This window comes from Oryx dammah, unplaced genomic scaffold (assembly GCF_014754425.2).
Source record: "Oryx dammah isolate SB20612 unplaced genomic scaffold, SCBI_Odam_1.1 HiC_scaffold_17, whole genome shotgun sequence".
NCBI lineage: Eukaryota > Metazoa > Chordata > Mammalia > Artiodactyla > Bovidae > Oryx > Oryx dammah.
Window position 1 is genome coordinate 78509684 of NW_024070201.1, and position 72089 is coordinate 78581772.

Sequence of the window (72089 nt, forward strand, 5' to 3'; positions counted from 1 at the left end):
AGACCACAGGGTTCAGCAATGGAATGATCATAGCATAGAACACAGAGGCCATTTTGTCCGTGTCCATGGAGTGACTGGAGCTGGGCTGTAAGTACATGAAGATAATCGTGCCATAGAAGATGGATACAGCAGTGAGGTGGGAGGCACAGGTGGATAAAGCCTTCTGGTATCCTGCAGATGAGGGCATCTTTAGGATGGTGATAAATATGAATATATAGGATATCAAGATAACCAGGAGAGCAAAAAAGACATTGAAGCTCACTACATAAACTAGAACCAGTTCACTAACATGTCTATCAGAACAAGAGAGAACCATGATGGCTGGAACATCACAGAAAAAGTGATGGACCACACTGAATGTACAGAAAGAGAGACTGAAGGTGTCTCCAGTGTGGATGGAGGCGTTCAGGAAACCACAGACGTAGGAGCCTGTAGCCAGACCAGCGCACACACTTCGTGTCATGGTGGTGGTGTAGTGTAGGGGTTTGCACACGGCTGCGTAGCGATCATAGGCCATTGAGGCCAAAAGGTAATTTTCCACAGTGGCAAAGGCGACGAAGAAGAACATCTGAGCAGCACAGGCATCGTAGGAGATGACCTTGTCTCCTGGAATGAATCCAGCCAGGACTGTGGGAGTGACAGCTGAGGAGTAACAAACGTCCACCAGAGACAGGTTACTGAGGAAGAAGTACATGGGTGTGTGGAGATGCGCGTCCAATAGAATCAACATGATGATGCCCAAGTTCCCAACCAGAGTGGAGAGGCAGATGAGGGTGAACGTTATAAAGAGCGGGACTTGTAGCTCTGGGTCCCTGGTTAGGCCCAGGAGAAGGAACCACGTCACTCCTGTTGCGTTCTTCATCAGGAAGAGGACTGCAAGGCGCTCTGTGGCTATGAGAAGACGGAAGCGGTGACAGACCAAGAAACTTCCGTTGAAAAGCGTACATGCAATATTTCATTACAGTATTATTTTATTACAGTGATAGCTTGTATTTCAATATACTCCAGATAAAGATGCACTTGTCAACAATACTTAATCCATTCATTCCATAGAGATTTACATGCTGTTGACTCTGACGGGTCTTCACAGATCATCTCAATTTTTAAAGTGTATGAGTTTGTAAGCTGACATGCAGAAAATTAACTTGATAGGGGCTTCCCTGGTGGCTCAGTGGTAAAAAGTCCACCTGCCAATGCAGGAGACACGGGTTCTGTTCCTGATGCAGGCGGATCCCACATGCTGCGGGCAGCTCAGCCCACACACCACAACTACTGAGCCTGTGCTCTACGGCCTGGGAGCCAAACGACTGGGCTCACGCACCGCAGTTATGCGCCTGTGTGCCCTGTGGCCTGGGCTCACAGCAAGAGAAGCCACGGCAGCAAGAAGCTCGTGGGCCCCAGCTAGAGGGTAACCCCTGCTCTCCACAGCCAGAGAGGAGCCCCTGCAGCAATGAAGACCCAGCACAGCCAAAAGTATAAATGTCAAATAAAAACTTTAAAAAAGAAAACTGACTTGACCAATAGCTAGCCCAGAATAAACACATCTGCCAACTCACTCTTCCCCAAGTCTAGTAAAAGCCCATGCTTGCATGTGGTTCCTCTGCAGGAACTTCTGCAGACACCTTCTATGTTGTCGTGCAGTCACCAAGTCGAGTCTGACTCTAAACATATATTAATTATATCCTTTCAAGAACATCGTATCTTGATAGGATATTGTCTTCATTTAAGTTATAATGCATAAGAGGTTGAGTAATCTTGTCTATTTTTAAATGAGTGTTAATTAACAAGGCATGTTTTGGACACAATGCAATCTCTGAAGCCACACGGAGTGGCTCCCTAAATAATGGTTTTTATTGTGTTTAAATCAAACTGAGTTTAACTCCATTCCTGGTTACTCACTGCCTTCATCGGTCTGAACTCAGTGTTTGATGTTTCAGAGAAGTAACTGAGAAGTAGGTGCATGGTGCATGAGATGAGACAACTGAAGCGGCAGGGGCTGAACACCAGCAGGCAGTCCTGAGGGGAAGACAGAGCGCCGCGTATGGAGCTGAGGCTTGGAGATGAGGTGGACATTAGCTCTGCCTTTTACTACCTGGGAGTAACTCTAACCTAACTCACCTGAAGTTTGTCTTTCCATCTGCAAAATTAGGACCATTATGACCCTACTTTATAGTATTGTTGTGAAAATTAAATAAACTAATACATTTAAAAATAAAATTCTGGATGGTTAGCATAGTCTAAGAGTATGTATATTGTCATCCTGCTTATTTAACTTATATGCAGAGTACATCATGAGAAATGCTGGACTGGAAGAACCACAAGCTGGAATCAAGATTGCCGGGAGAAATATCAATAACCTCAGATATGTAGATGACACCACCCTTATGGCAGAAAGTGAAGAGGAGCTAAAAAGCTTCTTGATGAAAGTGAAAGAGGAGAGCGAAAAAGTTGGCTTAAAGCTCAACATTCAGAAAACGAAGATCATGGCATCTGGTCCCATCACTTCATGGGAAATAGATGGGGAAACAGTAGAAACAGTGTCAGACTTTATTTTTTGAGCTCCAAAATCACTGCAGATGGTGACTGCAGCCATGAAATTAAAAGACGCTTACTCCTTGGAAGAAAAGTTATGACCAACCTAGATAGTATATGCAAAAGCAGGGACATTACTTTGCCGTCTAAGGTCCGTCTAGTGAAGGCTATGGTTTTTCCTGTGGTCATGTATGGATGTGAGAGTTGGACTGTGAAGAAAGCTGAGCACTGAAGAATTGATGCTTTTGAAGTGTGGTGTTGGAGAAGACTCTTGAGAGTCCCTTGGACTGCAAGGAGATCCAACCAGTCCATTCTGAAGGAGATCAGCCCTGGGATTTCTTTGGAAAGAATGATGCTAAAGCTGAAGCTCCAGTACTTTGGCCACCTCGTGTGAAGAGTTGGCTCATTGGAAAAGACTCTGATGCTGGAAGGGACTGGGGGCAGGAGGAGAAGGGGACGACCAAGGATGAGATGGCTGAATGGCATCACGGACTCTATGGACGTGAGTCTGAGTGAACTCCGGGAGATGGTGATGGACAGGGAGGCCTGGCGTGCTGCGATTCATGGGATCGCAAAGAGTCAGACACGGCTGAGCGACTGAACTGAACTGAACTGAACTGATGACCCTACTTTATAGCATTGTTGTGAAAATTAAATAAAGTAATACATTTAAAACTAAAATTCTGGATGGTTAGCATAGTCTAAGAGTAATACTTATTAAACTGTTATGAGGATGTGATGCTTATCTATATGTTGGTTTGCAAAAATTGGGTGGTGACCTGGAGGGCTTCAGGAATGCACAAGTTTTAGCCTTACAGCCTTCCCCCTCAATTTGCCTTTTTTCACACACAAGTGCCACTGAGATTGTTCTGTTTTCTCCAGTGTTTCTTGGGCTATCCTTGCTTTCCTATATGATTGACTGTTTCAGTAATCACATGTGACCCATTCTTTTGCTTAATTTCTTCCTCGAAATACATACCTTATTTGAAACAGTCCCTTTTTAAAAACTCATTCTTTCTCTTATTACTGTCGTCTCAAACCAGAACCACAGAGATCTAGCATGGAAAGTCCCTTATTTGCAGGCTGTCTTCATTCTCTAGAGCTGTTACTGACTCCAAGCTTACTCTGCTTACCGCACGACAGGCCGATGAATCTGAGAGACAAGGTGTTGTGGAAAGGAATATGACTTTATTCAGAAAGCCAGCTGACTGAGAAGATGGCAACCAAATGTCTCAAAATAATCATCTTACTGGGGCTTGGATGCCAAGTTCTTTCTAGATCAGAGATGGGGGAGAGGTGAGGAAGCAAAATAAGAAGGCCGTTAGTTTTGTAAAGACCTCCTAGAATGGCAAGCCTTGGACAGGGCATGTGTTAATTTCTTCCTTCTTGCCATCTTCAGGTGGACAGGGATCTCAACAAAGGCACTTCAGTTTGAGACTGGCAGAGGGGCAGAGTTTTCTGAGGCAGGCCTTTATGGATGATTATAGTAACAAAAGCAACAAAAACAAGTCAAAGAAACAGTTTCAGCAGGGCGTCAGAATTGGTTCTTCCCCCCAACACTATTTTGGTGGCAAGCACCATGTTGTAAAATATTTCATTAGAATCTCTTCTGGTGTAGGAACAGTATTTTAAATACTTTTCTTCGAATTGGAAGCCTTTGGAAGGGCATCTAAGTGAGTAAGGAAGTGAAGTCGCTCAGTCGTGTCCGACTCTTTGCAACCCCGTGGACTGTAGCCCAACAAGATCCTCCGTCCATGGGATTCTCCAGGCAAGAATCCTGGAGTGGGTTGCCATTTCCTTCTCCAGGGGATCTTCCCGACCCAGGGATCAAACCCAGGTCTCCTGTATTGCAGGCAGACGCTTTAACCTCTGAGCCACCAGGGAAGGGCATCTATCTTGTGCTAACTACTAATAAAGGTATGACCTAAATCAAATCCCTTATGATTATACATGGAAGTGACAAATAGATTCAAGGGATGGACAGAGTGCCTGAAGAACTACGGACAGAGGTTCGTGACATTGTACAGGAGACAGGGATCAAGACCATCCCCATGGAAAAGAAATGCAAAAAAGCAAAATGGCTGTCTGAGGAGGCATTACAAATAGCTGAGAAAAGAAGAGAAGCAAAAGGCAAAAAAGAAAAGGAAAGATATACCCATTTGACTGTAGAGTTCCAAAGAATAACAAGGAAAGATAAGAAAGCCTTCTTCAGCGATCAGTGCAAAGAAACACAATAGAATGGGAAAGGCTAGAGCTCTCTTTAAGAAAATTAGAGATACCAATGGAACATTTCATGCAAAGATGGGCTCAATAAAGGACAGAAATGGTATGGACCTAACAGAAGCTGAAGATAATAAGTGACAAGAATATACAGAAGAAATTACAAAAAAGATCTTCATGACCCAGATAATCACGATGGTGTGATCACTTACCTAGAGCCAGACATCCTGGAATGTGAAGTCAAGTGCTTAGAAAGCATCACTACGAACAAAGCTAGTGGAGGTGATGGAATTCCAGTGGAGCTATTTCAAATCCTGAAAGATGATGCTGTGAAAGTGCTCTACTCAATAAACCAGCAAATCTGGAAAACTCAACAGTGGCCACAGGACTGGAAAATGTCAGTTTTCATTCCAATCCCAAAGAAAGGCAATGCCAAAAAACGCTCAAACTACCACACAATTGCACTCATCTCACATGCTAGCAAAGTAATGCTCAAAATTCTCCAAACCAGGCTTCAACAGTACGTGAACTGTGAATTTCCAGATGTTCAAGCTGGATTTAGCAAAGGCAGAGGAACCAGAGATCAAATTGCCAACATCCGCTGGATCATGGAAAAAGCAAGAGAGTTCCAGAAAAACATCTACTTCTGCTTTTTTGACTATGCCAAAGCCTTTGACTGTGTGGATCACCACAAACAGTGGAAAATTCTGAAAGAGATGGGAATACCAGACCATCTTACCTAACTCCTGAGAAATCCGTATGCAGGTCAAAAAGCAACAGTTAGAACTGGACATGGAACAACAGACTGGTTTCAAATAAGGAAAGGAGTACATCAAGGCTGTATATTGTCACCCTGCTTATTTAACGTATATACAGAGTACATCATGAGAAACGCTGGGCTGGAAGAAGCACAAGCTGGAATTTAGATTGCTGGGAGAAATATCAATAGCCTCAGGTATTCAGATGACACCACCCTTAGGGCAGAAAGTGAAGAAGAAGAGCCTCTTGATGAAAGTGAAAGAGGAGAGTGAAAAAGTTGGCTTAAAGCTCAACATTCAGAAAACTAAGATCATGGCATCTGGTCCCATCACTTCATGGCAAATAGATGGGAAAACAATGGAAACAGTGAGAGACTTTATTTTCTTGGGCTCCAAAATCACTGCACATGGTGACTGGAGCCATGAAATTAAAAGATGCTTACTCCTTGGAAGGAAAGTTATGATCAACCTAGACAGCATATTAAAAAGCAGAGACATTACTTTGCCAACAAGGTCCATCTAGTCAAAGCTATGGTTTTTCCAGTAGTCATGTGAGAGTTGGACTATATAGAAAGCTGAGCACCAAAGAATTGATGCTTTTGAACTGTGGTGTTGGAGAAGACTCTTGAGAGTCCCCTGGACAGCAAGGAGATCCAACCAGTCCATCCTAAAGGAGATCAGTCTTGAATATTTATTGGAAGGACTGATGCTTAAGCTGAAACTCCAATACTTCGGCCACCTGACACAGAGAACTGACTCATTGGAAAAGATCCTGAAGTTGGGCAAGATTGAAGGTGGGAGGAGAAGGGGACGACAGAGGATAAGATGGTTGGATGGCATCACCGACTCAATGGACATGAGTTTGAGTAAGCTCCGGGAATTTGTGATGGACAGGGAGGCCTGGCGTGCTGCAGTCCATGGGGTCGCAAAGAGTAGGACACACCTGAGCAGCTGAACTGAATTGAACATTTTCCTCCTAAAACTTTTGCAACTTCATTTTACAAGACTGTACCTTGAAGATATTATGTTTACCAGTCCAAACACACACCACCACTTTTAGCAAATACTATGTTCTGTTACCAGCCAGTTCTTTATAGATGAATGAGTGGTGTGTGTGTCTGTGTGTCTGTGTCTGTGTGTGTGTGTATAAGGAAAGTAGCATTATGATTTCTACTTTACCATTAGGAAATTAAAGACTTAAGAAGTTATGGGTTGCTCTAAAATTGCACAGCTAGTATGAGAGTCGAGATTCAAGAGTTAAATCCACTTTTGGTCAAATCAAAAGTCTATGCTTTTAGCCATTCACTGCTAACATGTGTACACATTCTCGTAATAATAAGCATGAAATTATGAAGAAAAGGTCAAAATGCAGTTTGGATTTTGTTAATTCCTATTAGACACTTTTATGTTGCTATTGTTGTTCGGTTGTTAAGATGTGTTCAACTCTTTATGCCCTCCAGGCTCCTCTGTCCATGGAATTTCTCAGGCAAGAACACTGAAGTGGGCTGCCATTTCCTTCTCCAGGGATCATCCTGACCCAGAGAGTGAACCCACATTTCCTGCACTGGCAGGCAACTTCTTTTTTTAAAAAATTAATTTATTTTTTATTGAAGGATAATAGCTTTACAGAATGTTGTTGTTTTTGGTCAAACCTTAACGTGAATCAGCCATAGGTATACATATATCCCCTCCCGTTTGAACCTCCCTCCCATCTCCCTCCCCACCCCACCTCTCTAGGTTGACACAGAGCCCCTGTTAGAGTTTCCTGAGCATACAGCAAATTCCCGATGGCTATCTATTTTACATATGATAATGTAACTTTCCATGTTACTCTTTGCATACGTCTCACCCTCTCCTCCCCTCTCCACATGCCCGTAAGTCTATTCTCTATGTCTCTTTCTCCTATTTCTCCCATTGTTCATTGCAGCACTATTTACAATAGCTAGATCATAAAAGCAACCTAGATGCTCATTGACAGATGAACGGATAAAGAAGTTGTGGATATGTACACAATGGAATATTACTCAGCCATAAAAGGAACACATCTGAGTCAGCTCTAATGAGGTGGATGAGCCTAGGACCTATTATACAGAGTGAAGTGAGTCAGAAAGAGAGAGACAAATAACACATTCTAACACACATATAAGGAATCTAGAAAAATGGTACTGAAGAATTCATTTGGCAGGCAGTTTCTTTAGAGTGAGCCACCAGGGAAACCCAGGTACTGTTACAGTTTAAGTGTAAGCAGGAAGAGTTAATTTTGATTTTACACTGGGTCTGCTTCTGCGACTTTAAGCCTTGTTTTGCTGCTTTTGTTTTTGTAGACAAGCACAATGGCCTGCCTGAGAGAGAGAGCCTGATCCTGGCCGCCCGGGAAGATTGCCCCACTCTTGAGCCCTTTGTGTCCCCAGGGGCAGTACCAGTACCCCTCACATGCTACTGACTGTCTTGGCCCCAAGATTCACTTTGGGAGGCCAGAATCACAGGTAGACGTGGCATCCTTGTTAGCCGATACGACAGGAGGTATTCCATTTCACACCAGCCATGAAATGACTTAAGGAAGTGAAGTGAACACGTCCCACTGCCTGAGGCTTGCCAGTCTAGGAGATATTTGCAGGAATTAAATGGTCTTTTTACTTTGTTTCCTCACCTCCCCTTTTGCCCCCCAAATCTCTGATCCATAAAAGAACCTGGCCACCAAGCCCCCGACAAGATGATTATTTTGAGACACTAGCTTGCGGTCTTCTCCACCAGCCAGCTTCCAAATAAAGTCTCTTCCTAGTCCCAACACCTCATCTCAGATTCACTGACTTTTCTTGCAGCAAGCCAAGCAAGCTTGGACTCAGTAACATAGGATTATTTTTACCTCTGCTTTTTTTGTTCATTTGTTAGTATTGATTTGTTTCTTACCTCAATTGAGCAGCCAATATTTGATGAACAAGATGAAATTACCACTCAATCAGAGAATCTATCTAGGTTATTTTTCTGTTCATATCTTTTGGAAAGCAGGATGGGGTTTCCTGGGTATCAGTAAACTCTACTGATGGAAGTTTGACATTTGCATCCCAGTCTCACCTCGATATCAGCTGTAGAATGATGCAGAAATACTGTCAGAGGAGCTCTCTTTCCAATAATGGTCTCATAATTCCGAAGTCTCTAAGGCAGGAAAATGGAAGAAAGAATATTAACATGGTTTAGTTCCTGACCTTCCTGCGCATTCTGTCTGTCTCCTTAACTCCTCCTCCTTTGAACAATAAACATCGTAGGATTACCTCTGTCATATAATTCACAGAATTGTTTCTGTAAATAACAAATTCCAATAAGAGATTATCCTTTAAGAGCCAGTCAATTTCATTTTTATCTTGGGGTGTTTCCCTGACTCTGGGTACAGGTACATGTCAAATTCTGGGATAAAGCTTCTGTGTAATGACAAGTATGACTAGTCAGATGAATAACTGATGGCTGTATGGGTTCAGCATATGCAGAGCCGTCCCTCTAAAATGAGGTCACATGGATACTGGGCTTTCAAAGGCTAATGCTGGGGGACGTGAGGGTGTTATAGAGACGCAGAGTTCGCCAGGAATTTCCCTTGTGGGCACATCTACAGGTTTTCACCCTACTTTCCCAGGAAAGGTGCAATTAAACTGTCTGTGGGGACCATGCTGATTATTCCTTCTGTACACGCATGTTTTTTTAGTACTTTTTTTCTTGTTATTTTGGTCAACTTATTATGAACATATAATTTACATACAGTAATATCCAAAATTTTAGTGTACAGTTCTAAGACTTTTGTCAAATTTACTGCCAAAGAACCACTATCACCTGAATAAATTCCTATAAACTTCTTTGGATAAACACATTTTCCTATCCACTGCCCCTGACAATCAGAGAATTTTGCCTTTGCAACAATGTCCTTCACTGTAATCCTGGAATACATACTCTGAGTTGGTAATCTTTCACGTAGTATTTGGAATTCACTCTTGTTATTACTTGTGTCATAACAGAATCTTTATTGCAGAATCATATTCTGCACAGTGGACATTACAGGTTGTTTATCCTACTTCGTAGCTGAGGAACATTAGTGTTTGTTTAAAGGTCTGGTGATTAGAAATAAAACTGATGTAAACATTTGCCTAAGATATTTGAACACAAGCATTCACATCATTTGGATAAATATCTAGATGGGTTGCTTGATCATAGGGTAAGTATGTGTTTATTTAAATGAAACATTGCCAAGATATTTTCTGAAGTGTTCTACCATTTCAATTTCTTACCAGCAATGCATTAAAACTATTTTACATTTTTACTGTTATTTGGTATTTGTTTTTAAATTTAAATTTATTTCTTATGTCATTTTTCAAAGGTGTTATGATGTCATTTACCACATTCACTATGCTGTGTATTACTTCTCATGGCTCCTGTGTTTTATCACTGGAAGTTTGTGCCTCTCATTCCCTTCACCTCTTTTGCACCCTTACTCCCACCCATGGGAAGCCATCAGTTATTTCTCTGTGAGTTTGTTTTCATTTTATGCTGTTTGTTATTTAGAGTCTCATAATGGTGAGAATGACCATCATCAAAAAATCTGGAGAGGATGTGGAGAAAAGGGGACCCTCCTACACTGTCAATGGGAATGTAAATTCGTACACTACAGAGAACAGTATGGAGCTTCCTCAGAAAGCTGAAAATAGAACTGGCACATGATCCAGGGATCCCACTCCTGGGCACATTTCAGAGAAAACAATAGTTCAAAAAGATACATGCACTCCAGGGTTCATCGCAAAGGTATTTACAGTAGCCAGGACATGGCGACAACCTAAATGTCCATTGACAGCTGAATGGATAAAGAAGATGTGGTAGATATACACAGAGGAATATTTCTCAGTCATTAAAAAAGATTGAAATAATGTCATCTGCAGCAACATGGCTGGACCTACAGATTGTCATCCTAAGTGAAGTAAGTCAAACAGAGAAAGATATATGGGGAATCTTATTCCACTCACATGTGGAATCTTAAAAAGTGATTATACTAATGAACTTAGTTATGAAACAGACTCACAAACTTTGAAAACAAACTTACAGTTACCAGAATGTAAAGGTGAAGTGGTGTAATAAACTAGGAGCTTGGGATTAACATACACACACTACTATACATGGGGCTTCCCAGGCGGTGCTAGAAGTAAGGAACCAGCCAGCCAATGCAGGAGACGTAAGCGACGCAGGTTTGATCCCTGGTGGGGAAGATCCCCTGGACGAGGTCACGGCAACCCACCCCGGTATTCTCTTAGCCTGGAGAATCACATGGACAGAGGAACCTGGAGGGTTACAGTCCATGGGGTCACAAAGAGTCAGACACGACTGAAACGACTTGGTATGAATACACTAATATATGCAAAGCAGATAATCAACAAGGACCTACTGTATAGCCCTGCAATTCCACTCAATATTCTGTAATAAACTGTATAGGAAAACAATTTGAAAAAGAATGTGTATACACTGAATCGCTTTTCTGTACACCAAAAACTAACACAATATTGTAAATGAACTATGTGTGTGTTCAGTCGCTCAGTCGTATTCAACTCTTTGCACATCCATGGACTGCAGCCCGCCAGGCTTCTCTGTCCATGGAATTTTCCAGGCAAGAATACTGGAGTGGGTTGTCGTTTCTTCCTCCAGGGGATCTTCCTTGGATCAAACCCATGTCTCCTGAACCTCCCGCAGATTCTTTATCACTAGCTCCACATTCCAATAGAAAATAAAAATTAAAATTTAAAAAGAAGTTTTAGGAAAATGGAAATACTCTTCATGGTATTATAATGATACATTCAGTTCATTATACATTTGTCCAAACCAGTAGCATGTAGAATACCATTAGGGTGAGCTATGGATTTGGGATGATTATTTTATCTTATTGAAAACTATAGTGTGAATGTGTTGTGATTCAGTCAAGAAGAAATATTAAGTCAACATATTTATGTATCTCTTAATAAAATGTGCCAAAAGAGTACAGAATTTCATTTAAAATATTTATTTTTCTCCTATTCAGAATCACAGAACAGTTATTCAACAAAAGAAATAACTACAAATGGACATAATTTTACATTTAATGTCAAATAACTGCTAAAATTATTTTTATTAAAAACTAGTTACAGTTCACTTTTTCATTCAAAAGAAGTTTTATTGGAGTATGGTTGATTTACAATATTTTGTTAGTTTCTGTTATATAGAAAAGTGAATCAGTTATGCATATATATATGTCCACTTTTTGTAGATTCTTTTCCCATATAGGTCATTACAGAATATTAAGTAGAGTTCCTTGTGCAATACAATAGTTTCTTATTAGCTATCTATTTTACATATAGTAGTGTGTACATGTCAGGTCCAATTGACCAATTTATCCCTTCCTTCCCCATTCCCTCCTAGTAACCATGAGTTTGCTCTTAAAGTCTGTGAACCTGTTTCTTCTTTGTAAATAAGTCAGTTTTACCATTTTAGTTTCCAATTCCACATACAAGTGATATCATATATCTGTCTTTCTTTGTCTGACTTACTTCAGTCAGTATGACAATCTCTAGCTGCATCCGTGTTGCTGCAAATGGCATTATTTTGTTCTTTCTTATGCCAGCCACATTTCATTTACCTTTGACAAATTCTTCTTTCCAGTGTGTATGTGCCCACATGAGACACATACCTGCACCTTTGTTTACGAGCTTGACTGTACTCCTGTTTTAGCGCTGATGTTTGCATTGACAGGTAGTCAGCCAAATGTAAGTGAAACAGGTGAATAAATCAAATAGCATCAATAAGTTTTGACAAGCGGGTCTTAACATTTCTAAAGCTTCCCATTAGCCAGTCTCATTCAGGTTTTAGATTTTAAAATATGTTTTATTTTTTACTGGATGACACATTTTTAAAGAGATAAAGATGTCACCTCAAAAATGTAAATTTTTTCAAGTCCACGGACTTGAAAAGCAACAGGTTACATGCGGAAAGTCTGAGAGGAGTTAGATAAGGTCACTGTGTATACTACAGTGTTAAAAGTCCCAACCCTATAGATATATCTGTCTTCTCAACTACCTTCTTGAATGCAGTCTTGACCTCCTTGTTCCTCAGGCTGTAGACCAGGGGGTTCAGCATGGGGATGACCATGGAATAGAACACGGACGCCACTTTGTCTGTGTCCATGGAGTGGCTGGAGCTGGGCTGTAAGTACATGAAGATGACGGTCCCGTAGAAGATGGAGACAGCGGTGAAGTGGGAAGCGCAGGTGGACAACGCCTTTTGGTGACCCCGAGCTGAGTGCATCTTCAAGATGTTTACAAATATGAACAGGTAGGAAATCAGTATAACCAGAAGAGCAAAAGAGACATTAAAGCTTGACATAAAAACAAGAACCACCTCGCTAATGTGTTTTTCAGAGCAAGAGAGAGCCAGGACAGCTGGAACATCGCAGAATAAATGATGGACCGTGATGGACTTACAGAAAGTAAGACTGAATATGTCTCCAACATGGAAGCAGGCATTGAGAAACCCACCGACGTAGGACCCTATGGCCAGATGTGCACACACACTTGTCGTCATAGCTGTGGTATAATGCAGAGGTCTACACACGGCTGCGTAGCGATCATAGGCCATTGAGGCCAAAAGATAATTTTCCACAGTAGCAAAGGCTACGAAGAAGAACATCTGAGCAGCACACGCATTGTAGGAGATGAACTTGTCTCCGATAAGTAACCCAGCCATGGCTTTTGGAGTGACGGCTGAGGAGTAGCCAAAGTCCACCAGAGACAGGTTACTGAGGAAAAAGTACATAGGAGTGTGCAGAGGAGAGTCCAAGAGAATCAGTGTGATAATTCCCAGGTTTCCGACCAGAGTGACGAGGTATATGAGAGTGAACACGATACAGAGGAGGCTTCACAGCTCGGGGACACTGGATAGTCCGAGGAGGATGAACCCAGTCACTTCCGTGCTGTTTTCCGTTAGTGCTGTTTGGGAACCATGAGATGTCCTGGAGCAATGAGAAATAAATGGAAAAGTGACCTGTGAAATAATAAATTGTAATGAAATGGAAGTGCCTAATTACCTTGTGCATTATGTCATTAATAATTTGTACTTCAAAATTATCTTGATTTAATGCTAAGAGCTTTACATTTAAGTTTGTGCATGGGGCCACTAGTGGTAAAGAACCCGCCTACTCATGCAGGAGACATAAGAGACGTGGATTTGATCCCTGGGTTGGGAAGATCCCCTGGAGTAGGAAATGGCAACCCATTATTCTTGCCTGGAGAATCCCGTGGACAGAGAAGCCTGGCAGGCTACAGTCTGCAGGGTCGCGAAGAGTTGGACATGACTGAAGCGATTTAGCACACACACACGTGTGTATGTATTTGTGTGTATATGTATATATGTGTGTACACTGGACAGTGTTATTATGTTTATGTTACCACTACAAGAATTAGAGCTTTGAGAAGTTATGTGATATTCTACAAATACACTGTATGAAGAACTTTCAGGATTCAAGATGGAAATCCAGTTTCAATATAATGAAAAAGATGTGTGCATTTATCCACTCCATTGTCAGTATATCCAAAGGTGCCTGTATAATAAGGATGAGGTTATGGGGAAAAGGTTACACTGCAGTTTGATCTTGCTAGTTCATTTGGTTCCCTGTGCAGTTTAAAAATGATCACTTTCACACATATGCTTTTGTTTTAAACCTCCAATTGGAGACCAGCTGAAATTAACGCCTACACAATCAAAGTATCATGTATCTTATTTTTTTAACTTCTTTTTATTCAAGGCTTCCCTGATAGCTCAGTTGGTAAAGAATCCACCTGCAATGCAGGAGACCCCTGTTCAATTCCTGGGTTGGGAAGATCCCCTGGAGAAGGGAAAGGCTACCCACTCCAGTATTCTGGCCTAAAGAATTCCATGGGGGTCACAAAAAGTCAGACACGACTGAGCAACTTTCACTTATTCAGGAAGCAGCAGGACTCATAATTATCACCAAATCCCTTACTAACCAATGTTTTGACATTTATACTCCAGGTTCTACTGACCCAGGAATTGAACCCAGGTCTCCCACATTGCAGGCAGATACTTTACCTTCTGAGCCACCAGGGAAGCCCCAACTACTATTATAAAAATATTCAAAGCATCTGCTCCTGTGCTCTAATAATTCATCGTATGCATAGTCTCCCCATACCTTTTAAATGGATTGCACTTTTTACTAAAAATCCCTGGGTTAGGAAGTTCCCCTGGAAAAGGAGATGGCAACCACTTCAATATTCTCTCTTGAAAAATTCCCTGGACAGAGGAGCCTGGCAGGTTACAGTCCACGGGGTGGCCAAGGTCACACATGACTGAGGGACCGAGCACACACACGTTGATATACGTGGACTGTAATAGCTTACCTTGATCCTTGACAGGAAGAGACAATCAATTTTGAATAGTGAGTGTGAAGTGAGAAATTCAGCCATAAAATAGTTAATCAGTACTGAAAGAGGGTAGTGGTCAAAAGGTTCCGAATTCTCTAAAGCAGAGAAATACGGAGGAAGAAAACTACCAAAGACGGAGAAGCCTGGGTTCAAGTTTCAAATCCATTATCAGTTCTTATTGTGCCTTGGAAGGAGTCACTTAGCCTCTCCTTATTTGTAAGATAAATGGAATAAAATAACTTCTCTCACATAATTTTCAGATCTAGTCGCTATAAATAGCAAATAAGGGAAGGCTGGCATAATTTTTACATAGAGGTAATTTCCTTGGCAATCATGTAGGCTCATAGCAATTCCTCAGGTGGGAGGAAGACCTGTGTGCAAGGACAGTGATTAACAGTTGGTGAGTGTACGCCGATCAAGGAGCTTGGCATGCAGTCAGGCCCCTCTAAAATGAGGGGGGTGTTGTTGGTATTTCAGAGGCTGGTGCAAGGGAACCAGGAGTGAATTACAGAGACATGGAGCTCTCCGGGGGTGCCCCCATGGGACCATCTACAGCTCCTCACCCCACCTTCCCAGGGAAGAAGCAACTGAACACCCTATGGGCACCTTATTGCACATGAGTGTGTATGCATATTTTGGTATTACTTGTTCTTTCCTCGAGTTTTTCTAAATACATAATTCACAAATATTAAAATCTACAGTTTTTGTATATAGTTTTTAAAATTTGGCCTAATGTATATGGTTATGTGTTACTGCAGTCAAGATATAAAACTGTTCTATCATGTAGACAAAACCTGTGGTTCTTTCTGATCCACTCCTACTCCTACCTGCCCCCAGAAACCACACATGCCTTGTGTACAAACTTTGCCTTAGCAAGGATATCCTTAACTAGAATTTTAGCATATTTGGTCTTTGAGTCTTGTTTCTTTCACTTACTATAATGCAATTAACACCCATCAATGCTGTTAACTTGACTGTCAGTGGGATTTTTTGAACAGTATTCCATTTTTATCAGCTCCTCATTGCTGTGTGCATGCATGCTAAGTTGCTTCACTGGTGTCTGACTTTTTGCAACCCTACAGATTGCAGCTTGCCAGGCTCCTCTGTCCATGGAATTTTCCAGGCAAGAATACTGGAGTGGATTGCTATTTCCTATTCCAGGGGATGTTTCCAACCCAGGGGTCAAATTCTTGCATCTCTTGCATTGGGAGTCGGGTTCTTTACCAGTAGTTCCAGAGACATTACGTTGGTTCTAGTGTTTAGGGATTACAAATAAAGAGAAATAAAAAATAGATTAAGACAAATAAAAATGAAAACACTGCATATCAAATATTGAATAGTTAACAGAAACAGTGTTCATAGAGATCCTTACAGCTGTGAGTGTTTATTTCAGGAATGAGTAAAGATCTCAAGGGAAAAGAAGTGCTCACTAAAACCAAAATTTAAAGAAAGCAGGAACTAGTACAGATTGGAGTAGAAATACGTAAAACGGACAATAAAAGTACATAATCTGCAATAGAAGCCATATGAAACTAATAAACCCATACCCAGTTTTCTCTATATCCTGTATTGCTTATTTACTAAAATTTAAAAACTAACTGTTGCATGTATTTGCGTGCAACATGACGTTTCGATGTACATATACATAGTGATACGATTGTGGCTGTCGCTGTAATCAGCATAAACAGTTTTCACATAGTTACGTGGTTTTCTCTGTATGTATTTAACAGCATTATTCACAATAACCAAGCTAAGGAAACAATCTAAGTGTCTCTGAAGGATACATGGATAAAAAAACTGTGGCATATATACATGCAATGGAGTAATATTTAGCCTTAAAAAAAGGAGATATTGCCTTTTGCAACAGCATAAATAAACCTGGAGGACATTATACTAAGTGAAATAAGTCACAGCTGGAAAGAAAATTGCTGCCTGATCTCACTTCTGTGTGGACTCTAAGAAAACTAAATACAAAGAAACAAGTAGTAGAATAGTGGCTCTTTCTGTTGCAATGTTAGTTTTTTTCACTTTTTATGGTGAAATGAAAATATCTTCTGCCATATCCATAAGCAAGAAATGTCACAGCCATCAGCGATTTCTGGCCTCCAAATATGAATGAGGGCTCCTCAAGCTGGGGTCCCTCCAGGGTAATTGCTTAGGAGCTGGGGAAGGCCAGAAGCAGCCTACTGCACATCCACCATCCCTTAGGGTGAGCCAGGAAACAGGATTGGCCCCAGATAGCGGAGGTGCATATGAAAGGAAAGAATTCACAGAGCCCAGAGGCTTGCATCTTCCTGTACACAGAATGCTAAATTCCTTAACTTGATACCTGATCTTTGATGTTCAGACTGCCTGCTCCCTTTGTTGCAAACTTGTATATAGCCTGACTTCCTCTCCTGCCTCCTTGGAGCAGTTTTCTCAGAGCTACGGAGATGCTGTCTCCCTGGCTCTGAGTCCTAAACATTCCCACCAAATAAAATAGCTCTTTACTTTCAGGTTGTGACTATATTATATTCTTTGAAATAAGTCACTAAGTCGAGCTTACTGAACTCCAGGTGTTGTGGAACTAAGCTCCACCTCCTAGAGGGGGCAATGTTCTAACAAGAGCTCTGTTAGTGAGATTTGTCTCTTCTTCCTGATTAACTACTTAGTCATGTATTTTTGTTAGTGTGTTCTCATACGTTTATGCCTTGGGTTGTAATCCAATCCCAGGTTTGTTTTTTTTTTGCTCTAGTTATTCCTGTTTTCACCATGTGAACAATTTTCCACTGGATCTTTTGTCTCCCTGACATAGCATGAACCTTCTGTTCTTTGAGCATTTCTTTACTTCATGGCACTATAGAACGCTCTTGGCATAATGCTCTTGTTTTTCCTCTTCCCCCAAACCAGAATCAGTACTTAAAAACTTGGCGGCTTAAAAGAACAGAAAGTTCTTCTCTCACAGTTCCAAAAGCTAGGCATCGAAAGTCAGTTTCACCATGCCAGACTAGTGCTGATCCCTTTGGAGGCTGTAGGATCGGGTCCATTATTGCTTGTTCCACTTCTGGTAATTGCACCACTCCAATCTCTGTCTCCATAGCTACACCGCCTTCCCCTCCTCTGTGAGCCAGTCTCTCTCTGACTTCTTCTTACAGGGATACAGGTGATTTCCTTTAGGGCCCACACGTATAATCCAGGACTGTTGCTCAGTCTTAAACCCTTAACATAACCACAGCTGCACGGTCCCAGCCTACACAAGTTCACATGGGAGCCTTCTACATGATCTCTGAAAACTGACTATAACTCAAAAATGGCTCTAACCTTAACTAATTAGGTTTCAACAGAGAACCATCATAATAAAGACAGATGTGAATCTTATGATATACTTCACTGCCTACACGTAGCAGCGTGACTGTCTTCACACATTCCAGTAGGATCTTACGAATGCTGAGATGGCGAAGTCTACAATCAGACAGAGACAGGAAAAGGAGCCACTCGTGCGTGTTCCCTTTGAAGTTTCAGTTTAGAATCGAGTTCCCTGAGGATCAAATCAAATGCATAATGAGAATGTATCTTATGTTTATTACTGACAGGTATTTTTATATGAATATTATGGAGCATTTCAGTTAGAAGTATAATCAGTATGTATGAAGTAATTTTCCAAATTAACTGAGTAAACTTTTATATAATCTTATTAATGTATTTTTTTTGATTTACCAAGTAGAATTCATTTGGTGCTTACTTGCCATTGTACAAGGTATTGTTATAGCCAAGCATTCTCAGAAACAAACTCATGCAGAAGGACAATGCATACAGTGGAGGCAGTTTATTACACCAGCGGCCCCAAGGCAGTCTCCTCTTAGCCAAGGACCCCGACCAGTTTTTGTGAAAACCTTATATACCCTACCTGCGTGCTCAAACCCACCTCCCCAAATTCCCTGACAATCAAAGTTAACCCGTGATTCATATGCCTTAAGCCTAGGTAGTTAACAGTGGACAATTATCAATAGGGCTGTGGTCATACCCCAATAAGCATAAGAGAATGTATGATTCTATTTGGTTACACAGATAATTAGGGTATTCTTTTAGGCCAGGAAGAGTCTAGGTACGAGCCCTGGGGCTCTTCCTTCAGGGGCCTGGTTTTCCAGTTGATATGCCATTTCCATAGATACTGGGCATAGAGCTCAAAGTCCACAGTCCAACCCAAGATGGAGTCCTGCTTTCAAGATACAGCCTGTTCCGTTTCCTCCTTCAACAGGATGAGGAGTATGTGTATGTGGGGAGGAGAGAGTGACTATTTTTAACAATGATCAGGGAAGCTCTCCATGTTAGGATAACACTTAAAGACACCCTGAGTGAAGTAAGCAGAGATTCCACAGAAGGAACCTCAGGTACAAAAGCAATGAAACAGAAGCTTGTGTAGACTCGTCAGGAAACAGCAAGAGGATCACAGAATGAATGGAGTGGGGAAGCAGACATTGGGAGTGACAAGAGATGACCTAATTCAGCCAAAGTATGAACATTAACCATTTCACAGCATTTGTAGGCAGAAAAACATACTGACTGGGCTTTGCTGGTGGCTCAGTGGTAAAGAACTCACCTGCCAATGCAAGAGACACGGGCTTGATCCCTGGGTTGGAAAGATCCCCTGGAGAAGGAAGTGACAACCCACTCCAGTATTTTTGCCTGGGAAATCCTGTGGGCAGAGGAGCCTAGTAGGCTACCTGGCATGCTACGGTCCATGGGGTCACAAAGAGTCAGACCCCTCTTTGCTACTGAACAACAACTCTCAGGGCATTTTTAAACATTGTGACAATGTGCGGTCATCTGTGAAGAACTGAACATGCTTTTATTTCCCGCCATTTCTCTTCTAGTGTTTTCATCCTTTCATAAAACCAAATGTTTGGTTTTTGATTCTTCAAAATGACTCAGTCAAGACAGAAATATAGCTCCATTTAAATGTGATATTTATGTGTCTTTCAATAATGTGTTGGAGAAGGAGATGGCAACCCACTCCAGTGTTCCTGCCTGGAGAATCCCAGGGATGGAGGAGCCTGGTGGGCTGCCGTCTATGGGGTTGCACAGAGTCGGACACGACTGAAGCGACTTAGCAGCAGCAGCAGCAGGGATAATGCATGCCAATAAGACACATGCTTTCATTTAGAGTTACAAAATATTTCTCCAATTAAGACACTTAGAAGAGATATTCAGCTAGATAAATAAATTAAACAGAAGGCTACATTCTAATACCCAAAGGTTATCCCAAGTTATTTCATTATAAACTACCCACACTTTATCACTGACGTTTACACTGCTGTCACATGTATGCACCCACATAGAGCACATGTATGTGTTTCTGAGCAAAGCCTTGCTTGTCTCGCTGATTTACATGTACATTTGCACTGACATGTGGTAGAGAAAGAGCCTGTGTAACAAGTGAATAAATCAAATCCATGACTAAGGTTTTTGAGAAGCAAGACCCAAAACATCTTGTTCTTTCCCTGAGCTATACTATTTCAAGTATTACATTTCCAGACATATTTTATTATCCCCAAACAACATATCTTTGAAGTGGTAAGACAATAACTTTAGGAATTAAATGCATTGTATGGCTAAAAAGAGAGAATAGATTGACCTGAGACAAATGAAACTACATTATTTTGCATAATACAGCATTAAAATGCAAATCCTAGAGAGAATTTTGCCTTCCCCCAAACCTTCTTGAATGCACTTTGCACCTCTTTGTTCCTCAGGCTGTAGACTATGGGGCTCAGCATGGGGATGACTATAGCATAGAACACAGAGGCCACTTTGGCTGTGTCCATGGAATGGCTGGCGCTGGGTTGTAAGTACCTGAAGATAATGGTCCCGTAGAAGATGCTGACTGCCGAGAGGTGACTAGCGCAGGTGGACAAGGCTTTTTGGTATCCCTTAGCCGAGTGCATCTTCAAGACAGTGATAAATATGAGGAGGTAGGAAATAAATATTACCAGAAGAGCAAAAAAGACATTAAAGCTTGAAATTAACACGAGAACCACCTCTCTAACATGTTTATCAGAGCAAGAGAGAGCCATGACAGCCGGAATATCACAGAAAAAGTGATGGACCACCTTGGACTTACACAGAGAAAGACTGAATGTGCCCCCGACATGGATGGAGGCATTCACGAGTCCACAGACGTAGGAGCCTATGGCCAGATGGGCACACACACTCGTCTTCATGGTGATAGTGTAACGCAGGGGTTCGCACACTGCGGCGTGGCGATCATAGGCCATTGCAGCTAAGAGGAAATTTTCCACACTGGCAAAGGCTGCAAAAAAGAATATCTGAGTAGCACAGGCATTGTATGAGATGACCTTGTCTGCTCTAAGAAACCCAGCCATCACTTTCGGTGTGACAGCTGAGGAGTAGCCAAAGTCCACCAAAGAGAGATTAATGATGAAAAAGTACATTGGGGTGTGGAGACGGGAGTCCAGCAGGATCAGTGTGATCATCCCCAGGTTTCCAAAAACACTGATGAGGTAAATGAGGGTGAAAACAATGAAGAGGAGGGTCTGAAGATCTGGAGCATTGGTTAGACCCACCAAGATGAAATCTGTCACCTGTGTGCAATTCTCCATGGGAATTTTCTAAATTCTCTGTAGTAATGAGAAAGCAAGGAACATCTGGTAAACAGCAAACAGTTTGCACTGGAATCATATATACACCCTGTTATTTTGTCATTTTGTGATGGCAACAAATTATTCTTCTTGATTCTCTGATCTAGAGCATAGGTTTGAAACAAAAAAAAACCTAGTAAATATCTTATAGTTACATACTGATTTATCTTATAGCTGTGTACTTTATGTTTTTGGGTTCCAAAATCACTGCAGATGGTGACTGTGGCCATGAAACTAGAAGATGCTTGCTCCTTGGAAGAAAAGTTACGACCAACACAGACAGCATATTAAAAAATAGAGACATTACTTTGCCAACAAAGTTTTGTGTAGTCAAAGCTGTGGTTCCAGTAGTCACGTATGGATGTGAGAGTTGGATTATAAAGAAAGCTGAGTGCTGAAGAATCGATGCTTTTGAACCATGGTATTGGAGAAGACTCTTGAGAGGCCCTTGGACAGCAAGGAGATGTAACAAGTCAATCCTAAAGGAAATCAGTCCTGAATAATCATTGGAAGGACTGATGCTGAAGCTGAAACTCCAATACTTTGGCCGCCTGATGCGAAGAGCTGACTCATTTGAAAAAACCCTGATGTTGGACAAGATTGAAGGTGGTAGGGAGAAGGGGACAACAGAGGATGAGATTGTTGGCTGACATCACCGACTCCATGGATATGAGTTTGAGTAAGCTCCGGGAGTTGGTGATGGACAGAGAGGCCTGGGGTGCTGCAGTCTGTGGGGTCCCAGAGTCAGACATGACTGAGCGACTGAACTGAACTGAACTGACAGTTACATCCTGTTGAAGCTGCAAGTTCCATACAGAGTACACGCACTGCACAGCTTCCCGCGTGTGCAGAGGAACACACTAAGGTGCAGAAAGAGGTTGTAATTTGTCTAAGATCACATATTTACCCTCAACTCATCTCCCAAGTCCGGTGACTTGAATCTGCTAACAGTTTACATTTATATAGCGCTCATCCTCAGTACACATTTACATCTAACATGCTGGGCTTCCCTAGTGGCTCAGAAAACAATGTGCCTATAATGCAGAAGACCTGGGTTCAATCCCTGGGTCAGGAAGATCCCCTGGAGACAGAAACGGCCACCCGCTCCAGTATTCTTGCTTGAAGAATCCTGTGGACAGAGGATCCTGGAGGGCTACAGTCCATGGGGTTGATGTTAAAAACTACTTGATCCTCTTAACAGTCCTACAAAAGATTAAGTGTTTTGTGGACCTTTACAAGTGACAGAGTGAAGCTTTGAATCAAAGGCAGAGCTTGGACTCTGGAAAAAGGTACATATATATCAAAAAAGCAGCCCCACCGTTTACTATTTGGGAGACATTATTCATAAAATAACTTCTTAGAGCCTTTCTTTCTCTATATACAGAATGAAAGTTTAATAGGACAGCTAAAATTGGATTATTATAATGGTTAAATGAGAGAATACATTTTTTACAAAGCACAAATGGGTGTTCACTGCAATCCTAGTGATTTACTACATGTGTTCTCATTAAGATAAAATGGCAGTCTCCATTTTGGTTTAGGAAATGTGGATGGTGACATGTAGGGTCTCAAGATGTGGGTGAGGTTGACCAATTCTAAATTGACCTATGAGATTCGACTTTGATCAATTAGAATCACACACTAAAAGCTATGAGTTTTGGGCTTCCCTGGTGGCTCAGATGGTAAAGAATCCACCTGCAATGCAGAAGACCTGGGTTTGATCCCCTGGAAAAGGGAATGGTTACCCACTCCAGTATTCTTGCCTGGAGAATCCCACAGACAAAGGAGCCTGGTAGGCTACAGTTAATGGGGGTGGCAAAGAGTTGAGTACGACTGAAGTGACTTAGCAAACCACAAAAACCATGGCTATTGAGTGTTTGTTGTTGCTAGTGGTAAAGAATTTGCCTGCCAGTGCAGGAGACACAAGAGCATGGGTTCAATCCCTGGGTCTGGAAGGTCCCCTGGAGAAGGGAATGGCAACCCTCCCCAGTATTCTCGCCTGGGAAATCCCATGGACAGAGGAGCCTGTGGGGCTACATTGAATGGAGTCGCAAAGAGCTGGACGTGACTGAGCAACTGAGCACACATATATTTTAATTAGAAAATGGAGAAAGAAGAAGAAATAACAAGCAATATGATAATGCGTGTACCATCAACATATCCAGCTAGATCACACAGATAATTCAATTCTTTCTTCCCTAAGAAAGAGATGAAGCTATAGATACCCTCATGGGGAATATCCCCGAAGAGCTCCATGTTTCTGTAACTCCTTCCTGATTCCCATGAGCTAGTCTCTGAAATCCCCATATGACTCAGTATGACATCATTTTAGCTGAGATCCCTTGGCTGTCATCTATTCCTCTGATTGTTAGCAGTTGTAAGTACATGCAGGGGCTCTCCCCCTGAAACCCCCAACCTGAGGATTTGCTGTGATGCTGCAATCATGGCCAGAGAAAACATCCTGGTGCTCTGTGTCAACCTAGAGGGTGGGATGGGGTGGGTGGTGGGAGGGAGGTTTAAGGGGGAGGGGACGTATGTGTGCCTGTGGTTGGTTCATGCTGATGTACGGCAGAAACTAACACAACATTGTAAAGCAATTATCCTCCAATTTAAAAGAAAATATTTTTTAAAAATATATATTGATTGACTTTAAAATGATAGCACTTCAGCAAGGCATTTTATATCACTTCCTTCATTTGCTAATCATAGGCCCAATTCTGTGAAATATATGGAAGAGGTAATTTTATTATTTCATTTTCCAAATAAGCAGAAGACAAGTGACTCTGTCAAGAGCAAAGAATTAGTGAAGTATTCAGCACTTTCTCCCAGGTTTCTAACTCTATGTTGGGTTCTTTCCTCCATCTTTACTTAACTTAGAGATCTTAGAACATTTTGACCAGTGCCTGACAGAAAACATCCATCTCTAGCTATATACATGCTTTATTCCATGGTTAAATGCTGATTCTAGATTCGCTATTTGGGACTGACTGTCTTTTCCAGCAGTAAGGTAAGACTTTATGTTTCATATAAATTTTTAGTGAGTGTAATTCATGCAAAAATCTGTGGGGCAACTTTAGCTACTATGAACTATTTGAACACAGAAATAGATATTTTGACAATTTTCTTCCCTAAAACAGTAAGTTGAGACTGGAGTTTAAATGTCAAAATTTCCATCAGTAGGAAATTTAGTGACACAAGGAATATCATCATACTGCTTTCCTAAAAAAAATTAGCAAAAAAAAAATGTAAGTGATGCTATAAGTCTTACTTCATTTTATTTACTATTTCTTGTCCTTTTATTGGAAGCTAAAAAGAAACTTAAATAGGAAACACTAAAACACCAGAACAGAGTGAAATAATTCTTCTTTAGACCACAGAAGTATTGTAACTGAATTAGCAAGATCAATATTCCATTGTAATCTTTCCCCAATAACCTCGTCCTCATCATTATTACTAGCACTTTTATAAAGGCCAATAAAGAGGGGGCTAAAAAATAAGGTTTTTGATTTGATCACAGCTGAGTTTGAATTTTGAGTCTTTAACTTTCCTCATACTATGTAATTGTAGAGATTCATGTAATTCCCAAATCCTCAGATCTCTTAATGTAAAATAGGAATAATAATACCTACCTTACAACATGACTGAGGATTAAATGAAAAGAGATATGTATCTGTATATATACATATAAATACATATACATATATGAATAAATAAATACATATACATATATGAATAAATAAATTAAATATATATCTGACAACTAGAAGTACAATGGTAGAGAAGAATAATAGATGGCCTGCTAAAGGATTAAATTCAAGTAAGAAATATTTAAGGCACTCTTCTTACACAAGAACATGTTCATAAAAAAATTTCAAACATGGGGCTCACCCCCAAACCAGACCTATAGCCAGGCTGAAGACTGCCAACAAACTAGGAAATTTTCGACCCTTGACCTCTGTGGTTCAACTATGAGAAGATAGTAATAAGAGAAAGGATGAGTTTCTAAAAAGAGGTTCTGGGAATTCCCTGGCAGTCCAGTGGTTAGGACTCCAGGCTGTCACTGCCGAAGGCCCGGTTTAATCCCTGGTTGGAGAACTAAGATCCCACAAGCTACATGGACTGGCCGAAATAAAAACAAAAAAAAGACCCTTTCAACCCAAGCTAAAAGATGGATTTTAAAGGAGGAACCTGAGCAAAAGGATCACTCGCCTGGAATGACCAGAGGAGCCACCAGCTGTGGAGGGACAGCCTGGGAAACGCTGGAGGACACGGGAAAATGTCAGTGGACCAAAGGTGAGAGGAAGGTCGCAGCACTACAGAGCTCACCCACGCTTGAACCGCGCACCTCACTACCCACGTTTCTCAATCGTGGAGGTGACCAGCTCATCTTAGTACTAACATGACATCTGATGTGATCAGACTGTACTCAATACCCAGCATTTTACTCATTGCTTTTAATATGTTTTATCTCATTTAATTCTCATAATAATACCTTGTTCAGTCTCATTAAGCAGGGACTTCCTCGGTGGCTCAGCTGGTAAAGAATCTGCCTGCAATACAGGAGACCTAGGTTCAATCCTTGGGTTGGGAAGATCCCCTGGAGGAGGGCATGGCAACCCACTTCAGTATTCTTGCCTGGAGAATCCCATGGACAGAGGAGCCTGGTGGGCTGCAGTCCATGGGTTGCAAAGAGTCGGATGACTGAGCAACTAACACTTTCTTAGTCTTATTACTATTGTCACTTTGTAAGTGAAAAAGATCGGTTCAAGGGAGTTAGGTCAGGCTCAGTGATTCCCAGGTAGTGGGTGGCAGGCTGTGTGCACCGCATCTCAGAGCCCAGGCTTCTTGCTGGATGCTGCAGCCCCCCTCGCTGAGTTGTCTCTGCAGCTTGTACAGGCCCTCCCACCCCAGTTATCCCACCACGGGCACTGGGCAAGTGTCTCTCAGTTATTTCACCATAAAACTCCAAAGGCTGGGTTTAGAACACTGGAGACATAGAGTAATTGTAAACTGAATTAAGTTCAACTTGCTTTTAAACTCAGTTAAGACAGTGGACACTGGCAGCGTAATCACTCTGAAAGTGAAAGTCCCTCGGGTGTGTCCGACTCTTTGCAACCCCGTGGACTGTAACCCTCCAGGCTCCTCTGTCCATGGGATTCTCCCTGCAAGAATACTGGAGTGGGTAGTCATTCTCTTCTCCAGGGGATCTTCCTGACCGAGGTATTGAACCCAGGTCTCCTGCATTGCAGGCAGATTCCTTACTGTCTGGGCCACCCCGGAAGCTGGGTACATTGTTCTGGCAGTCATAATTTTATAAACTTAAATACAATACTCAGTCTCTGTGCTTCATGAGTTAATTGGGGATAACAATCAATCTCATGAGGTTGTTGAGAGAAATAAAAGAAAATACATGTCAAGTGTCCAGAGCAGTTTGGGGCACTTGAACAATTTAGACCTAAGTGTTTACTAGGATGAGAAAAACTGAATTAACAGATATATTTATTTAAGGTGGTTCATCTTTATCAGGACATAATATTTTCTACATCTCAGTTCAAGAACTTATAAAATTTAAAAGTTGGAAAATGATCCATGAAGATGCCTCAGCTTCAACAGTATGAAACTCTACAGATACTTTGTGGCTTAAATTTTGTTTAGTCTGTACTTCAGATGTGGAGAATCTTGAAGTTCAAATTATCCCATTAATGAAATATTTGTATATGTGGATATATACACATACGCGCCCACAATACTGAATTAATTTCACTTTCACTCCCCCATTTGTTTATCACTGTGTTCCCTTCTTTTTTTTGCCATAGGACCTCCTTTGATTCAAAAACTGCATCCATGGAGAATAATACAGAAGTGACTGAATTCACCCTGCTGGGACTCACCAGGGCCCCAGGACTGCAGGTCCCCCTGTTTATAATATTCACGCTCATTTATCTTGTCAACGTGGTTGGAACTCTGGGGCTGATCCTGCTGATTCTCTTGGACCCTCGTCTCCACATTCCCATGTACTTTTTCCTTACAAATCTGTCTTTGGTGGACTTGCGCTACTCCACAGCTGTCACGCCCAAGGTGATGGCTGGGCTCCAAGGAGCCCAGGTCATCGCTTACCATGCACGCGCTGCTCAGAGGTTCTTTTTTGCAGCATTTGCCACTGTGGAAAGTTACCTGTTGGCCTCAATGGCCTATGACCACTACACAGCAGTGTGCAACCCCCTACGTTATAACACCACCATGACAGCAAGTGTGTGTACTTGTATGGCTATGGGTCCCTACTTCTGTGGTTTCCTGAATGCCTCCATCCACATGCGAAACATTTTCTGGCTCTGCTTCGGTAGGCCCAATGTGCTCCACCACTTTTTCTGCGATGTTCCAGCAGTCATGGCTCTCTCTTGCTCTGATAAATGCATCAGTGAGCTGATTCTCCATGAGGTGGCCAGTTTCAGCATTATGTTTGCCCCCTGGTTATCTTGATTTCCTACCTGTTCATATTTACCACCATCTTGAAGATGCACTCGGCTTTGGCATATCAGAAGGCTTTATCCACCTGCGCGTCTCACCTCACCACAGTCTCCGTCTTCTATGGGCCAGACATCTTGACGTACTCCCGGCCCAGCTCCAGTCATTCCATGGACACAGACAAAATTGCGTCTGTGTTCTATACAATGGTCATCCCCATGCTCAACCCCTTGGTCTATAGTTTGAGGAACAAGGAGGTCAAAAATGCTTTCAAGAAGTTGGTTATGAAGGCAAAATTTTCTAAGCTTCACCTTTGAAAGTTGTAGGGATCAAATGACTTAGTTTCGTTCCCCTCGGACCTTCATCGTGCAGTAATTCACATTTTAAGGCTCATACTGCACCTAAATTGCTGAGTTAACACCATTCCTTCTTCAAAAATCTATCATCTAGAAAAACAAAAAAATTATGTTCAAATATGTGATAGTTGATTGAGGATGGCCAGAAGGGACCTTAAGAGTACTAAAATCCTGCTTGTAGTGAATTTTGTTAATTATATTTGATTTATTCGTATGTTGATATTATCTTTATCATGTAGCAATGCTAGCATATATGAAAACACGGCACGCAGAAACCCACTAACAGAAGCATATGTAAGAATATCGTACGTGCACATACGCACAGGAGTGAGAAATTTGTTAAAAGGAGTTGGAGTATGGCTAGCTTTTAAATAAAAATTTAAAATAATCACAATATGTTCATGTCTGACATTATTTATCTAGTTGAGAAACTGTTTGCAGAGTCCAGAATGAAGAAAATTGTGACATGGGTTTTTAATAAAAATATATGATTTTATCGGATGATTTATTCAGTGCCACATATGTATAACATTTTACAGAAATCAATATCTCTGTCTTTAGTGTGTCATCTGGTAGAAAGAGTAGGGTCACAGGATGATCTTGAGAAGCAAGAAGCCCACAGTACAAGAAAAGGTGATCAGTCAATAATAATGGAACTTTCCAGTTGTCCCGTACATGACTACGGTCTCTTACATTTTGAAAAAAACAAAACAAAAAAACACTAATAATCATGTTATCCATTTTCCTCCCTGGAAATACAATAAAATGGCTAAAGCCACTCACTCATAAATCCTCTGGTTTTAGATGAGCCACGTGGCGCCTTACCTCTTCTAGGCACTCACCCCACTTCTTACACACCGCATTCCTTGCTGTTCCTGGACAATCTCAGCGGGTTTCTTCCCCAGGGTGTTTGTACTCGCTGTTTCTAAAGACCAAAGGCTCCCGCTCTCCCTTCAGGCTTGCTTCATTGTTCCCCCGGCCCCCTGAACACTGTTCCCTTCTTCCGTTCCTTGCTTTATTTTCCTTTGCTCTGGTCACTGCTCAAATCCTATTTATTTCTTTTCTTAAGGCTTTTTACAATTAATGGTTTGACTGTGCCAGGTCTTAGCTGTGGCATGTGAGATCCTCACGGTGGCATGTAGGATCTGCTAATAGTTCCCGGAACAGAGTTCAGACCCAGGCCCCCTGCAATGGGAGCATGGAGTTTTAGCCACTGCACCACCAGGAAAGAACCTTATTTCCTTCTTTATTCATTCATTTACCTTTCTCCCCAAAACATACACTGCACAAGAGGAGTGACTTTGTCTTCTTTATGAACAGCTTTATGCTCAACACATGAATAATGACCTGACTCATACTAATAGTTCAATAAACGTTTGTTTAAAGAAGTCAGTTTGGTGCCCAGAAGTCAATATATCTGAATCATTGATAATTATAGTTCACTACTCTTTAGAGAATTCTTCAGATAATAATTTTAGGGCATTTCAGGAGATACAGCTTTTTTTTCTATATTCTCACTCACTATTTGTACTTTTAGACAAATTAATTTTTTGGAAACCAACAGTATTAAATGATTAATGTCAAACCATATAAATTTTTCATTAGTGATTTTTCATTAAGGGGAAAATAACACATGAAATGAATTTTATTTAGTAAATCAAAAAGGCAAACTATGAGACTATGAGAAGTTTCCTACTTGATACAATTTGCAAAATTTCTTAATAAATAATTATTCATTTAACTTGAGTGATTCTAAACAGACAAGACTTACATAATTCTCACCCAGTTTCCTCTATTTTTAACATCTTCAGGTCAGTTCAGTTCAGTCGCTCAGTCGTGTACGATTCTTTGCGACCCCATGAATCGCAGCACTCCAGGCCTCCCTGTCCATCAGCAACTCCCAGAGTTCACTCAGACTCACGTCCATTGAGTTGGTGATGCCATCCAGTCATCTCTTCCTCTGTCGTCCTCTTCTCCTCCTGCCCCCAATCCCTCCCAGCATCCCAATGAGTCAACTCTTCGCATGAGGTGGACAAAGTACTGGAGTTTCAGCTTTAGCATCATTCCTTCCAAAGAAATCCCAGGGCTGATCTCCTTTAGAATGGACTGGTTGGATCTCCTTGCAGTCCAAGGGACTCTCAAGAGTCTTCTCCCATACCACAGTTCAAAAGCATCAATTCTTTGGTGCTCAGCCTTCTTCACAGTCCAACTCTCACATCCATACATGACCACTAGTAAAACCATAGCCTTGACCAGACGGACCTTATTTTATCATATCTGTCAAAACTAAGAAACCAATATTGACATGTTACTACTATCTGAAACTTCAATAGTTTATTCAGATTATTACTGATATTTTCAATTATGTTATTTTGCTCTCACAAATCTAATCAAGGACATAACATTGCATATATTTGTTGTATCTCTTTATTTTCCTCTGATTTGTGACAGTTTCTCAGTCTCCTTATTTTTCTTTAACTTAATATCCTTAAGGAGTACTGGACTAGTGTTTTGTTGAAAGTCTTTCAACATATGTTTGCTGATATTTTTGGTCACAGTTATACAGAATGTATAAGTTGTGAGAAGGGATACATGACCTTTGTATCACATCCTATCAGATAATACATTTTACCAACAAGACTTGTCACTGGGGGGTGTTAACCTTGATCTCCTACTCAAGATAGTTTTGCCAGGTTCTTCAATGTAGTGCTAACTTTTCTCCTTTCATACTCTGTACTCCAGAAAGAAGTCATTAAGTTCAGCCCACATTTAAGGTAGAAGGGAATATACTCTACCTTCTAATGGAAGTCTAACTATATAGCTTGGAATTTTTCTACAGGGAAGACTTATTTGTTTGCTGCTATTTGTATCAGCATGGAGCCGCGTATATTCGTCTCACGCTTTGGTCACACTTGGAGCCGCGGTATTTATTGCATTGTTCAAGTTGCCCCATCTTTGGCTTTCGGAGCACTTTTAGTTTCATTCCTGTTTCCTAATATGCCCCAACCCTGTTGTTTTTTGGGCTCCTCCTTACTTTCTGGAACTACAAGCTATCGCAGGTTCATTCTTTATTATCCTTGTCCCAATCCTATAATCAGCTAGTTCTCCAAAGAACCATACTTCCTTTTATTTAGTTCAGTTCAGTTGCTCAGTCGTGTCTGACTCCTTGTGACCCCATGGACTGCAGCACGCCAGGCCTCCCAGTCCATCACCAACTCGCGGAGTTTACTCAGACTCATGTCCATCAAGCCAGTGATGCCATCCAACCATCTCATCCTCCGTCGTCCCCTTCTCCTCTTCTCTCCTTCCTTTTATTAGATAATGATATTTAGTATTGAGTGGTGTGTTGGGTACAGTTATTGCTACTGGGCATTACTTATTACAGGCCCTCTAAGCAGAGAAACCTGGAATAAATGTTATATATATATATAGATAGATAGATAGATATAGAGATATAAATAGATTTTTATATCTATATAGATATAGATAGTTCCATGAAAGGCAAAATGAAAGTGAAAGCGTTAGTTGTTCAGTCCTGTCTGACTCTTTGAAACGCCATAGACTGTAGCCCACCAGGCTCCTCTGTCCATGGAATTCTTCAGGCAAGAATACTGGAGCGGGGTAGCCATTCCCTTCTCCAGGGGATCTTTCTGACCCAGGAATTGACCCCAGGTCTCCTGCATCGCAGGTAGTTTCTTTTACTGTCTGAATCATCAGGAAGACAGTCTCATTGTTCTGACATATGTATAGAGTCAAGTATCTATCATCCCAGTACCATATAGACTAGTTCTGTCACTCTAAATATTTCCTTATGTGTCTCTTTTGCAGAAAACAGCTCTTCCTTTTTTCAACCCACCAACAATGAACAATTTGGAAAGGAAATTAATACCTGTACAGTTGATCTTTGAGCAACATGGGTTTAAACTGAACAGGTCCACTCATATGTTGATTATTTTTCACTAAACATGTATAAGAGTAGTACACAGTCTATGATTGGTTGAATCTGCAGATGTAGAATTGCAGATATGGAGTTGCAATTTGTTTTAAACTTATATGTGATTTTTTAACTGTGCAGAGAGCCCATGCCTCTAATATTGAGGAGTGTTTGAGGCTCAGCTGATTTACAATAGCATCAAAAGGAATAAAATACTTAAGGATAAACTTAATCAAAGAACTGAAAGACTTGTATGTACACTGAAAATTACAAAGCATTGTTAAAAAAACTAAAGATGATACAAAAAAAGGAAAGAGTCTATATTCATTGATTGGAAGACTGAATATTGTTTAAACAGCCATACTACCTCAAGCAGCCTACAAATTCAATGCAATCCCTACCACTGAGCCAAAACTACTCAAATACATTCATGTTGCTACAGCTTATGGTCAATTCTTGCCAGTGGAATGTATTCAGTAATAATGTGTACAGCATCTACATCACTCTCTTGAAAAGAAATTATTTTTCCTCTAGCCTACCTATTTCTCCTTTCCTGTAGATATAATAATTATAATGAAGACAGACTTTCAAGACTGTAGGCAATGGTAGAAAGAGACAATGTGGAATGAACTTGGTGCCAGGATGACAGAGACACACAAGTTGTCTAGATAATTCATTTTCACCATGCTGCATTAGCTACCACTATTTGAGAAATGAATAGTTCTATTTTAAAATCCACTGTATTTTGTCTCTCTTTGTTACAGAATTTTCACCTAATTGTGATAAATAAATTATGAGTAGAAATTCTTTGCAGTTCTTTTCCTCATGAGATGGAGTCTTTTTCTTCATGTTTGGATCTTAACCATCCTTTTGACATGCATTGATTAGTATAACATGGTCAAAAAAAAAAAATGTCATGAATTGGGAGTCTGGACTTTAAGAGGCTTTTTAGTTTTGCTATCGCACTGTGAGAATGTTAGCCTGAAAATATTATGAGAGAAAGCTTTCCAGCCTCTGGAGGATCAAAGACCATGTGTAGAAGAGATAGAGAGTAGCCAGAGTCAGCATCCAGGTACATAAGGACATCTTTAAGATTCCAGCCCAGCTGACCATGCAGAAAATAGGCAACCTCATGAGTGCATGTAAAAGCAGAAAAATAAACGCCCTGCCAACCATAGAACTATGTTTTTAGCTTCCCTGGTGGCTTAAATGGTAAAGAATCTGCCTGCAATACAGGAGACTTGGATTCGATCTCTGGGTCAGGATGATCCCCTGGAGAAGGGAATGGCAACCCACTGCAGTATTCTTGCCTGGAGAATCCCATGGACAGAGGAGCCTGGTGGGATTCAGTCCTTGCGGTCACAAAGAGTTGGACACGTCTGAACAATGAACACTTTCACTTTTCACTACTACTTTAAGCCACTAAGTTTCTTGGGAGTTTATCACAAAACAGTAGATAACTGATTAGCAATACATATTGTATAATCTCTTTAATTAAATCTATGTACTGCAAAGAAGCTTCATCTTCTCAATGGCTCTCCTGAAAGCATTACTAACCTCTTTATTCCTAAGACTATAGACGAGAGGGTTCAACATGGGGATGATTATTGTATAGAACACAGATGCCATCTGGTCGGTGTCCATAGAATGACTAGAACTTGGCTGTAAGTACATGAAGATTACAGTTCCATAGAAGATGGTGACAGCAGTGAGGTGAGAAGAACAGGTGGAAAAGGCTTTTCTCCGTCCCTGCACTGAGTGCATTCTCAGGATGGCAAATAATATAAACAGATAGGAGCTCACAATTACCATCAGGGCAAAAAAGACATTGAAAGCTGCTAGAATAAAGAGCACCATCTCATTTACGTAGATATCAGAGCAGGAAAGAGCCAGGATTGGAGGAATATCACAGAAGAAGTGATGGACCACATTGGAATGGCAGAAGGAGAGGCAGAAAGTGAATCTAGTGTGGATGGCAGACTCAGCAAAGCCCCAGACATAGCAGGCCACGACCATCGGAACACCCACACTGGGGGTCACAGTGCTGGCGTGATGTAGAGGCTTACGCACGGTGGCATGCCGACCACAGGCCATGGTGGCTAGGAGCAAGCAGTCTACACTGGCAAAGGCCACAAAGAAGAACAGCTGCGCCACACATCCCCCATAGGAGATGACCTTATCTCCTGTGAGAAGCCTGGCCATCCCCTTGGGAGTCACAGCTGAGGAGTAAACACAATCCACCAGAAAGAGGTTACTGAGGAGAAAATACATGGGGGTGTGGAGACGAGAGTCCAGCAGAATCAACGTGATCATCCCAAGATTTCCAGTGAGAGTGATGAGAGATATGAACGTGAATATTATACACAGGGGGGCTTGCAGCTCTGGGGCGTCCGCCAGTCCCAAGAGTCTAAGCTCACTCGCCTCAGTGCTGTTCTCCATGGAGGACATTTTGGAACGACGTTTCACCTGTCAGAACAAGGGAAGCAAAATGGATGAATTATTGACGCGTGGCGAACGACTCACTGCACATCCTGTCACCTGAATGATAGAGGCACGCCTTCATACCACTCTCAGCTCAGCTCAGCTCAGCTCAGCTCAGTCGTGCCCGACTCTGTGACCCCACGGACCTCAGCACACAAGGCCTCCTCGTCCATCACCAACTCCCAGAGTTTACTCAGACTCACATGCATTGACTTGGTGATGCCATCCACCCATCTCATCCTCTGTTATCCCCTTCTCCTCCCACTTTCAATCTTTCCCAGCATCAGGGTCTTTCCCAATGAGTCAGCTCTTCGCATCAGGTAGCCAAAGTACTGGAGTTTCAGCTTCAGCATCAGTCCTTGTAATGAACACTCAGGACTGATTTCCTTTAGGATGGATTGGTTAGATCTCCTTGCAGACCAAGGGACTCTCAAGTGTCTTCTCCAACACCACAGTTCAAAAGCATCAATTCTTCAGCACTCAACTTTCTTTATAGTCCAACTCTCACTTCCATATGTGACTACTGGAAAAACCATAGCTTTGAGCAGATGGACCTTTTGTTGGCAAAGTAATGTCTCTGCTTTTTAATATGCTGTCTAAGTTGGTCATAGCTTTTCTTCCAAGGGGCAAGCATCTTTTAATTTCATGGCTGCAGTCACCATCTGCGGGGATTCTAGAGCCAAAAAAAATAAAGTCTGTAACTATTCCCATTGCTTCTCCATCTATTTGTCATGAAGTGATGGGACCAGATGCCATGATCTTAGTTTTCACTCTTTCTCTTTCATCAAGAGGCTCTTTAGTTCTTTGCTTTTGGCCATAAGGGTGGCGTCATATGGATATCTGAGGTTGTTGATATTTCTCCCAGCAATCTTGATTCCAGCTTGTGCTTCATCTAACCCAGCATTTCACATGATGTACTCTGCATATAAGTTAAATAAGCAAGGTGACAATATACAGCCTGACGTACTCCTTTCCTGATTTGAAACCAGTCTGTTGTTCCGTGTCCAGTTCTAACAATATTGCATAGGATCCTGGAATGTTAGGACAATGAATCAAGGCAAATTGGAAGTGGTCAAGCAGGAGATGGAAAGATTTAACATCGACATTTTAGGAATCAGTGAACTAAAATGGACTGGAATGGGTGAATTTAACCTTGATCACCGTTATATCTATCAATATAAGGTTCCCAGTAACCCTGAGACTGGCAGCTTCTCCCCTCCATCTTGCCGTCTGTAAAGGCATGCACTGTATTCATGAGTTCCTGACCCCACTCAGCTATTCCAAACAACCACTTTATTATGTATTGTATGTATAATTATGTATTATATATTGCTTGGGCTTCCCTGATGGCTCAGCAGGTAAAGAACCTGCCTGCAGTGCAGAAGATGCAGGTTTGATCCCTGGGAAGGAAAGATAACTTGGAGAAGGGAATAACCACTGCAGTATTCCTGCCTGGAGAATCCCATGAACAGAGGAGCCTGACGGGCCACAGTCCCTGGGGTCACAAAGAGTCGGACGTGACTGAAAACATACATACTGCTAATGTCTATTGCTTATTTTTATACAGGTTAAAAGTTGTGCTTCCTCTGCAGATTACTTTTTCTGAAGACTTTTTTTTTGACGTGGACCAGTTTTGAAATCTTTATTGAATTTGTTACAATATTGCTTCTGTTTCACATATAGGTTATTTTGGCCCCGAGGTGCCAGGAGCCAGCGTGAGGAATTCCACCCGTGACAAGGTCATGTGGCAGAGCTCTGATGGCAAGGCTAATCAGACCTCAGGTTTTCCCCCTGGAATTTCCTGAGCATCCACCCCCCCTCAAAAATAAGAATCTGCCTGCATTTCCACTCTTCTGACATTCTCTGGAAAAAGTCAATTCAGGGCTTTCGTCTTCTGCATTTGAAAGAGTGTTTCAATCCAAAAACCCCTCTGGTGGCTTTCTAGCCTGCCTGCAGGCTGCGCATGTGATTGATTGAGGCCTCCCCACTGTGGGGGGCACAGGAAGCATAAAACATCCTAGGAATGTCGAGGCTTCCAAGGAGTCAAAATCATTAGAATAGGACCGATTAAAGGTTTCATTTGTTGAGCCAATACTTGCTGCCAAATTCTCATATCTTTTACTTTTAGGTATAGTTGGTATATAGAAAAACAGGTAGTAGACCTGGTATTAGCAACACTAGATCTTTGAGTTAAGCACCTTCTTTGTTATAACCCGCTGCACCTTTGTTCTATAGGAATGTAACTATTTTGTACTTTGAGGGTGATGCAGAGTAAAGAGGAAACACTTCTAGGGAAAAGGAGTTTTCTGGACAATTATCCAGGAAGAGAGCCATAAAAATGTTAACAAGCCTCTTGGCCAGAAGATAATGTAAGCCACCTGAGACCTTTTATATATGGGAGGGTATGCAAAAAGAAAGCCTTGTCTCAATGAGGGTCAGGACTGCTGCCCCTGCATAACTCTTTCTTTATGTACAACTTGGGGTATATAAGCTGATTTTGAAAAATAGTTTTTGAAGTCTTGCACCGATGCTGGGCTTCCCCATGTCGTTCTTTTCTTTTTCCGGCTGAATTCCCACCTGGAGCAGGGAGGCTCATCATGTCTACTTATTTGTCCCGGCTTCTAAGATCTGTAAGAGAGACAGCCCAAGGCGGGGCACTCTCCGATATTCAAACAGATGCCGGTGGCCCTACGTAGATGGTGCAAACCTCATCTCGAGATTTTCTTCCTAATCTATTTTTTCCTAATCTATTTTCTTCCTAATCTAATCTTATCTCTAAACAAATAAGTTTTCCACGCCGATGCCGTCCACCCTTCGAATTCCCTGGATCCACCGGGGCTGGACCCCGGCACCGAGGCATGTGAGGTCTTAGCTCCCTGACCAGGGATCAAACCCATACCCCCTGTACTGGAAGGCAAAATCTGAACCCCTGGACTGCCAGGGAAATCCCTATTCATACTTTTATCACTGGCATTCCTAAGCAAGACATCACTCCTATTCACTGAGCACTTTCCGTATGCCAAGTAGTCTGAGAAGAATAAATATTTCATTTGATCGTCTCAGCTCTCCTATGAGGTTATCACCTGAGAAAAAAGTGATAGATCACTGTCCTTCTGGAGGCGAACAGTGTGAAGAATGAGATTCTCATCCAAGCAACTGTGCTCTACCTGAGGTCTAAGAAATGGAGAGTCAATTGCATGTTAAATGCAAATTTTCGACTGTGCTGAGGGTCACTGCCCCTAAATCTCATGTTGTTCGAGAGTCAGTCTTACTTAGTGAAATAAGTTTAAATCACAAGATGAATCCAGAATGGTTCATCCTGATGGCTGTCAGAGATGGGGGAGTGGAGGGTGGGTGAAATGGGTGAAAGAGTCAAATGATACAAACTTTCAGTTACTAAATAAATCACGGAAATATAATGTACATTATAGTCAATAATACTACACTGCATATTTTAAAAAGTTGTATCTATGTATGGTGACAGATGTTATCAAGACTTATTCTGATGATCATTTTACTATTTATACCTTCTCCAGGGGATCTTCCCGATCCAGGGATCGAACCCTGGTCTCCCGCATTGCAGGCAGATGCTTTAACCTCTGAGCCACCAGGGAAAAGATTTTACTATATGTACAAATATCAAATCACTGTTGTGCACCTAAAACTAATAGCTAGAAGATAGAAAAGTACAGGAAGTAAAGGTACATTTCAGATAAAAATAAGCTAGGGCACCATGGGAGTTTTATTTCTGCTGTATGTGTGTACGCGTTATAGGTGGGTAGATGTGCTGAGCGACAATGTAAATCGTATTTTTTTCTGTAGTTTTCTTATTCAAAAAGCCTAAAGCGTTTGATCTCGGGCTTCTGAAGTTACCCCTTAGAGTGCTCTAGTAACACAGGACCATGTGCTTCATGACGCGTTCCATGGGGTTCATTTAGTGATTTATTCAGGCCTTCATTTGTCCACTCAGTGCCCTGGTAAACATTTACTGAGTACCCACCATGTTCTAAGTGCCGCCCTAAACACAGGGATTGTGCTCAGAAAAATATCATCTTCTATTCCTTGAGAAAAATCATTTCTTAGTTAGTGAAGGTTGTTAAAACATCTGGACTCTAGCTTGGGAACATGAAAGTATTAAAACTCAAGATTTTAAACTCCAAAGAAATTCACGGGGACACACTGCCTTTGTAACTTTACACAGCACATCTTGTAAGACCACAGTCTAAACTAGGCCATAGAACTGATCTAGAAATTTACCTTGCTTTTCAAGGAAAGTGGCACAACTTCCCTTGTGACCTTCAAATTGGTAATCCCACTCAAAGAGAAAGGATCCTATTGAAGCTTTTTCTTCATGTCTCATCACAAAGATTGAAGTTCTCCAGAGGCAGGGAGATATAAGACAAATGTTAATTTTTAAGTGAGGATGATAAAATACTTTCAAATGTGTCACACAGGGATGTTGCTGTGAGGACAAATAGGAGACCATCCTTGCATGCACTCTATAAAGGGCTGAGCAACTGCAAGAAAGGATTATCATACTCACCATGGACATTTTAGCTTGGGGTTTTATCCCTGATCGTTGTTACAGGCTCAGAGTAATATGCCTGGGAAATAAGTCCACTTAGTAAAATGGACAAACTATTACCTTAAGATTAATAGAAGAATGCCAAAGGGCCTCGACAAACAGACTGGTCCATCTAAAATGATGTCAGAGTCATTTGGGATGTTACAGGCCAGTGAAAGGAAACCAGAGGCATTTATGCATATATGAAGTTATCAGGGGATCAGGTACCCAGGAGGGAAGTTATCAGCTCTCATTCCACCCGGAGAAGAAGCAATTAAACTGTCCGTAGAGACCCACCTTAGTTTGTGAAGGCACAACACGATGTGTCTACATCACTTGGGGTTCTTTCTTTTGATAGTGCAGACATCTTCAGAAGAGATTTGTCACTAACTTTCCTGATAGGATCAGACAGAATCATGAGAGGAGTAATGACAAGTATGCTAGGACATAAATTCTGTTATCTCACAGCACTGTGACTTCCTAAATTCACAACAAAGCTGTTACAGGCTGCATAATCCTTCTGCACATCACTTCCCTCCTTTATGAAAAGGAGGTAATGATAGTGCCTACTTCTTACGGATGTTATGAGGAACGTATTAGATAATGCTGATAAAGTTCCTCAGACAGCCTGACACATGGTAAGCTCATCAAATACTATACAAAACAAAGTCTTAATTTTCTTTGTAAAAGAGCCTCCATTTCTGAAAGTGTGATTTTCCCTAAAATAAATCATTGCTGCCTTGTGGTGGTGGTGTACAGCTGCTAGGTCATGTCCGACTCTGTGATCCCATGGATTGCAGCACGACAGTCTTCTCTGCCCTTCACTGTGTCTCAGTGTTTTCTCAAGCTCATGTCCATTGAGTTGGTGATGCCATCCAGCCATCTCATCCTCTGTCATCCCCTTCTCCTCCTGCCCTCAATCTTTCACAGCATCAGGGTCTTTTCCAATGAGATGGCTCTTCACATCAGGGGGCCAAAGTACTGGCGCTTCAGCTTTGGCATCAGTCCTTTCAATAAATATTCAGGGTTGATTTCCTTCAGGACTGACTGGTTTGATCTCCTTGCAGTCCAAGGAGACTTAAAAGTCACCATGAGTTAATTTCAAAGACTCTAACATATAGCTGTGGGATTGGGGGTGCATGTGAATAATTAACAGACCAAGAAATAAGACAGAGGAGGGTCAGAACACGAACTTTCTTAAGGCGTCAAAAAGTGCAAAGCAAGGATTCATCAGTAGCATGTTTGTTTTCTTCCCCCAATTATGGACAAAGCTGAACAATTCTGGGACTCCACCAAAACAAAAATTCAGATATATTTCTATGTGGAAACTGTAACATGACCACTAGCAGCTTCCATTTTTCTGGAAGTTCTTTACCCTCAGTTCAGGTCAGTTGCTCAGTTGAGTCTGACCCATTGTGACTCCATGGACTGCAGCATGGAGTTTACCCAAACTCATATCCACTGAGTTGGTGATGCCATCCAACCATCACATCCTCTGGCGTCCCCTTCTCCTCCTGCCTTCAGTCTTTCCCAGCATCAGGGTCTTTCCCAATGAGTGCGCTCTTCACATCAGGTGGCCAAATTATTAGAGTGTCAGCTTCAACATCAGTCCTTCCAATGAACACCCAGGACTAATATCCTTTAGGATGGACTGGTTGGATCTCCTTGCAGTCCAAGGGACTCTCAAGAGTCTTCTCCAACACTGCAGTTCAAAAGCATCAATTCTTCAGTGCTCAGCTTTCTTTATAGTCCAATTCTCATTTCGATACATGACCATTGGAAAAACCATAGCTTTGACTAGATACACCTTTGTTGGTAATGTATTGTCTCTGCTTTTAAATAAGCTGTCTAGGTTAATTTCATGGCTGCAGTCAGTATCTGCAGTGATTTTGGAGCCCAAAAGAAATAAAGTCTGTCACTGTTTCCCCATCTATTTGCCATGAAGTGATGGGACCAGATACCATGACCTTAGTTTTCTGAATGTTGAATTTTAAGCCAACTTTTTTACTCTCTTCTTTCACTTTCATTGAGAGAGGCTCTTTAGTTCTTCTTTGCTTTCTGCCATAAGGGTGGTGTCATCTGCATATCTGAGGTTATTGATATTTCTCCCAGCAATTTTGATTCCAGCTTGTGCTTCCTCCAGCCCAGCATTTCTCATGATGTACTTTGCATATACGTTAAATAAGCAGAGTGACAATATACAGCCTTGATAGACTCCTTTTCCTGTTTGGAATCAATCCATTGTTCCGTGTCCAGTTCTAACTGTTGCTTCCTGACCTGCATACAGATTTCTCTGGACACAGGTCAAGTGGTCTGGTATTCCCAACTCTTTCAGAATTTTTGAGTTTGTTGTGGTCCACACAGTCAAAGGCTTTGGCATAGTTAATAATGCAGAAATAGATGTTTTTCTGGAACTCTCTTGCTTTTACAATGATCCAACAGATGTTAACAATTTGATCTCTGGTACCTGTGCCTTTTCTAAAACCAGCTTGAATATCTGGAAATTCATGTTTCATGTACTGTTAAAGCCTGGCTTGGAAAATTTTGAGCATTACTTTGCTGGCGTGTGAGATGAGTGCAATTGTGTGTTAGTTTGAGCATTCTTTGGCATTGCCTTTCTTTGGGATTGAAATGAAAACTTACCTTTTCCATCCTGTGGCCACTGCTGAGTTTTCCAAATTTGCTGGCATATTGAGTGCAGTACTTTCACAGCATCATTTTTTAGGATTTGAAATAGCTCAACTGGAATGCCATCACCTCCACTAGCTTTGTTCTTAGTGATGCTTCCTAAGGCCCACTTGACTTCGCATTCCAGGATGTCTGGCTCTAAGTGAGTGATCACACCATCATGGTTATCTGGGTCATGAGGATCTTTTTTGTACAGTTCTTCTGTGTCTTCTTGCCACCTCTTCTTAATATCTTCTGCTTCTGTTAGGTCCATACCATTTCTGTGCTTCCAGAAATGGACATTCTTTACCCTAACTTTTCCTATTTTTGATAATTCCCCAGTATGTGAAACTCGGTGGAAATCTGTTCAACAGCATGTTCAAGGGTCTACTGGAGAACCTCTAGAGAGGCATGGTTTCAAGCCCTGGTTCTGTCCAAACTTCCCTGGACCTCAGGCAAGTTATTTAGTTTCTGCAAGCCTCCATTTCTTAAGTAAAATGGGAATAATAGTACCTATTCATGGAGTTGTGAGGATTAAATAAGTTAAGACACATAAAGCATGGAAAACAGCATCAATGTTCTAAGAAACTATATAAATGAGAGCTATTACTATTGTCATTGGGCTTCCCTGGTGGCTCAGAGGGTAAAGCATCTGCTTGCAATGCGGAAGACCCAGGTTTGATCCCTGGGTTGGGAAGATCCCCTGGAGAAGGAAATGGCAACCCACTCCAGTTTTCTTGCCCAGAGAATCCCATGGACAGGGGAGCCTGATAGGCTATAGTCCATGGGGTTGCAAAGAGTTGGACACGACTGAGTGACTTCACTTACATTTATTATTGTCATTATACTTACCATGCTCACTGCTCAGCCAGCAGCAGAAGTACTTATCTTGGTCAAGGGGATGCCACAGATAACATACCGAAGTTGGGACAGTCAGAACTTGTTGATATCGGGTGCTGCGGCATGTGACATTAGCAAAGGGCCTGCAGCTGTGATTATGACGGCCTAAGGTAGAAGTGATGGATGTGTCAGAGGAATTGTCTTAACAAAACTATCTCAGGGGCTTTATCTCACTTGTGTTTCCTGCCTTCTGGTTTCCTTTGTTTAACACTGATTTCCTGAGCTCAATTAGCCATCATTCTTCTTGGTTTTGTGAGTACTTCATTATTCTTCCAATAAACTCCTTTCTGTTAAGTTGGCCAGAGTGGATTTCTGCTCTGTCCATCTACAATCCTGTCTCAGCAACCACATCTACGCGATGGGTGGGGCTGGTGATGCCGGAGGAGACCGCATTGGAAGAGGCAGAGTGCTGCCACCGCAGTCGCTCGGCTTCCCCGGCTGTCCTGTCTCACACTTTAGCTCCCACAAGGGTCATGACTAGGCTTCTCGACACAATGCCAACCATGGAGAATTTTGTGGATTTTACGTCTTAAATATAGGAGGAAAAGACATGCTCCTTTGTCTCTACTTACTCGCATTATCTCGGCCTATTTACACATTATCCTTGGTGTTGGATCAACTTTGTCCCAGCAAAAGCATTCCAACTCAGCTGGGGAAGAAAATAAAAGTAAAAGCCATGAAAGAGAAACACATTGCAATCTGTTCTCAGGTTTCCTAATTCAACAGTATTTAAATATGAGTTTATAATGTCTTTTAATTGCAAGTGACCAAAAAAAAAAGTATAGAAAGTACCCTAATGCTAACACCAGAAAAATACATTAAAATCAAAGAAAGTTACAGACCAATATTTCTCATGAACATAAATGCAGAAGTCCTCAACAAAATATTACCAAACCAAATCCAGCAAAGTATAAAAAGAATTATACACCACAACTAAATGGGATTTATTCCATGTATGCCAGGCTGATACAACATTTAAATATCAGTCACTGTAATCTGGCATATTAACATGCTAATAAAGAAAATAACATGATCATATCAACTGCTGCAAAAAAATTATTTGATAAAACCCAGTTTCATGATAAAAACCCTTAGAAAGCCAGGAATAGAGAGAAGAAGTCACACATAAGTAGGGAAGGCTGAAAGAACCAGCAGGATGAATGTATTATTTAGCTTAATGTAGATATAGATGGGTTGACACAGAAAGAAACACACCTTTGGATGTATATATTTGTTATTGTTATTAAGTCTCTATGTCAAGTCTGACTCCTTTGTGACTCCATGGACTGGAGTCCACCAGGCTCCTTCGGTTCATGGAATGTCTCAGGCAAGAATACTGGAGTGGGTTGCCATTTCTTCTTCACGGGATCGTGACCCAGGTATTGAACCTGCACTCCTGTGTTGTAGGTGGATTCTTTACCACTGAGCCACCAGGGGAGTCCAAATATGTTTGTTAGTGTACATATATATTTCCTAGTTTTATCTTCTAAGAGCACGTAGAAGTGGCACCCCAGTAACAATGAGCCTTCCTGGCTCCTGGATCCCATTTTCTAAATATCGTCCTCTAATAGATTAAAGCAGAGCTCTTTGAAAAAATAATTTATTATTTCTGGGACTGAGCAGGTTAAATACAAGATGACCCTGAGTGTCTTGTAACTCTCAAACATAAATAAGTGTTCAAATATAAAAGGATAGGGAACATGTCCAAAAGGAAACAGGAAAAAAAAATTAAAGAGTTTCCAATGATCAAACTTGGAAAAAATTTAAGCAAAATAAATAAATCAATATAATACTGGATTACAATACAGAGTACACAGTAAGTATGTGTTCCTATGGTTACATAAACAAATAATTGAATAAATAAATAAGTGGTGGAGAAGAGATCATTTTTTCCCTTCATAAGCATTCTAAATAATTTATTGGTATATTCTCCTCCACTGCAGGAGGTCAACCTTAGTCCTCCATAGCCTGGAGGATCAACTAGACTTAGTGAGTTGCTTACAAAAAAAAAAAAAAGTAGAAAAGGGAGAAATTTTCTTTACACTGAACAACATAGAAAAGCTATCTTGGGCCAGTGACTGAAGTTAATATCACAGCATCGAGTCATGTTGTTTACATGTACCCCCTCATATAAGATGATGAAAAGGGGGTTTATTCTTCATATAAACCCCCAACCTTCATCTAACAATGATCAAAAAATTCAGACAAATGCAAGTTAGGAGACTTTACAAAATATCTGACTTTACAAAATATTCCCCAAAACTTTAGGATTATGAAAAATGAGGAAAGACTGAGAAACTGTCATAGACAAGAAGAAATGAAGGAACCACGAGCTGTTGACTCAATGTTGTTCCTGAGTTGTCTCCTAGAAGAGAAAAAAAATCGGTTGGAAAAAAATTGCAAAATCCAAGTAAAATCTAAAGTTTAGATAATAGTAACACCAATGTTGATGTCCAAGTTTGACAAAGGTACCTGGTGGCTCAGCTGCTAAGGAAGCTGCCTGCAATGTGGGAGACCTGGGTTTGATCCCTGGGTTGGGAAGATCCCCTGGAGAAGGGAACGGCTCCCCACTCCAGTATTCTGACCTGGAGAATCCCATGGACTGTACACAGAGAGTTGGACAGGACTGAGAGACTTCACACATGGTAAAGACAGTCACAGTAGGGTCAGGGAATGGGTATATGGGAATTGTCAGTAATACCTCTGTAAGCTGTTTTTAAAATTTTAAAATACTCTCAAATTTTAAAAATATTTAAAATAATAATAACAAAATGATTCTAGCAGGAGAAACATTCCTCATCGCGTAGACTTTAGAGCTGGAGGGAATGTCACTAGTATCCCATCAACATACAGTAGTGAGATAAATTTAGCCTTGTCCCACTAGAATCAGCATGACTGCCTTAAGGCATTAAAGTGAGGTCACTCAGTTGTGTCCGACTCTTCGCGACTTGTGGACTGTAGCCCACCAAGCTCCTCCATCCATGGGATTCTCCAAGCAAGAATGCTGGATTCGGTTGTCATTTCCTTCTCCAAGGCATTAAAGCACAGTCTTATAAACCTCGAGATGCTGAATGCCTCTAACTGCATAGAGATGGAGAAGACAAACGAACAAACACTGTTGTGCAGCTTTATTACAGATCACTGGAAGGTGAAAATCAAGTGACAATTATCTTTCATGCTAGTTTACTGAATATAGGCTATATTTACATTCAATAGGGGTATTTAGGGTCATCAATATGCTACTGGAGGTCAGTGGAGAAATACCTCCAGAAAGAGTGAAGGGATGGAGCCAAAGCAAAAACAATACCCAGATGTGGATGCGACTGGTGATAGAAGCAAGCTCTGATGCTGTAAAGAGCAATATTGCATAGGAACCTGGAATGTCAGGTCCATGAATCAAGGCAAATTGGAAGAGGTCAAACAGGAAATGGCAAGAGTGAACATTGACATTCTAGGAATCAGCGAACTAAAATGGGCTGGAATGGGTGAATTTCACTCAGATGACCATTATATCTACTATTGCGGGCAAGAATCCCTCAGAAGAAATGGAGTAGCTATCATGGTCAACAAAAGAGTCTGAAATAATCTTTGTTCATCTCCAAGGCAAACCATTCAATATCACAGTAATCCAAGTCTATGCCCCAACCAGTAATGCTGAAGAAGCTGAAGTTGAACGGTTCTATGAAGACCTACAAAACTTTTTAGAACTAACACCCAAAAAAGATGTCCTTTTCATGATAGGGGACTGGAATGCAAAAGTAGGAAGTCAAGAAACACCTGCGATAACAGGCAAATTTGGCCTTGGAATGCAGAATGAAGCAGGGCAAAGGCTAATAGAGTTTTGTCAAGAAAATGCTCTGATCATAGCAAACACCCTCTTCCAACAACACAAGAGAAGACTGTACACATGGACATCACCAGATGGTCAACACTGAAATCAGATTGATTATATTCTCTGCAGCCAAAGATGGAGAAGCTCTATACAGTCAACAAAAACAAGACCAGGAGCTGACTGTGGCTCAGATCATGAACTCCTTATTACCAAATTCAGACTTAAATTGAAGAAAGTAGGGAAAACTGCTAGACTATTCAGGTATGACCTAAATCAAATCCCTTATGATTATACAGTGGAAGTGAGAAATAGATTTAAGGGCCTAGATCTGATAGATAGAGTGCTTAATGAACTATGGAATGAGGTTTGTGACATTGTACAGGAGACAGGGATCAAGACCATCCCCATGGAAAAGAAATGCAAAAAAGCAAAATGGCTGTCTGGGGAGGCCTTACAAATAGCTGTGAAAAGAAGAGAAGCGAAAAGCAAAGGAGAAAAGGAAAGATATAAGTATCTGAATGCAGAGTTGCAGAGAATAGCAAGAAGAGATAAGGAAGCCTTCTTCAGCGATCAATGCAAAGAAATAGAGGAAAAGAACAGAATGGGAAAGACTAGAGATCTTTTCAAGAAAATTAAAGATACTAAGGGAACATTTCATGGAAAGATGGGCTCGATAAAGGACAGAAATGGTATGGACCTAACAGAAGCAGAAGATATTAAGAAGAGGTGGCAAGAATACACAGAAGAACTGTACAAAAAAGATCTTCACGACCCAGATAATCATGATGGTGTGATCAGTAATTTAGAGCCAGACATCTTGGAATGTGAAGTCAAGTGGGCCTTAGAAAGCATCACTATGAACAAAGCTAGTGGAGATGATGGCATTCCAGTTGAGCTGTTTCAAATCCTGAAAGATGATGTTGTGAAAGTGCTGTACTCAATATGCCAGCACATTTGGAAAACTCAGCAGTGGCCACAGGACTGGAAAAGGTAAGTTTTCATTCCAATTCCATAGAAAGGCAATGCCAAAGAATGCTCAAACTACCACACAATTGCACTCATCTCACATGCTAGCAAAGTAATGCTCAAAATTCTCCAAGCCAGGCTTCAGCAATACGTGAACTGTGAACTTCCAGATGTTCAAGCTGGTTTTAGAAAAGGCAGAGGAACCAGAGATCAAATTGCCAACATCCGCTGGATCATGGAAAAGACAAGAGAGTTCCAGAAAAACATCTACTTCTGCTTTATTGACTATGCCAAAGCCTTTGACTGTGTGGATCACAATAAACTGTGGAAAATTCTAAAAGAGATGGACATACCAGACCACCTGACCTGCCTCTTGAGAAATCTGTATGCAGGTCAGGAAGCAACAGTTAGAACTGGACATGGAACAACAGACTGGAAAAGGAGTGCGTCAAGGCTGTATATTGTCACCCTGCTTCTTTAACTTCTATGCAGAGTACATCATGAGAAACGCTGGACTGGAAGAAACACAAGCTGGAATCAAGATTGCCAGGAGAAATATTAATAACCTCAGATATGCAGATGACACCACCCTTATGGCAGAAAGTGAAAAGGAGCTAAAAAGCCCCTTGATGAAAGTGAAAGAGGAGAGCGAAACAGTTGGCTTCAAGCTCAACATTCAGAAAACGAAGATCATGGCATCTGGTCCCATCACTTCATGGGAAATAGATGGGGAAACAGTAGAAACAGTGTCAGACTTTATTTTTCTGGGCTCCAAAATCACTGCCGATGGTGACTGCAGCCATGAAATTAAAAGACACTTACTCCCTGGAAGAAAAGTTATGAGCAGTCTAGATAGTATATTCAAAAGCAGAGACATTATTTTGCCGACTAAGTTCCGTCTAGTCAAGGCTATGGTTTTTCCTGTGGTTATGTATGGATGTGAGAGTTGGACTGTGAAGAAGGCTGAGCGCTGAAGAATTGATGCTTTTGAACTGTGGTGTTGGAGAAGACTCTTGAGAGTCCCTTGGACTGCAAGGAGATCCAACCAGTCCATTCTGAAGGAGATCAGCCCTGGGATTTCTTTGGAAGGAGTGATGCTAAAGTAAAGCTCCAAACTCCAGTACTTTGGCCACTTCATGTGAAGAGCTGACTTGTTGGAAGACTTTGATGCTGGGAGGGATTGGGGGCAGGAGGAGAAGGGGACGACAGAGGATGAGATGGCTGGATGGCATCATGGACTCGATGGACATGAGTCTGAGTGAACTCTGGGAGTTGGTGATGGACAGGGAAGCCTGGCGTGCTGCAATTCATGGGGTCGCAAAGAGTTGGACATGACTGAGCGACTGAACTGAACTGAACTGAACTGAACTGAAGAGTTAATTGGTCATTCAGCATATGATGTAATTTTACAAATTGAATCAAATATTAAAAACTTTTAATAGTTTCTTATCTTTGTGTCTTTTGTGACTTACTATATAGAATCTATCCGATGTTGCCTGCCACTTAAGGAGACATAATTCCAAAGGGAAAAATGTTTAAGATGGTTTCTGATGATCTATTGGATGCTGTAGGTTCCAAAAGTTCATTGTGTAACTGAGAGTGGGTTCTGACTGCTCATCACTCAAGTCATTAAAGGCAAGGTTGGTGGAAAGGAAAATTTGCTTCGTTTTGAATGATGGCAACAGGCAGGAAGAGCAGACTCTTGTCCAAAGGCCAGCTCTGCCCCCAGCCCCAGCAATCAGAGGGCAAGTGCTTTCATGGGCTGAGGGAGAGAGCTCCATGTAGACACAACGCAGTCAGCTCTGACCGTCACCTTGAAAGTGGTCTTCAGTGGTCTGACCAGTGTCCTTTTGATTGTTTTAATGACAATGAGTCTTCAGTTCCAGGGTCATTTTGTTCCCATGTGTTTTCAGGCCAGTTCTTGGCATTGTGGCAGCTTGTGTCATGACTACAGGCTGGTCATCATGTATCATCATGTCTCCACCTGGTGGGGGTTTCGGTATCTATGGCCCAGAATACTATCCACAGCCCTTGAGAAGGAAGTAAAGGGCCTAGACTTTGCTTGCTTACTAAACTGGTATTATTTGGTCCCCTTGACTATGTCCCTTTGTTTCTGCGCCTTCCCCCTACCAGCTTTCTTCCACTCTAGTCATTTTATCCCTTTGAAAAATTATCATGTGAACATGCTATTTCTCCAAAATGACTGAGTCAAGCTGGAAATATTATAATCCATTAAATGCCATGCTTATGTAGCTTCCCATAAAATGTGCCAATAAAATGACACCTTCATTTGAAAAATGGCAAAACTCTTCCTCTACATTGGACAAATTTTCTATTAAATAAATAAAGGTTCAACATAACTTTATATTCCAATACCCTAATTGATTTTGATTTTACTAAGGGAAATACACTGTAATATAATCATCAGCAGTTCAAAAATTTAACATACAATGCAGAAAAGACTCAATTTATTTGTACTTTTGATAATTGTTTAGTGAGAATCTACTATGAAACACATAACCAGTTAGGTACAGAGAATCACATGATGAGAAAAAGAGATAAAGTCACTGTTTTTAGGGAACTTACATTCTAGCTGGGAGAAGTAGTTAACAAACCAGTGGGCAAATAAATATACAAGAGTGATTGTTGATAAGGATTATAAAGAAAAATACAGGGTTAAGAGTTGGTGTGTAAGGGGATGGAGAGAGTGTTTTATAAAGATAGTCAGAGAAGTATCTGGGTTAGGATAACATTTAAGGACATTCTGAATTAAGTAAGAGAAGATTCCACTTGGAGCAGCAAATTCAAAGGCTCTGATGCATAAACATGTAAAGTTGTCAAGAAATAGCAAGTGAATCAGTGTGAGTGGAGCCGGGAGAAGACTTGGAGAGCAAAAAAGGTGATCTAACTCAACTAAAGTATGAACAAATGAGAAGCATCAACCATTTCAAAGCATTCTCAGACAGAAAAATGCACGTTATTAATACTCTCTGGATTTTCTTAAACATAATTAAACTTTGTGGTCATATATAAATAATGGAAAATCCTTTTATTTTCTTTATTTTTCTTCTGTTCAAGTTCATTCATCCTTTTGAAAATTGTAATGTGAACATTTGGTTTTACAAAATGACTCAGCCAAGACAGACGTATAACTTCATTTAAATATGATATTTATGTGTCTTTCAATAAAATGTGCCAATGAAGCCCATCCTTTCATTTAGGATTACATAACATTTTTTTTTTTTACCAATTAAGGGTCTTAAAACAGATATTCCATTAAAGAAATAAGATTAGACATAAATTTGTATTCTAATAGCTTTAAATTATCTTAGATTATTGTATTATAAACCACCTGCACCACAAATTTACGAGGGCCACGTGTATCTGATCACATGCCCACACAGAGCAGACATATGTGTTTCTGTTCATGAACTTGCTGGTCCCGCTGATTTACATGTATGTTTGCACTGCCATGCTATAGAGAAAATGCCTGTGTAGCAAGTGAATAAGTAAAAAACCATTAGAAATATTTTTAAGAAACAGGACTCAAAATGTCTTATGCTTTACTTGAGCCATATTTAGTTCAAGTATCACATATATTTTATTTTTATTATACAACAGATTTCTGAGTGGTAAGAATATAACTTTAGCAATTAAATGCACTTCAAGGCTAAAAATGTGAATGGAAAGACTTAAGAGGAACAAAACTAGATTACTGTACGTCATGCAGCATTAAAATCCTAGAGAGAATTTTGCCTTCCCCCAAACCTTCTTGAATGCACTTTGCACCTCTTTGTTCCTCAGGCTGTAGACTATAGGGTTCAGCATGGGGATGACTATAGCATAGAACACAGAGGCCACTTTGTCTGTGTCCATGGAATGGCTGGCGCTGGGTTGTAAGTACATGAAGATGATTGTCCCGTAGAAGATGCTGACTGCCGAGAGGTGACTAGCGCAGGTGGACAAGGCTTTTTGGTATCCCTTAGCCGAGTGCATCTTCAAGACAGTGATAAATATGAGGAGGTAGGAAATAAATATTACCAGAAGAGCAAAAAAGACATTAAAGCTTGAAATTAACACGAGAACCACCTCTCTAACATGTTTATCAGAGCAAGAGAGAGCCATGACAGCCGGAATATCACAGAAAAAGTGATGGACCACCTTGGACTTACACAGAGAAAGACTGAATGTGCCCCCGACATGGATGGAGGCATTCACAAATCCACAGACGTAGGAGCCTATGGCCAGATGGGCACACACACTCGTCTTCATGGTGATGGTGTAACGCAGAGGTTCGCACACTGCGGCGTGGCGATCATAGGCCATTGCAGCTAAGAGGAAATTTTCCACACTGGCAAAGGCTGCAAAAAAGAATATCTGAGTAGCACAGGCATTGTATGAGATGACCTTGTCTGCTCTAAGAAACCCAGCCATCACTTTCGGTGTGACAGCTGAGGAGTAGCCAAAGTCCACCAAAGAGAGATTAATGATGAAAAAGTACATTGGGGTGTGAAGACGGGAGTCCAGCAAGATCAGTGTGATCATCCCCAGGTTTCCAAAAACACTGATGAGGTAAATGAGGGTGAAAACAATGAAGAGGAGGGTCTGAAGATCTGGAGCATTGGTTAGACCCACCAAGATGAAATCTGTCACCTGTGTGCAATTCTCCATGGGAATTTTCTAAATTCTCTGTAGTAATGAGAAAGCAAGGAACATCTGGTAAACAGCAAAGGGTTTGCACTGGAATTATATAAACACCCTGATATTTTATCATTTTATGATGGCAACAAATTATTCTTCTTGATTCTCTGATCTAAAGCATAGTTTTGGTCTTCCCTGGTGGTCTAGTGGTTAAGAAGCTGCCTGCCGAAGCAGGGGGCATGGGTTGGATTCCTCATCCAGGAGAGTCCCACATGCTGTGGAGCAACCAAGCCCAGGCCCCACAGCTGTTGAAAGGCACACACTCTAGAGCCCAAGCTCCACAACAAGAGAACTCATGGCAGTGAAAAGCCCATGCACCACAGCCAGGAAGTTGCCCCGCTCACCACAACTATAGAAAGCCCACGAGCAGCGGCAAAGACTCAAAGCAGTCAGGAAAGTGGGGAAAAAATAAAGCATAGAGAGGAATAAGAAACTTAGCAAATGAATTCTCTAACAGTTACATGCTGTTGAAGCTGAAAGATCTGCGCAGATTACATTGTCAATTTCCCACTTGTGCAAATGAACAAGCTGAAGTGCAGAAAGAGATTATTATTTGTTTTATATCACACAATACATTGACCACCTGATGTGAAAAAGGTCATTTGAAAAGACCCTGATGCTGGGAAATATTGTAGGTGGGAGGAGAAGGGGATGACAGAAGATGAGATGGTTGGATGGCATCTCAGACTTGATGGACATGAGTTTGAGTAAACTCCAGGAGTTTGTGATGGACAGGGAAGCCTGGCATGCTGTGGTCCATGGGCTCACAAAGAGTTGGACACGACTGAGTGACTGAACTGAATTGAACTGACTGATCACACATTTACCATAAACACATCTTCCAAATCAAATCACTAGACTCTATCAACAGGTTATGTTTATACAGTGCTCGCTCCAAGTACACATTTAAGTTTAATATGCTTAAATATGCTTAATCTTCTCAACTAACCTACAAAAGGCTAAGTGTTTTGAGCAAGTTTATCTGAGTATCAACTGACAGAGTCAAGCTTTGGACCCAGGCAGAGTGATTTCCAGGACGCATGCACCTAACTGAAATTTAATTGAATTTATTTTTAACTAAGGTGAAAAGTGAAGTCGCTCAGTCATGTCCGACTCTTTGCGACCCGTGGACTGTAGCCCACCAAGCTCTTCCGTCCATTCTCCAGGCAAGAATACTGGAGTGGGTTGCCATTTCCCACTAAAGCTTATATTTATTCATTGCATATCTTAGAGGCATACATAGCCAAAGGGGCAATTCTAAAAAGAAAATGTGCCATGGAATGTTGAGCTTGGGTTCTGAAAAGAGGTGCACATGTATTCAAAAGCCCTATAATTTAAAACCTAGGAGACATTGTTCATGAAATAACATCTTTGAGGCTCATTGTCTCTATAAAATGAGATGGTAATTAGATCCTTGAAAAACAATTATTATAACAGTTAAATGAACTAATATATTTTTTAAAAGCACAACTACAGTGTTGCTATGAAAGTGAAAGAAAGTGAAAATGAAAGTCACTCAGTTCTGTCCAATTCTTTGCAACCCCATGGTCCATGGAATTCTCCAGGCCAGAATAGTGCAGTGGGCAGTCAACAAGAGTCCGAAATGCAGTACTTTGATGCAATCTCAAAAATGACAGAATGATCTCTGTTGGTTTCCAAGGCAAACCATTCAATGTCACAGTAATCCAAGTCTATGCTCCAACCAGTAATGCTAAAGAAGCTGAAGCTGAATGGTTCTATGAAGACCTACAAGATCTTCTAAAACTAACACTCAAAAAAGATGTCCTTTTCATTATATGGGACCGGAATGCAAAAGTAGGACATCAAGAGATACCTGGGGTAACAGGCGAATTTGGCCTTAGAATACAGAATGAAGCAGGCCAAAGGCTAACAGAGTTTTGCTAAGAGAACTCACTGGTCATAGCAAACACCCTCTTCCAACAACACAAGAGCCGACTCTACACATGGACATCACCAAATGGCCAATACTTAAATCAGATTGATTATATTCTTTGCAGCCAAAGATGGAGAAGCTCTATAAAGTCAGTAAAAACAAGACCAGGAGCTTACTGTGGCTCAGATCATGAACTCCTGATTGCCACATTCAGACTTAAATTGAAGAAAGTATGGAAAATCCCTAGACCATTCAGGTATGACCTAAATCAAATCCCTTATGATTATACAGTGGAAGTGAGAAATAGATTCAAGGGATTAGATCTCATAGACAGAACGCCTGAAGAACTATGGATGGAGGTTCATGACATTGTACAAGAGGCAATTATCAAGACCATCCCCAAGAAGAAGAAGCGCAAAAAGGCAAAATGATTGTCTGAGGAGGCCTCACAAATAGCTGAGAAAAGAAAAGAAGCTAAAGGCAATGGAAAGATATATCCATTTTAATGCAGAGTTTCAAAGAATACCAAAGAGAGATAAGAAAGCCTTCTTAAGTGATCAATGTACAGAAATAGAGGAAAGCAATAGAATGGGAAACACTAGAGATCTCTTCAAGAAAATTAGAGATACCAAGGGAACATTTCATGCAAAGATGGGCTCGATAAAGGACAGAAATGGTATGGACCTAACAGAAGCAGAAGATATTAAAAAGAGGTGGCAAGAATACACGGAAGAACTGTACAAAAAAGAGCTTCATGACCCGGATATCCATGATGGTGTGATCACTCACCTAGAGACAGACATCCTGGAATGTGAAGTCAAGTGGGCCTTAGGAAGCATCACTACAAACAAAGGTAGTGGAGGTGATGGAATTCAAGTTGAGCTATTTCAAATCCTAAAGGATGATGCTGTGAAAGTGCTGTACTCAATATGCCAGCAAATTTGAAAAACTTAGCAGTGGCCACAGGACTGAAAAGGTCAGTTTTCAATCCAATCCCAAAGAAAGGCAATGCCAAAGAATGTTCAAACTACCGCACAATTGCACTTATCTCACACGCTAGCGAAGTAATGCTCAAAATTCTCCAAGCCAGTCTTCAGCAATACGTGAACCGTGAACTTCCAAATGTTCAAGCTGTATTAGAAAAGACAGAGGAACCAGAGATCAAATTGCCAACATTCGTTGGATCATGGAAAAAGCAAGAGAGTTCCAGAAAAACATCTACTTCTGATTTATTGACTATGCCAAAGCCTTTGACTATGTGGATCACAATAAACTGTGGAAAATTCTGAAAGAGATGGGAATACCAGACCACCTGACCTGCCTCTTGAGAAATCTGTATGCAAATCAGGAAGAAACAGAACTGGAGATGGAACAACAGACTGGTTCCAAACTGGGAGAGGGGTACATCAAGGCTGTGCGTTATCACCCTGCTTATTTAACTTATATGTCAGGCAAAATGCCTGGCTGGATATTTAACTTATATGTCAGGCAAAATGCCTGGCTAGATGAAGCAGAAGCTGAAATCAAGATTGCTGGGAGAAATATCAATAACCTCAAATATGCAGATGACACCACACTTATGGCAGAAAGTGAAGAAGAACTAAAGAGCCTCTTGATGAAAGTGAAAGAAAAGAGTGAAAAATTTGGCTTAAAGCATCTGGTCCCATCACTCATGGCAAATAAATGCAGAAATAATTGAAACTGAGAATTTTTTTTGGGGGGGGGCTCCAAAATCACTGCAGATGGTGACTGCAGCCATGAAATTAAAAGATGCTTGCTCCTTGGAAGAAAAGCTATCACCAACCTAGACAGCATATTAAAATCAGAGGCATTATTTTGCCAACAAAGTTCTATCTAGTCAAAGCTATGTTTTTTCCAGTAGTCACATATGGATGTGAGAGTTGGACTACAAAGAAAGCTGAGCACCAAAGAACTGATGCTTTTGAACTATGGTGTTGGAGAAGACTCTTGAGAGTCCGTTGGACTACAAGGAGATCCTGTGAGTCAATCCTGAAGAAAATCAGTCCTGAGTATTCATTGCAAGGACTGATCCTGAAGCTCAAACTCCAATACTTTGGCCACCTGATATGAAAATCTCACTCATGAGAAAAAACCCTGATGCTGGGAAAGATTGAAGGCAGGAGGAGAAGGGGATGACAGAGGATGTGATGGTTGGATGGCATCACTGACTTGTTGGACATGAGTTTGAGTAAGCTCTGGGAGTTGGTGATGGACAGGGAGGCTTTTTGTGCTGCAGTCCGTGGGGTTGCAAAGAATCGGACAGGACTGAGCAACTGAACTGAACTGAACTGAGCTGTTCCCTTCTCCAGGGGATCTTCCCAACCCAGGGATCAAACACAGGTCTCCCATATGGCAGGAAGATGATAACATAGCAAATCCTGATAAATTGTTATGTTATCGTTACCATAAATGATGATCTCTATCTTGGTTTAGGAAAGGTGGATGGTGATTTTCAGGGTCTCAAAATGTGGGTGAGTTAGAAGTCTGGGAGACTTATTTCTCAACATGCCTTTCCTCACACATGAGTTCATTTAGTCTTTCTTGTGCCCGCCAGGATTTGTCTCTATTGCAGACATTTTAGGCCTTCCCTGGTGGTGTGTTGGTAGAGTCCACCTGTCAATGCAGAAAGTGCTGGTTCAATCCCTGGATGGGGAAGATCCCTTGGAGTAAGCAGGGGCAACCCACTCCAGCATTCTTGGCTGGAAAATCTCATGGACAGAGGAGTCCACGGGGTTGCAAAAGATTTCAACACGACTTAGTGACTTAACAACCAGACATTTTATATGAAATTTCAGGGGTGTTCAGCCTATCTTGCTTAATTTTCTTTCTGATCCATATTTGAAAGAGTTTTCTTCTCTCAAACTCATTTTTACTCACTTCACTCTCATTCATTAGCTGGGTCACAGAAATATAGGATTGATCAAGATGGACCAGGAGTTTAATTCTAGTCTGCACCTCTGTTCTGGAGCAAGTTCCATGCTTTTACTTTTTAATTAAGATTTGGAGCATTGGAAGCATGTTCATTCTCTGGCAGCGCTTGTCTCTAAAATCTTTCTCTGTCCGTGCTGCTATTTAAGTTTCCATTTCTAGTCTCTAAAGGATTTGTGCTTACCAACTTCTGACAAAGGTGGTAAAATAACCTATAACAATTTACAGCATACGCTGGGTCCTAAAATCGCTAATAAGAGAAATATATATATAGATATGTCTCAGTCTTCGCAGTAAATGTTAATTCTATTATGAATGTTTTAGAGATACTAAAAATGAGAATTTGAGAAGTTATTTCCTAAACTACCTATATAATACAACATAAATTTAATATTTAAATGACTATATGATTCATTTTACAGCCTATGGTTCTGAATGACTGCTCCATCAACTTTTCTAGATGTCCTGAAAAGGGTGAGATTGTGAGGTAAAAATAGTTAATGGCATAGAGATCGAAAAAAACCTCATGAGGACTCTTCTGGAATCTAAACAACTGTTAATTCAAACATTGTGAGCTTCCACCACAATGACAAGAGAAGAGAGACTTACCACCTACTCAGTCAGAGCATCACCTACTGTTTTTGTCCATCCTCTTTAGGAACATAACGTAGAGCTTCATGACCATAACTGAACTTCCAACTAGTGGAATTATTTTGTAATTTGACTCTATCCCAGTTTTTTTCAGGAAAATGTTTATGACATTCCAATTTGAGCTCAAATAGCTCATAGTATCAGCTTCATGACTGCTTCTTACGTGTATTACGCTTCTTGTTCAAAATGTGTATGGACTATAGAAGCTTACCTGTCTTTTGAAAAAAGAGGCTGCAAATCCTGAATTTTCAGCCTGATCTGAAGCTCTTCCAGGGCAGAATTTAAAAATTATGTTGAAGAAACTCTCTCTCTGATGCTAATCAAAAGGTGTCCTTATAATTGTCACTTACCTTAGACCAAACTTTAGTGAAATAGATATAATATGATTGACATATAAGCATAATTCAGCGACTTGTGGCCACAAAGAGCTAAGGAAAGAAGGTCTATAATATAGCTCAGTAAATTGTTGTCATTTTGACTACATTCCATATAATGTTTATCTTGGGGGTTTTCCTTGTCAGTGGTTGCAGACTCACAGAAAATCCTGTTTTGAGGAAGGCGTTTATGTGTGCTAACAACTATTCACATTCAGATAAGTAAATAAATGACCAGAGTTTCCGTATGTAGCCTGTTCCTTCTAAAATGATGTCAAGGAGAACTACTTTGGGATTTTAGAAGCTAATGAATGGGAGTCAGGAGGGAACGTTAGGGACCTGGAACTTGTATCAGGACAAGCCCCCACGAGACAGCCAAAGGCACTCATTCCACTTCCTTCAGAAAGAAGCAATTAAACTGCCTCGAGGATGAGCTTGGCTTCCTGAGCGTGCAGATATATTTACACTATTTTCTCGTCATTTCTTTCTCTTTTTTTCAGTTTAAGTGTAATTTATTTGCAACTTCATATTTTAGTGTACAGTTCTGAGAGTTTGGACAAATGTGTGTGATCATGTAACCACCAACACAATCATAATAAAGAACAGGCTTGTCTGCCCTCAAATTTCCCTGCTGTTTCTCAGTGAAACTCTCCTGCCACTCCCAGATACTGGAACCTGAATTTGTCGCATGACTGTTCCTTTGTAAGAAATATCATACAAGTGAAATCATACAGCATGTAGCTTTTGGGGTCTGGCTACTCTCATGTGGGATAACACATAATACATTCATCCTTTTGTGGCTCATATCAGTAGATTGGTGTTTTTTATTTATCAAGTACTATTCTATTATATGGAACATAGCCAGGTTGCTTATTTTTAGTTTTACTGATTACAGTTAAATCTGCTATAAACATTTGCATATAGTTTTGTGTTTGAACACTGGTTTGCATTTCACTTGAGTAAATACCTTTAAGTGGAATTGTTGGCTGATGGGGTAAGTTTATGTCTCACTTTATAAGACTGCCAACTTTATAAACAAGTAACATACCACTTGCATTCCCACTGGTAAAGTATCTCAATTCCTTCATGCCATTGCCAGTCCTTGGTACCGTCTACACCAGGGTTGAGTGTTCCTGACAGAATGAGGCGACGGAGTGAAATCACTAAGGCTGTGAGGAAGCTGTGTTGTCTACAGAACTGAGAGAGGTTTGTCGGCTCCACAGCAGCAGCTGGTAGGACCACTGGAGAAGGCCAGACCACAGGTGCCTAAAGCTGTGATATTGTTCAGGAGAAGTAAGGGGAAAATTAAAGTTTTTAATGATATCTAGAAAATGATACGTGGGCTTTAAGAAGTTCTGACATTTTCCTGGGTATTGAGAAGGTTATGGCCATGTTCAAGGTTATGGAAAGAACAGAGCAGATGCCAGTTACTTATTCCAGCTGACCTCGAGGACCCGCACAAACAGAAAACAAAAGCCAAAGCAAGATTTGTCAACTGTCTCTCTAAATTTTGATGGTCCCCAACCCACACATTCAGATGCTCTCACCAAAATGTGCATAAGGAAAACTCTGACTGTTGGTTGGCCAGTACTACAGTTGCAACCCCAGAGAAGACAGGCTTATAAATAAAAATGGGATTTTAAAAGACTGGGCAGAGACTTCAGTGGCTCTACAGCACAGGGAAACAGACCCTAAAATTAGTACAGGCAGGTCACTAAACGAACAAAAGCAAATAGCAAACAATTACAAGCTAGTCAGAGCTCAGTTTCTACACTATATTGTCTAAAGCGTCCATTTATTTAACACACGCACACACACACAGATCTGAATCATGAAAATTTGGAGGAAAATATGAAAAAGTAGTCAACAGAAACTCTCTGAGGATGTCCATACACTTTCAAAGAACCGAGGGAAGCAACAGGTCAAGAATTGAAGGAAAACACCGGTGGCGGGGTGGGAAGGAACCCGCCTGCTGCTGCAGAAGGCATCAGGAGGCAGGCTCCATCCCTGAGACGGGAAGATCCCCTGGAAGAGGAAACAGCAGCCCACTCCAGTATTCCTGCCTGGAGAGCCCATGGACGGAGGAGCCAGTCAGGCTACAGTTCACAGGGTCGCAAAGAGTCGGACAGGAATGAATGAACAGTTCACGCAAACCCACGCGGTTGCAGTGACTCATCGGACAGAGACTGGGCGCCCCTGGGGGCTCAGCGGCAAAGAAGCTGCTGCCAGTGAAGGAAGCGGAGGAGACGGGCTTCCATCCCTGGGTCAGGAAGATGCCCTGGGGAAGAACGCGGCGACCCACTCCGGTACCCGTGCCTGCAAAGTCCCACGGACAGAGGAGCCTGGAGGGCTGCAGTCCGTGGGGGTCGCAAAGAGCTGGACTTGACTTAGCAACTAAACACCAGCATCTAATAGAGAATATCAACAAAGATATTAAAGTTGTAAAAAAGAAGCAATTAGAGATTCTGGAGTTATAATTTTAACTTTATTAAAGTTCAAAATGTTTCTATATTAAGAAACATCATTTATAAAATAAAAAGATTAAACCACAAATTTGGAGAGAAAGTTTGCAAATCAAGTATCTACTTAAAAAGATAATTTTGAGAATATAGAAATCTTACAACTCAGTAGTGAGAAGACAAATGTCTCAACTGAAGATGGGGAAAATGTGAAAATACATTTTATAGAAAAACATGTATTAGTGCCTAAAACCCACATGAAGAGATAAAAATGATCATAAATCATAAAAATTAAAATGACAATGAGATACCATATCAGATGCACTGGGATGGCTATAACTGAATAAACAGATTATAACAGATATTTTTGGAGATGTGGTGAAAAGAAAATCTACATACATTACTAGTAGTCTTTAAGTTTTGGATAAGTGGGTGCTGAAGAATTGGTCCAGACTCTTCTATTACTAACAGCTCAGTTGGTAAAGAATCCGCCTGCAATGTGGGAGACCCCAATTCAATTCCTGGGTCAGGAAGATCTGCTGGAGAAGGGACAGGCTACCCACGCCAGTACTGGGGGGCTTCCCTGGTAGCACAGCTGGTAAAGAATCCGCCTGCAATGTGGGACACCTGGCTTGGATCCCTGGGTCGGGAAGATCCCCTGGAGAAGGGAAAGGCTACCCGCTCCAGTATTCTGGCCTGGAGAATTCCATGGACTGTAGAGTCCATGGCGTCACAGAGTTGGACACGACTGAGAGACCTTCACTTTCACTTTCTTTCACTTCTGTTAAAAGTAAGAGTAAATTCCCCTGAAGTACCTTTACAAGAAGAGACAAAGAACTGCCAGAGGAGGGAACTCTGTTTCAAGACACTCTCACTCACAAGACAGTCATATGATAAAGGTAATAGGGTGAAACACTGGAGGGCTAGACTAGACAATTCTGAATTTTGAGGAGACAAACTCAGTAGAGTTCCAATCAAAACTCCTGGCAAAGTAAGAAAGAGAAAAGCAAATACTGTGTACTAGCACATATATAGGAAATCTAGAAAAACGGTACTGATGAACCTATTTGCAGGGCAGGAATAGAGACGTAGACGTAGAGAACAGACTTGTGGGCACAGCGGGGAAAGGAGAGGGTGGGGCAGGTTAAGAGGCAGGCATCGGAGCATACACACGACCATGAACAAAACAGGCAGCTGGCGGGGCACTGCTGTGTAGCTGTCTGCTAGAAAGGAGAGGGTGGGGGACTGGTGAAGTAGGTGAAAGGGGTTAAAAGGCACCACCTCCAATTATAAAATACGTTTTGGGGATATAGTATACAGAGTAGATAATATAGCTAATAGTACAATAAAAACTTTAAACTGAGAGCGATGGTAACTAAACTTATTGTGGTGATTATCTTTAATGCGTATAAGTCACAGTGTTATACACCTGAAACTAACGTAACATTGTATGTCAATTACACTCCCAACTTTTAGAAAGGCGGAAGGAGTTCATCACGGGTAGAGCTGCCTGATAGAAAATGCTAAAGGCAGTCCTTCAGGTTGAAATGAGATGACATTAGACAGCAATACCAAAGCATATGAAAATAGAAAACTCACGGATAAAGGTAAATATATAGACAAATACAGAATTTTGCAATATGGTAATTGAAGTATGTAAATCACTTTGAATTCTAGCATAGAATATAAAAGGTAAACAGATAAAAATAACTGTAACTGTAATTTTGTATTACCAGATACCAAATATGAAAAGATACAATTTGTGATATGAGTAATGAAAAGAGAAAGAGAGGTATATAGGAGTAGAGTTTTGCAAGTGATGGAAGTTAAGTTGCTACCAGTCAAAAAGAGATTGTTGTAACTATGACATGTTTTGTGTAAGCCCCATGGTAATCCCAAAGACAGTGCCAGCAGAAGATGCACAGCCAAAAATGAGAAAGGAATCAAAGTCTATCACCACAAAAAGCCAGCAACGTGCAAAGCCAGGTATCAAGGGAATAAAAGAGGGGGGAAATGGCTACAAGAGAGCAAAAGACAGCAAAATGAAAATAACTGGTCCCTCTGTGATGGTTAATTATATGTATCAATTTGAGTAGGTCAGGGAATGCCCAGATATGTTATTAAACCCTGTTTTTGGGTGTGACTGAAGGTATTTGTCGGAGAAGGTGATGGCACCCCACTCCAGTGCTCTTGCCTGGAAAATCCCATGGATGGAGGAGCCTGGTGGGCTGCAGTCCATGGGGTCGCTAGGAGTTGGACACGACTGAGCGACTTCACTTTCACTTTTCACTTTCATGCATTGGAGAAGGAAATGGCAACCCACTCCAGTGTTCTTGCCTGGAGAATCCCAGGGACGGGGGAGCCTGGTGGGCTGCTGTCTGTGGGGTCGCACAGAGTCAGACATGACTGAAGCGACTTAGCAGCAGCAGCAGAGGGTATTTGTAGAAGAGATCAGCATTTAAATCAGTGAAATGAGTGAAGCAGATGACCCTCTCCAATGTGAGTGGTGACCATCCAATTCATTGTGGACCTGAATAACACAAAATGGCAGCAAGTTGAATTCACTTTCTACTTGACTGCTTGAGCTTAATACATTGATAATCTGCTCTTGGCATAAAAAAAGCTCAGGGTTTTTGTTAAGGTGCCGGGAGCCAGCACGGGCAATCCCACCCATTACAAGGTCATGTGGAGAGGCCTGATGGGCAAGGTGAGTCAGGCCTCAGGGGTTCCCCCTGAGTTTCCCTGAGCATCTACCCCCAAAAAAACAGAATCTGCCTGCCTTATTGTACTGTGCTTTCCCACTCTTCTGACACTCTCTGGAAAAAGTTAACTCAGGGCTTCAGTCTTCTGCAATTGAAAGGAATGTTTCAGTTCAACCCCCTCTGTATTATAGTTGTGGCAGTGGTACCTGACCAGATAAAATTTAACCAACCTCTTAGAATAATACACTAAAAGCTATGGAAGTTGATGATTTGTAAATTATACTTTGAGTACAAAATGGAAAAAAATGAAGTGAATATGAAAACACGTGTACACTCTCAATATATCCAGCACAGTCCCACAAGCTATTTAATTCTGTCTTCCCTGGGATGAGAACTACAGACGCTCTCGTGGGGAAAAGCCCCAGAGCATTCTGTGTTTCCAGGGCTCCCTTCTGACTCCCATGAGCCAGCCTCTGAAATCCCAGCATAAATCCATGTGACATCACTGACTGTGTGCTGAGCCCCCTTGGCAATCATTTACCAAACACAGGCATCCCTCTCTGACCTCGAACCTGAGGATTTGCTATAGTGGCCAGAGAAAACGTCTCGGAGTAAAATTATATTGATCGGCTTTAAAGTGATAACCTCTCAGCAAGGTGTTTTACGGAGCTTCCCTCATCTGCTAGTTACAGGCACAAGTCTGTACAAAATATACGAAAAGAGGTAATATTATTAATTGTTTTTCTAACAAGAAGAAAAGTGACTTCTCCAAAAGCATAGTCAGAATTAGTGGTGAATTCGGGACTTTTAGCCAGGTTTCTAACTCCATGTTGGGTTCCTTCCTCCATCTTTACTTGTCTTGGAATCTTTGGACCAGTATCTGATAAAGAACACCTCTAACAGTGGTGGTTTAGTCATTAAGTTGTGTCCAACTGTTGCAACCCCATGGACTGTAGCCTGCCAGCCTCTTCTGTTCATGGGATTTTTCCAGGCAAGAATACTGGAGTGGGTTGCTATTTCCTTCTCCAGGGGATCTTCTGGACCCAGAAATCGAATCCAGGTTTCCTGCATCACAGGCGGATTCTTTACTGACTGAGCTACAGGGGGTATGTGCTTTATTGCCATGACTAAATGTCTGATTTCATTATCACTCTTCAGGATTGACTGTCTCTTCTTTTCCAGCAGCAAGGTAAGCTTCTATGTTTCATATACATTTTTAGTGAGAAGTATAATTCATGTAAAATCTATGGGGCAGCTATATCTACTATGAATTATCTGATGAGATAGAGATGGCTTCAACATTTTTTTTTTTCTAAAACAGTGCATTGAGGATGAAGTTTGAATGTCAAAATTTCCATCAACAGGAGTTTAGAGATACGTACAGAATAAAGTCATGTTATTCTCCTATAAAAGAATAGCAAAAAAAAGAATAAATGATCCTGTTACTAAGTCTTAATCTCATCTTAGTTACTATCCTATGTCCTCTCATTGGAAGCAAGAAAGAGAACCACAGGAGAGTGAAATAACCGTTCTTTAACCACAGAAGTGTTCTAATCAAGTTAGTGAGATCCTAAGCGAAGAGTTGGACACGACTGAGCGACTTCACTTTCACTTTTCACTTTCATACATTGGAGAAGGAAATGGCAACCCACTCCAGTGTTCTTGCCTGGAGAATCCCAGGGACGGGGGCGAGCCTGGTTGGCTGCCATCTATGGGGTCGCACAGAGTTGGACATGACTGAAGCGACTTAGCAGCAGCAGCAGCAGCAACTCTATTGTAATCTTTCCCCCATAATCTCATCCTTGTGATTACTCGCACATTTGCAAATGTGGCTAGTGAGGTGGCGGAAAGCACAGGCTTCTGATTTGGTCACAGCCAGGTTTGAATCTTGAATCCTGAATCTTTTTCATACTAACTATGTAATTGTGTAGCTTTACATAGCTGCTCAAGTCCTCAGTGTTCTTACTGGTAAAATGGGTATAATAACACGATCCACCTTACAGCATCACTGAGGATTAAAAGAAAAGGTGCGCTTCCCTGGTGGCTCAGACAGTAAAGAACTTCCCTGGGTTGGGAAAATTCCCTGGAGAAGGGAAAGGCTACCCACTCCAGGACTCTTGCCTGGAGAATTCCACGGACAGAAGAGCTTGACAAGCTGCAGTCCATGGGGTTGCAAACAGCTGGACACAACTGAGCAACTTTCACACACTCACTCAGGAATGAGTGTGTATTATTTATGTACATGTGTATATTCATATGAACACACGAGTAAGTGCATGTCATACATGTGTGTAAACATAGATGCATCTGCTCTTAACGGGGGCTTCCCCAGTGGCTCAGCTGGTAAAGCACCCACCGGCCAGTGCAGGAGATGTAAGAGAAGTGGGTGTGGTCCCTGGGTGGGGAGGATGCCCTGGAGAAGGAAGTGGCAACCCATTCCAGTATTCTCGCCTGAAAAATCCCAAGGACAGAGGAGCGTGGTGGGGAGTCCATGGGGTCAGAAAGCGCTGGATGTGATTGAGCACACGTGGACACAAGCACAGCACATACATGCTCTGTGTAACGAGCCTGAGAGACGAGATGCGGGTGATGAGAGAAAGAACGAGCTTAAAGAAAGACACTCAACTCATGCTAAAATAAAGACTTTAAGAAAGAAAATAGACAAATGAATGGTTCACGTGGAGTGGCTGGAACAGCCACTGATGGTAGCAGAGGCCCGACAGACTGAGACACTGGAGGACACGAGAGTTTCGATGGACAGAGTGTGAGATAAAGGAAGCTGAAGAGAGAGGCTGCAGGACTTCAAAACTCACCCACATCTGAATCCCCGATTTCACCTGCCTTTCTCAAACACGTAGCCTATCATTCCATCCTAATAATTATATCACAACTAATGATTATCAGGAGGTGCTAGGCATTCAGCATTTGACTTATTTCTCTGATACATTATTTCATCTAATTCTCACAATACTACCTTGAGGTATTATTCTTCTGTACATGGAGAAAACCAGGATCAAGTAGTTTGGTTACAACCAATGACTCTTGGGTAGCAAATCGTAAGACTTACATGCATCTCTTCCCAGAGCCCAAGCTTCATACCCAGCGCTATATCTCCCCCTGAGAACAGCCTCTGCTGGCAAGCGCTCTAGTTTTTCCACTAGACCCATTACACATACGTGTCTCAGCTACTTCACGGGGAAACCCAAACACTGAGTTTGGGCCAGTGGAGACAATGAGTAATCATAAATTGAGTAAAACTCGATTTTACTTATTTATTTATGGGAGGCGAGTTTATTTCTTTTAAAAAAGTTTTATTGAAGTACAGTTGATTTACACTGCTGTGCTTCATTTCTGTCATACAGTAAAGTGACTCAGTTATGCATATACATTCTTCTTCATGTTCTTTTCCACCATGGTTTACCACAAGCTATTGACTATAGTTCTCTGTGTTTTACAGTAGGACCTTATTGTTTATCTGTCCTGTATACCATAATTTGCATCTGTTAATCCCAAAGTCCCAGACCAGTGGGGCAAAGAACAACTCCTCCTGGCTACAAAACTTGACTTCGACAGTAATAATTTTGTGAATTCAAATATATTACTCACCCTTATACTTCAAAAGTTAAAAGAGGGTAACATCTAGTCAGTCTTATAAGCTTATTGAGAAAAGCAAATTGATACAGAGGTGAAGTGTACAGGGCAGCTCCAGGCACAACAGCAGCATAGAAGTGTAAGCATTTACGAGGCTCGGGGAACTGAAATGACACATACATTCACTCTAGACACGCCATCTTGATCAAGACTTTATATTTTCACATTTCAGTTTATAAATTTATAAAATTTAGATGGCAGGAGATGAACCGTAAAGACCCTTCAGTTTCAACAATGTATAACTCTATAATTTATTAATATGCATCAAAACTTGTTGTCAGCCACATTTATATGACTAATACTGGAGCTATAGTTACTGCCATAATGCAGTGATGACACGCACCTACCAATCATCTAGTTACCTGCCTGTTTCAATTTCTCGCCATTCAGTTTCTCTGTTCCTTTGTTTCTCATTGCTCCAGGGCATCTTGTGATTCCCAAACCGCATCCATGGAGAATAATACAGAAGTGACTGAATTCATCCTGCTGGGACTAACCAGTGCCCCCGGGCTGCGGGTGCCCTTGTCCATCGTGTTTACCCTCATCTACCTCTTCAGCATGGCTGGAAACCTGGGGATGATTGTTCTGATTCTCACGGACTCTCGTCTTCACATTCCCATGTACTTTTTCCTTAGTAACTTGTCTTTAGTGGACTTTTGCTATTCTACGGCTGTCACTCCCAAGGTTATGGCTGAGCTGCTTATGGGAGACCAGGTCATATCCTACAATGCGTGTGCTGCTCAGATGTTCTTTTTTGTAGCCCTGGCCACCGTGGAAAATTTCCTCTTGGCCTCAATGGCTTATGATCGCTATGCAGCCGTGTGCAAACCCCTACACTACACAGCCACCATGACAACCAGTGTGTGTGTGGGTCTGGCCGCAGGCTCCTACATTTACAGCTTTCTGAATGCCTCTGTTCACATCAGGGACACATTCAGTCTCTCTTTCTGTAGGTCCAATCTAGTCCATCACTTTTTCTGTGATGTTCCAGCAGTCATGGCTCTCTCTTGCTCTGATAGACATGTTAGTGAGCTAGTTCTTGCCTTTGTGGCAAGCTTCAATATCTTTTTTGCCCTCTTGGTTATCTTGATTTCCTACCTGTTTATATTTGTCACCATCCTGAAGATGCACTCGGCTGAGGGATATCAGAAGGCTTTGTCCACCTGCACTTCTCACCTCACCACAGTCTCCGTCTTCTATGGGACCGCCATCTTTATGTACTCCCAGCCCAGCTCCAGTCATTCCATGGACACAGACAAAATCGCATCTGTGTTCTATACAATGGTCATCCCCATGCTGAACCCCCTGGTCTATAGTTTAAGAAACAAGGAGGTTAAAAGTGCTTTCAAGAAGGCAGTTGAAAAAGCAAGCTTGTCTCTAGGCTTCACCTTTTAAAGCTGTAATACTTCAAATAACTTAGTTGCATTCCTCTCCTGTCTTTAACCATGAAATTATCCACATTTTAGGGCCCACACTACTTCTAAATTACTGAGATAATATTACCATTTCTCCTTCAAAAGTCTATCATCAAGAAAAAAGAAAATGTTATGTCCAATTATATGATATCTGAATGAGGATGTCCACAGGGGTCTTTGAGTATTTGGTGCCCTGCTTGTAATAAACTTCATTAATTATATTTGATTCATTCATATGTTCATATTTTTTCTACCATATAACAACACAAGCATATAAGTAAAACACAGGACACACAAAACCATGAATATAAGCACATCCAAGAAGCTCAGAAGACTTTAGTAAGTTTCCTTAGATAAGAAAATTTGGTTGGAATGGTCTCTTTTTTCCCCCAAAACTTGTGGGGTTTTTTTCTCCTGGTTATGTTTTAGAAGCTGATTGACAATTGACAAATATTAGTGAAATTAAATTGTGCTGTAGACACTTCATGGTATTTCTTGCCACAATGTCCTTCCACTTCTTGCAAGCAGCATCCAGATTGTCTTTGGGGAATCTCTTTATGTTAGTTGGTATAAATAATACTATAATATTTGCTGTTTACAAGCAAAGTCCAAAATGGCTGTGGCTTAACCACAGAGATTTTTCTTGCTCAAATATTGTTCAGTTAGTGGTTCTATGGAAACTCAGTAGAACAGTAATCCAAGTTCTTTCTGTTTTGTGGCTCACCTTGTCTTTGCTCCTATTCTGTAAATCTAAAACGTATTCTAAAAGCATTTATTATTTACAGTAACTAGCACATGGAAACAACCTTAATGTCCATTGACAGATAAATGGATAAGGAAGTTGTGGTACATATACACAATGGACTATTACTGAACTATAAAAAGGAACACATTTGAGTCAGTTCTAATGAAATGGATGAACTTAGAGCCTAATATACAGAATGAAGAAAGTCAGAAAGATAAGTACTGTATATTAACACATACATATGGAATCTAGAAAGATGGTACCAATGATCCTATGAACAGGGCAGCAAAGGAGACACAGACATAAAGAGACACAGTGGGGGAAGGAGAGGGTGGGATGATTTGAGAGGATAGCACTGAAACACACACAAGGTCATACGTAAAATAGATAGCCAGTGGGACTTTCCTGGTGATCTGTGACAACCTAGAGGGCTGGGGGTGGGGGAGGGGGGGAGAGAAGTACAAGAGGGAGGCCGCATACGTACACCTATGGCCATTTCATGGTGCTGTATGAAAAACGTCACAATATTATAATTATCCTACAATTAAAAATAAAATATTAAAAGTTTAAAAAGCAGCGTTTAAATGGCCCCAGTAGAAGACACGTCATTATCATCATAAACTTAGAGCCAGAAGAGAATATATTTGGATTAAAACATCCGTCCACACGGTGTCCATCTCAGTACATCCAAACACAGTCTTGCAAATACTGGGAGTACAGAAGCCTCTAAGTATGTAGACACAGAGAATGGAATATCAGCGCAAGTTCCTATGGCATCTTTATTACAGAATTGAACGCCCCAAGGATCAAAACAAAACACAAAAATATTATTCTACTCAGATATTTAATATAGATTATGTTTACTATTGATAAGTACTATTATGTTTGCATTATCTATGGAAGCTTAGAATCACTGGAATGAACTCCATTACCATAACCAATTCAGATATTAAGCATTAAAATAGTTTGGTACATTTTGTCTTTTCAGTTCAGTTCAGTTCAGTCACTCAGTCGTCTCTGACTCTTTGTGACCCCATGGACTGCAGCACGCCAGGCCTCCCTGTCCATCACCAACTCCCAGAGTTCACTCAAACTCGTGTCCATTGAGTCAGTGATGCCCTCCAACCATCTCATCCTCTGTCGTCCCCTTCTCCTCCCGCCCTCAATCTTTCCCAGCATCAGGGTCTTTTCAAATAAGTCAGCTCTTTGTCTTTTATGACTTACTAAATAGAATCTATTTGATGTGTTGTCAATGAGATATCATTTCTAAGGAAAGATGACAAAGTTTCCAGATAATCATTGTGTCTGTCAGTGGGAATTAAAAACACTGAGTGACAATGTAGAAAATATTTCAGTCAAACAAAACACCAGTCATGCCTCTTGAAATGCTAATTTTACATAGAAGGGTTATTTTATGAATGAATTATAAATATCTTGATTCAAATAATTAATATATTCATCCTCATGGGTGAAGCTGAAATAAAAGCTTCATCCATCCATTCATTCAGACAGTCATTCATTTAAAAATATTTATTTAACTCTCCTATGATCCAGAAATTGATTTAGGTACCAAGGACTAGGGGCTTCACTGGTAACTCAGATGAGAAAGAATCTGCCTTCAATGCAAGAATGGCTATCAACTCCAGTATTCTTGCCTGGAAAATTCCATGGACAGAGGAGTCTGGAGGGCTACAAAGAGTTGGACGTGACTGAGCAACTAATGCTTTCACTCACTTTTACCAAGGAGTTACGAATAAAGCAGATGAAGCTATTTCTTATATGGAATTTATGTTTTAGTTTGAATATATACGTAAGTACAAGATGGATTTATAAAAGGCTGAGCAGCCAAAGATCAAATTGCCAACATTAGTTGTATCATAGAAAAAGCAAGAGAATTCCAGAAAAACATCTACTTCTACTTCAGTGACTACGCTAAAGCCTTTGACTGTGTTCAGTTCAGTTCAGTCACTCAGTCATGTCTGACTCTTTGTGACCTCATGAACTGCAGCACGCCAGGCCTCCCTGTCCACCACCAACTCCTGGAGTTTACCCAAACTCATGTCCATTTTGACTATGTGGATCACAACAAACTGTGGAACATTCTAAAAGAGATGGAAATACCAGACTACCTTACCTGCCTCCTGAGAAATCTGTAAGCAGGTCAGGAAGCAGCAGTTAGAACTGGACATGGAACAACAGACTGGTTCCAAATAGGAAAAGGAGTACGTCAAGGCTGTATATTGTCACCCTGGTTATTTAACTTCTATGCAGAGTACATTGTGAGAAACGCTGGGCTGGATGGAGCACAAGTTGGAATCAAGATTGTCCAGAGATAACAGATATGCAGATGACATCACCCTTTTGGCAGAAAGTGCAGAGGAACTAAAAAGCCTCTTGATGAAAGTGAAAGAGCAGAGTGAAAAAGCTGGCTTAAAACTCAGCATTCAAAACACTAAGATCATGGCATCTGGTCCCATCACTCCATGGCAAATAGATGGGAAAAATGGAAACAGCCTGTTATACAGTGGGGCCTTGCTGTTCATCCATTTCATATGTGATAGTTTTCATCTGTTCATCCCAACTCCCGATCCAGCTCTCCTTCATCTCCCTTCCCCTTGGCAACCACCAGCCTGTTCTTTGTGTCTTGCAAGACAGTTTGTTTTGTAGGTAATTTCATTTGGATCATATTTTAGATCCCACATGTAGAGGGTATCACAGGTGTTTGTCTTTCTGACTTTATCCGGTATGATCATCTCCAGGTCCCTCCCTGTTGTACAGATGCTGTTCTTGTGTTTAGA

The 72089-nt window shown here is 41.2% G+C and overlaps 5 protein-coding genes and 2 pseudogenes across 5 annotated transcripts in view; 2 read left to right on the forward strand and 5 right to left on the reverse strand.

Moving 5' to 3' along the window:
* The window catches only part of LOC120877092 (olfactory receptor 5B3-like), a 942-nt gene extending 77 nt beyond the window's left edge, over positions 1–865 (reverse strand). The window contains exon 1 of the mRNA XM_040259422.1: positions 1–865. This exon is cut by the window's left edge and continues 77 nt beyond it. Coding sequence (XP_040115356.1) covers positions 1–862 — 862 coding nt within the window. The 5' untranslated portion in view covers positions 863–865.
* Positions 866–12536: 11671 nt separating this feature from the next.
* Positions 12537–13602, reverse strand: LOC120876020 (annotated as a pseudogene).
* A 6999-nt stretch (positions 13603–20601) lies between these two features.
* On the reverse strand, positions 20602–21546 carry LOC120877093 (olfactory receptor 5B2-like). Its single transcript, XM_040259423.1, has one exon. It carries the CDS (start codon positions 21544–21546, stop codon positions 20602–20604), a length of 945 nt encoding a protein of 314 aa, XP_040115357.1.
* A 5883-nt stretch (positions 21547–27429) lies between these two features.
* On the forward strand, positions 27430–28367 carry LOC120877095 (annotated as a pseudogene).
* A 5473-nt stretch (positions 28368–33840) lies between these two features.
* Positions 33841–34788, reverse strand: LOC120877094 (olfactory receptor 5B2-like). Its single transcript, XM_040259424.1, has one exon. It carries the CDS (start codon positions 34786–34788, stop codon positions 33841–33843), a length of 948 nt encoding a protein of 315 aa, XP_040115358.1.
* Positions 34789–51482: 16694 nt separating this feature from the next.
* Positions 51483–52421, reverse strand: LOC120877096 (olfactory receptor 5B2-like). The gene has a single exon (XM_040259425.1). It carries the CDS (start codon positions 52419–52421, stop codon positions 51483–51485), a length of 939 nt encoding a protein of 312 aa, XP_040115359.1.
* Positions 52422–67581: 15160 nt separating this feature from the next.
* Positions 67582–68526, forward strand: LOC120877097 (olfactory receptor 5B3-like). The gene has a single exon (XM_040259426.1). The coding sequence runs from the start codon at positions 67582–67584 to the stop codon at positions 68524–68526; it is 945 nt and encodes a 314-aa protein (XP_040115360.1).
* Positions 68527–72089: the final 3563 nt, after the last annotated feature.

Bases quoted from the DNA above. Each gene is read 5' to 3' on its own strand.
- LOC120877093 (XM_040259423.1), bottom strand. From the start codon at position 21,546: ATGGAGAATTGCACACAGGTGACAGATTTCATCTTGGTGGGTCTAACC.
- LOC120877094 (XM_040259424.1), bottom strand. From the start codon at position 34,788: ATGTCCTCCATGGAGAACAGCACTGAGGCGAGTGAGCTTAGACTCTTG.
- LOC120877096 (XM_040259425.1), bottom strand. From the start codon at position 52,421: ATGGAGAATTGCACACAGGTGACAGATTTCATCTTGGTGGGTCTAACC.
- LOC120877097 (XM_040259426.1), top strand. From the start codon at position 67,582: ATGGAGAATAATACAGAAGTGACTGAATTCATCCTGCTGGGACTAACC.